This window comes from Schistocerca gregaria, chromosome 3 (genome assembly GCF_023897955.1).
Source record: "Schistocerca gregaria isolate iqSchGreg1 chromosome 3, iqSchGreg1.2, whole genome shotgun sequence".
NCBI lineage: Eukaryota > Metazoa > Arthropoda > Insecta > Orthoptera > Acrididae > Schistocerca > Schistocerca gregaria.
Genome location: NC_064922.1, coordinates 784,777,442 through 784,849,530, shown reverse-complemented (window position 1 = coordinate 784,849,530; position 72,089 = coordinate 784,777,442). Strand labels below are relative to the sequence as shown.

Below are 72,089 nucleotides of genomic sequence, written 5' to 3'. Positions count from 1 at the left end.
GGGGTCAGATACATCACATGATCACACTGACAGAACCACAGGCACATAGACACAGGCAACAGAGCATGCACAATGTCGGCACTAGTACAGTGTATATCCACCTTTCGCAGCAATGCAGGCTGCTAATCTCCCATGGAGACGGTCGTAGAGATGCTGGATGTAGTCCTGTGGAACGGCTTGCCATGCCATTTCCACCTGGCGCCTCAGTTGGACCAGCGTTCGTGCTGGACGTGCAGACCGCGTGAGACGACGCTTCATCCAGTCCAAACATGCTCAATGGGGGACAGATCCGGAGATCTTGCTGGCCAGGGTAGTTGACTTACACCTTCTAGAGCACGTTGGGTGGCACGGGATACATGCGGACGTGCATTGTCCTGTTGGAACAGCAAGTTCCCTTGCCGGTCTAGAAATGGTAGAACGATGGGTTCGATGACGGTTTGGATGTACCGTGCACTATTCAGTGTCCCCTCGACGATCACCAGAGGTGTACGGCCAGTGTAGGAGATCGCTCCCCACACCATGATGCCGGGTGTTGGCCCTGTGTGCCTCGGTCATCTGCAGTCCTGATTGTGGCGCTCACCCGCACGGCGCCAAACACGCATACGACCATCATTGGCACCAAGGCAGAAGCGACTCTCATCGCTGAAGACGACACGTCTCCATTCGTTCCTCCATTCACGCCTGTCGCGACACCACTGGAGGTGGGCTGCACTATGCTGGGGCGTGAGCGGAAGACGGCCTAACGGTGTGCGGAACCGTAGCCCAGCTTCATGGAGACGGTTGCGAATGGTCCTCGCCGATACCCCAGGAGCAACAGCGTCCCTAATTTGCTGGGAAGTGTCGGTGCGGTCCCCTACGGCACTGCGTAGGATCCTACGGTCTTGGCGTGCATCCGTGCGTCGCTGCGGTCCGGTCCCAGGTCGACGGGCACGTGCACCTTCCGCCGACCACTGGCGACAACATCGATGTACTGTGGAGACCTCACGCCCCACGTGTTGAGCAATTTGGCGGTACGTCCATTCGGCCTCCCGCATGCCCACTATACGCCCTCGCTCAAAGTCCGTCAACTGCACATACGGTTCACGTCCACGCTGTCGCGGCATGCTACCAGTGTTAAAGACTGCGATGGAGCTCCGTATGCCACGGCAAACTGGCTGACACTGACGGCGGCGGTGCACAAATGCTGCGCAGCTAGCGCCATTCGGCGGCCAACACCGCGGTTCCTGGTGTGTCCGCTGTGTCGTGCGTGTGATCATTGCTTGTACAGCCCTCTCGCAGTGTCCGGAGCAAGTATGGTGGGTCTGACACACCGGTGTCAATGTGTTCTTTTTTCCATTTCCAGGAGTGTAGTTAAAGAGCAATTGGTAAGCACTGCATAAGAGGAGCGCCATACGAATCGCCATTTGGAGGGAAACTCGATGTCGACGTGACGTTAAACCCAATCTCCCTTCTTCGTCTCTTCGGAGGGAAACGCCTAATATGTTGTCTGAAACTGGAATTGTTCTAAGCGCAATGCCCAGCTCTCTTAGTGATCAGCTCTTTAACAATATTGACAATGTTGCGTTGGGAGCAACAGGAAGACGTCACCTATAAAGATCGTTTCTCATTTGGACCCCTGTCAGATACTTCAGCAGTTATTACACCAGCTCACACTTTTCTACATACAAAGGAATCGCTTAACTCAGGGTGAATCCTTTGCAAAGTTAACGTAATGTGAGTTCTTGTTTCAGATTCTGAATAACAGACAACATTGTGTGTACCTTGCCATCAAATCGTCAGACTGAATCACCTTATAGGGAAGTGGGATACTGAATTATTGAGTAATGATGATGAGCGTTAGAAACCACAGTAGGTAGTCAGTCGAGTAGAAGTGGACGTTATCTAAAAATGGCAATCGCACATATTTAAGTATAAGGAACGTCACAGCAGAGAAATTTTGGGTAATAGAAGAAAACTGTAATTCATCAGCGAAAGAGGTAAACACAAAAATATTCCGGAAAAGAAAGGCATACAGCCATGCAAGACACTCAGAAGAAAATCAGAAGGATGAAGGAAACTAAAGCGACATGGCTGCAGGGAAAAAGTGAGGAAACTGAAAAAGAAACGGTCGTCGAGATAGTAGTTTCAGCGTATAGTGAACTCAAAATAACTAACGGAGAATTTAACTGCAAACGCGTCTGCAATAGGAGTGCAGTTGTATTCCGCAAAGAGGTGGAACGAGTAATTACTGAACTTTACAAGGGGGAGCAGGTGTCTGATAACGCGACAGCGGATGTAAAGAACTCAGTGAGTGGAAAAATGGAAGAATATCATTCACACAATTCCGACAATACCGTATGAAAGCGAGAGAGAATCATTTGATATGTGATACAGCATGCTGACATATAAAACAATGGATGAGAAAACTGAGGATCTGTTACATGACGATCAGTCTGGTGTTGGGGAAGGTAAAGGCACCAGTGAGGAAATTCAAACGCTATCCTTGATAATGGAAGTAAGGCTTAAGAAAAATCAAGACACTTTCGCAGAATAGTCCAAACAGAAAAAGCGTTTGATGATGTAAGATAGTTTAATATGTCAGAAATTCTCAGAAAAATGAATAAACGTACACTATGTATGCATACTACAGAAAAAGACAAATTAAGTACAGTATATACAAGAAACAAGATGAAACAATTGTGAAAGATAGACTAGTAGAGAAGTGCCCAGGTTAAAAATTTTCACAAGGCAGTCTTTCCTCTGCTTCTGATCCTGCGTATTCTTGAAACAGCCAAGGAAATAAAAAAAAAAGGTTCATAAGGGGTAAAATGAAGAGAGAAAGGATGCATAAGATAACATTGCCATCCGTTGCAGAAGCAAGAAATAATTTCAGGATCTGTTGAATTGGAAGAAATCTGCTGAGCCCGGAATATGGACTAAGAGCAAACCAAAGAAATACAATATACTGAGGAGCACAGCAGATATTCGCGCAAAAGGAAGCAGAATTGCGCATGACGGATAAAACAAGATCAACGTAATATGCAAACTAGCCCAAGATAAGATAGCATTCCTTGCCACAAGAAGACTGTTGTCAAAGGTAGGCTGAATTTGAGAAAGAAATTTCTGAGATTGTGCGTCCAAAGCACATCACTGTATAGAAGTGAATCAAAGACTGTGGGAAATCTTTGGGTTTCAGACGTGATATTACAGAGGGATGCCGAAATTTAAGTAGAATGACAAGATAAGAAATTAGACTCTTCATAGAAACGGAGAGGAAAGAAATATGTAGAAAATATTAAGACAAGTATTGTACTGCGAGTTAAGTGTTTAACTTTGATGGTACTAGAGGGAACTGTAGAGGGAAAAATTGTAGGGGAAGACAGATATTGAAATATAAACGTAGGACGATGCGTGTAACTGCTACTCTGAGGCAGAGAGACTGGCACTGGAAAACAAAAAGATTGGTCAAGTACGAGTATAACTTGTACTCTGAGGGTTCCATACAAACTTTTTACGTATTCAGACAATTCACCCATCCTGGGAATCGAGAGTCGATGTTTTTTGCCTGTTATCGATATTGATTCTTGATAAACGGATAGGCGGTCGGACAAAACCTAACAAAAAATTGTTTTCATGTGATATAATAACATATGAACAGTTTTCTAATTTTTTCCTTGCTGCTACTGTAAAACTTTGCCTCTTCCCAAATTTCATGAATCTAAGACAACGGAAAGCACCGTATAAGTAACGAAGAGTGCGTTTGCGAATACTAACACATGTGACACAAATAGCTGCATATTTTGATTACATTGACTGACAAGCTTAAGTTTATCACAGTAGACCTTAGTATGTGACGTAAATTTCGACGTGATACGTCTATCCGTTTCTGAGAAAAAGGTTTCGTAAAAGTAAGACAGACAGACAGACGGACAACAAAGTTCCGTTTTTACCGATTGACGTAGGAACCCTAAAAAAACATGTAGTTCACATAAAACTAATCAGTAGACCGAAAAGACAGAGAAAGAGGAGAGAGAGAGGGAGTGAGTGAGTGAGAGAGAGAGAGAGAGAGAGAGAGAGAGAGAGAGAGAGAGGGGCATGGGGGGTGGGAGGTGGGGCATGAGACTCTGAATTCGCACTGAAATCGGTCGGGAATAATTACCTCTCCGAAATCCAATCGTATCAGCTAAGGCAATGTATAATGCAAGTTAAACTTAATATACAGACAGCGCATTCTTAATTTTATATTGGATGTTGCTTTCACTGGAAAGTTGGAGCCATGTGAAAAAAAGGAAAGTAGAACTGCTTGTGTTAGTACGGCAGTTGTTCCCGGAATAATCCAAAATTATTCTGCTATTTCGAGGGATAATTCCACACTAGGAAACAATGGAAACCTAGGAATCTTCACTGTTACTCGGATATGCAACGCTCTACCTTTCACACAACTGTGCTTTATTTTTTCTATAAGACACCTGTGGTAGTTTCGTCACGATTTGCATCGCCTCTCTGCATATCTACGTAGCCCCAGGATCAGATTCTATCGTGAGACGAGATCTTTCCAGCTGAGCGCGCTATTTCCATTTTGAGATAGGATCTCTCCCGTTGCTTTCCTTCTGCATGTTTTCGCCGTATCACAAAAATTGAAGGGCTTACATAACCCAGCTTCACGTGAGGTTCATGTTTATTCAGCTGATGCAGAAGTTCATTAATTCCTAAGCACGTTACTGTAATTGTTTTTTCCCGTAAATTTTTAAACAGACAATGTATAAATTATTTCAGTTTTTGAGTCCGCATGAGTAAATCTAGACCACAGCACTCGTTGACATCAGCTGAATTTGTTTTACCTTAAACCAAAGATACTTGCTGATAATATCCGCCTACGAAGAGTAAGAAGACTATCGCAAAACCGTTTTGGGCCAACGACATTAATTACGTATGAGTAAGCCCAAATCAACAGCACAGCACTCGTTGTTCATGTTGCCATCAATGGATTTTGTCTTACTTTAAACCAGTGGTACTGCTGGAGTACTGCTGCGTGGTGTGGGGTCCTTACCAGACAGGATTAACGGAGTACATCGAGAAAGTTCAAAGAAGAGCGCCATGTTTTGTATTATCGAGAAATACTGAACAGAATGTCGCTGACATGGTAGAGGATTTGCGATTGAAATTTTTCGTTGTGACGGAATCTTCTCAAGAAATTTCAATTATCAGCTTTCTCCTCCGAATTCGCAAATATTTTGTTGACGCCGACCTATATAGACACATCTTAGTAAAATAAAGGAAATCAGAGCTCGCACGGAAAGACAGAGGTGTTCGTTTTTTTCGAGCACTGTTCGAGATTGGAATAATACAGAGTTATTGTGAAAGTGGTTAGGTGAACCCTCTGCGAGGCACTCGAGTGTTATTTGCAGATTATACATGTAGATGAAGATGTAGATATAGATTCTGATTATATCTGCCTATGAAGAGAGGAGAAAACTATCGCAAAAAAAGTGAGGGGTGAATGGGGATGTGTGGCACTTATACAAATTACGAGAGACGTCAATTATTACAAACGCAGATAATTGTTTAAAAAAAGAAAGAAAACAGTCGTCGTTTCACATCAGATGGGCTACAGGAAAAAAAGCTTTCGACGATGTTGCGTGGAACAAGCCCTCTCAATTTGCGAAAATAACAGGGATGTAGCGAGCGAAAGGTTGTACTCGCACATAAATCAGACTGGTTATAAGCGTTGAACTATGTGAAAAGGAAGCAGTCAGTCTGTGTGTTGAGTAACCGCTGAAGGTAACCAAAGAGAAATGTGGGAAGTCAGTTAGTTTTTGGAGCAGAAATAAAAGATTTTAGGTTTTGCAGGTGACATTGCAATTCTGTCAGAGATGGTAAAGCAGACGCAAGAACATTTGAACGGAATGGATAGCGTCTTGAAAAGACGAAAATCAACGAAAGTAAAACGAGGGTAATGGAGTAAAGCTGAAAAAAAGAGGATACTGACTGACATTAAGAAAAAAACACATTTCTAAAATAAAAGAACTTTGTTAACGTCAAATAAAAATGTAAGTGTTACTAAATAGTCTGTAAAGGTTCACTTACATACTTTTTCATTTCCTTCTAAGATGTTAATTTCAAGTCAGGATAATGAATATCAAACTGTTGCTCTCTGATGTAAGAAAGAAGAAAACTGGAGGAATACCCTTTTACTAGTAATTCTGAGAAAAAAAAAATGTTTCTTATTCGCTGCTAAGAGCTTTCTGCCGGCCAAACAGCCTCGAGTTCCAGAGAATGCCGTACTCGTGAGACTGGTGTAAACGCGGTGAAGAAGCGAGACGGTGACCTAAGAGGCGCGTCATCCACAAGCCATCTTTGTCACGAAGAACAGGAAAGTTAATTTGGGATTGCAGTAGCGTTGTATTGCATGCATTCTGTACTGACCGATTTATAATTGCGCCATTGCTATTGCAGTTATTGTTGGTATTTTTCAAAGACTGTAAAAAATTGTTACTATGAGTTGCAGTGCCTGTAGCGTTATTGGAATAATATATATTTTGTTTTGAGTGGATTGCTGAATGGTTTATTCCACTGAGTATCATATTTGTCCATGTGTAAGACGACCGTGATTATAAGTCCACCCCCATTTCTTCAAGAGGCTTGTTGAGAAAAACTTATTTTAAATATATTCTGACTAATCAAAATTACAAGCTTTTATTGACATAAAGTATCTGCCTAAAAAGTTAACACTATACCTATTCTAAATGTATGTCATTTATTGATTCTCTACATTTCGATACCGGTAATACAAAGAGAAATAAAATGAGCGAAGGTAAATGGTTTACATTAAAATGCGGACCGTATTCTTTTCGACATTTTTAGCTTACTATCCTTGCCGTCTGTGGTATCACTATTTTTAATCATCATCATCCAAATAGCACAGCTGCGAAAGTTATATCTTCGTTGTCACAAATATTTGGCTGTTTCTTCAGAAAATGTTGCGATTTCTGTTGTCGTTGCCATGGGAACTGAGAATACAGTTGTTTTTATCCGAAGACGTATTGGATTTTGCCTCAATGCTGAGGCGATGTTATAATTTCTCTTGCTTTCACATATATCGTCTGCCCGCCGCTCTCTCATTGGCTGCGTAGAACCAGGAGCAGACACATCCCATTCTGTTCCCGTCATACGTCACTGTGAGCGTCGACAACATTGCAGCACGAAACACGGCACTGCGCCACTAGTCTTACGAGAAATTTTACTGTCTCCTACAGGAATATATACTTTTGTTGAGTACTTGCCCAATTTTAGATTCAGGTCAGTTCCGACAGCAAATGTGGATTCAGGCAAACTGCAGTTTAAACGTGGAATGTGTTCCTAAAAAGCCAAAGTATGCGATATAGAGTCTTAAGGTTGGCGCCATGACGTAATTAGCCGCCCGGTCACTGCTTCCCTCCACGCACTCGTCTAGTTCCCAGATGCCGGCCGCGGTGGCCGAGCGGTTCTAGGCGCTACAGTCTGGAACCGCGCGACCACTACGATCGCAGGTTCGAATCCTGCGTCAGGAATGGATGTGTGTGATGTCCTTAGCTTAGTTGGGTTTAAATAGTTCTAAGTTCTAGGGGACTGATGACCTCAGTATTTAAGTCCCAAAGTGCTCAGAACCATTTGAACAATTCTAAGTTCCCAGTAAGCTGGTAGCAGTATTCCCCCTGCAACCCTTCCATAGTGTTGTGCTTTAACAAATCTGAAACACGGACTGCAATAACTTATAGGGCGCAGGTATACGTAACAACAGCAACTAGCATACAAACAAAAGACTGAAATCACATTCAGTCTAATTCTCAAACTTCGCTAGTCTCGCGATCTACTCGACAATTAGTACTAGCTCCACGGCTGTAATTTATTCTGTGACAAAAATTACAGTTTAAGATGATTTACGTCGTTTTTTAATCTATAATAGGTTAATTTTCACCCTTGTTTCATCTGAATGTCACCATAATGTTCTAAAGATGATTAAAAGCTGGTAACGCTTTTACCTTGTATCCTAAAACGTTAATGCGATCGAATTTCACATTTGCAGCCCACTTTGTAAATCATTAGAGTCTCTCATAATCAAATAAAATTTCAGTCCGGGTTCCGAATAAAGTAATGTTTTTTAGTTACGGGGTACCCTGGTGGTGTCCTTGATTATAACATGGCCCGGACATGACTTCACACAGGGAAGAAATGCCGGGCAACTGGAAGACAGACGTAGTGTGACAAGTGTAACCCGGTGTTTGGTTTCGTTCACAGCAGTGTGCTTGGTGACCGTTCCGAAGTAAATATTCCAGAATTCGAAAGCAGAACGGCTGTTAGCATGAGTGACGTAAATATCTCAGGTGTTGCATAACAACTCAAATCACTTAAGAAAGGCAAGTTTTTCGGTCCAGATGGTATACCAATCAGGTTCCTTTCATAGTATGCAGACACAATAACACCTTTCTTAGCAATCATATACAACCGCTCACTTGACGAAAGGTCTGTTCCTAAAGACTGGAAAGTAACACAGGTCACACCAATATTCAAGAAAGGAAATAGGAATAACCCATTGAATTACAGACTCATATCACTGACCTCAATTTGCAGTAGGATTTTGCAGCATATACTGTACTCGAACATTATGAATCACCTTAAAGAAAATGACTTATTGACACATAATCAACACGGATTCAGAAAATATCGTTCTTGTGCAACACAGCTAGCTCTTTATTCTCATGAAGTAATGAGTGCTGTCGACAAGGGATCTCAGATCTATTCCATATTCCTAGATTTCCAGAAGGCTCTTGATACTGTTCCTCACAAGCGACTATTAATCAAATTGCGTGCATATGGAGTATCGTCTCAGTTGTGAGACTGGATTCGTGATTTCCTCTCAGAGAGGTCACAGTTCGTAGTGGTAGACGGTAAATCATCGAGCAGAACAGAAGTGATATCTGGCGTTCCGCAAGGTAGTGTCATAGGCCCTCTGCTGTTCCTGATTTACATAAAGGATCTAAGTGATAATCTGAGCAGCTCCCTTAGATTGTTTGCAGATGTCACTGTAATTTACCGTCTAGTAAAATCATCAGGCGATCAATTCCAATTACAAAATGATCTAGAGAGAATTTCTATATGTTGCGAAAAGTGGCAATTGGCACTAAACAAGTGTAAGGTCATCAACATGGGTACTAAAAGAAATCCGGTAAATTTTGGGTATACGATAAATCGCACAAATCTAAGGGCCACCAATTAGACTAAATACCTAGGAATTACAATTACGAGCAACTTAAATTAGAAAGATCGCATAGATAATATGGCGGAGAAGGCGAAACAAAGGCTGCGTTTTGCTCTCAGAACACTTAGAAGATGCGACAAACCCACTAAAGAGACAGCCTACATTACACTTGACCGTCCTCTGCTGGAATATTGCTGCCCGGTGTGGGATCCTTACCAGGTAGGATTGACGGAGGACATCGAAAAAGTGCAAAGAAGGGCAGCTCGTTTCGTGTTATCGCGCAATAGGGGTGAGAGTGTCACTGATATGGTACGCGAGTTGGGGTGGCAGTCACTGAAACAAAGGCGGTTTCCTTTGTGGCGAGATCACCAACTTTCTCTTCCGAATGCGAAAATATTTTGTTGACGCCCACCTACCAAGGGAGGAATGATTATCATAATAAAATAAGAGAAATCAGAGCTCGAACGGAAAGACTTAAATGTTCCTTTATCCCACGATTCATTCGAGAGTGGAATGGTAGGGAAGTAGTATGAAAATGGTTGGATGAACCCTCTACCAGGCACTTAAGTGTGAATTGCAGAGTAACCATGTAGATGTAGATGTAGATGTAGATAGGTACTGCTGCCCGAAGGAAAGGACGGTCGAGTACTGTCAACTACAGCAGCAAATGACCACTGCACTGTTCAACGGGCAAGGAAAAACCCACTTCAAACAGCGGGCGCGGCTGCAATCACAGTGAACCCGGCTGCAGGGTACGCAGACTCACGCTCCACAGCGACTGCATACAGATAGTATCTTTGCCGACGACCAATACGGTGTCTTCCTCTGACACCTGCACATCGGCGGCAACGTTTGCCATGGTATCGAGAGAAAAGGGCCTGGTCCAACGAGAAAAGAGAACTCCTTCTCTTTTCAGATGAGAAAAGATTCATCCTGAATAGCGATTCTAGATGCACCCTCACATGGCGGGAGATGAGGATACGTGAGGCACCCAGGAACGTTTTCAAATGTGATCGTTTCGGTGTTCCAGGTGTTACGGTGAGGGATGGCATAATGTTATACGGGCATAATGATCTCCAAATCCTTGAACACGATACAATCACCGGTAAACGTCATTGCGGCACTTAACGCTTTCCCAATGTGCGTTTTTGAGGGGTACATTCGGCCCTAATTTCATTTTTGTGGATGAAAATGCACGATCTCACCTAACACCGCAGGTGAGGCAGCACTTGGAACAAGAGGATATTTGGTGAATGGACTGCGTTGCCCGTTCCCCAGACTTAAATCCCATCGAGAATGTGTGGGATGTATTGGGGAGGCGTACTACAGAACGTCCACTTGTACCAACGACCATCTAGCAGTTGTCAGTCTCACTGATAACAGGAATGGAACACCCTACTACGTGATTTCCTTACCAAGATTATGACCAGCATTGCAGCACGTTGCAGAGAATGCTTTGTCGTCGGTGGTGATCACGCACCCTATAAAGAACCTCGTCACGCTTTTTGTAATGTCCAACGAAGCATCATGACTCGTGGTGACTTCAGTGTAATTATTGTCTTTGAATAAAAATGTTATTTCTGTTCGCCTCACCGCGTATTTCCTTCAGTTTCATTCTGTCCTCTTCTGTAGCAGTTCTTAGAGTGGTCTAAGTTTCACGAGCTCTGTTACTTGGCAGCGGCACAACACGCGAAAGGGTCTTCCGTCGTTAAGTTTTGTCCACCGGTGTATGTGAGACAACGTCAATGTACCAGCTCTCACTTACTATGGATCGCTGGACGTTACAAAAGGCGTGACACTGTTGTTAATAGTGAGTGTGATCACCCCCGGCAACATTCACAGTTCCACCTACGGTCTAAGTTTCACCGAGCCGTGTTACTTGGCAGTGACACATCACGCAAAAGTTCCTTTGGTCCTTATGTTTTGTTATGTTTCTAACATCAATCTCTCTCTTTATATGGTAGATATCGAAATAGACGACAGAGGGATAGAGAAAGAATTAAAATCGCTCAAAAGTGGAAAGGCCGGTGGATCTGATGGGATACCAGTTCGATTTTACACAGAGTACGCGAAGGAACTTGCCCCCCTTCTTGCAGCGGTGCACCGTAGGTCTCTAGAAGAGCGTAGCGTTCCAAAGGACTGGAAAAGGGCACAGGTCATCCCCGTTTTCAAGAAGAGACGTCGAACAGATGTGCAGAACTGTTGTTGTTGTTGTAGTCTTCAGTCCTGAGACTGGTTTGATGCAGCTCTCCATGCTACTCTATCCTGTGCAAGATGCTTCATCTCCCAGTACCTACTGCAACCTACATCCTTTTGAATCTGCTTAGTGCACTCATCTCTCGGTCTCCCTCTACGATTTTTACCCTCCACGCTGCCCTCCAACGCTAAATTTGTGATCCCTTGATGCCTCAAAACATGTCCTACCAACCGATCCCTTCTTCTAGTCAAGTTGTGCCACAAACTTCTCTTCTCCCCAATCCTATTCAATACCTCCTCATTAGTTACGTGATCTATCCACCTTATATTCAGTATTCTTCTGTAGCACCACATTTCGAAAGCTTCTATTCTCTTCTTGTCCAAACTAGTAATCGTCCATGTTTCACTGCCATACATGGCTACACTCCAAACAAATACTTTCAGAAACGACTTCCTGATACATAAATCTATATTCGATGTTAACAAATTTCTCTTCTTCAGAAACGCTTTCCTTGCCATTGCCAGTCTACATTTTATATCCTCTCTACTTCGACCATCATCAGTTATTTTACTTCCTAAATAGCAAAACTCCTTTACTACTTTAAGTGTCTCATTTCCTAATCTAATTCTCTCAGCATCACCCGATTTAATTTGACTACATTCCATTATCCTCGTTTTGCTTTTGTTGATGTTCATCTTATATCCTCATTTCAAGACACTATCCATTCCGTTCAACTGCTCTTCCAAGTCCTTTGCCGTCTCTGACAGGATTACAATGTCATCGGCGAACCTCAAAGTTTTTACTTCGTCTCCATGAATTTTAATACCTACTCCAAATTTTTCTTTTGTTTCCTTTACTGCTTGCTCAATATACAGATTGAATAATATCGGGGAGAGGCTACAACAGTGTCTCACTCCTTTCCCCACCACTGCTTCCCTTTCATGCCCCTCGACTTTTATGACTGCCATCTGGTTTCTGTACAAATTGTAAATAGCCTTTCGCTCCCTGTATTTTACCCCTGCCACCTTTAGAATTTGAAAAAGAGTATTCCAGTCAACATTGTCAAAAGCTTTCTCCGAGTCTACAAATGCTAGAAACGTAGGTTTGCCTTTTCTTAATCTTTCTTCTAAGATAAGTCGTAAGGTCAGTATTGCCTCACGTGTTCCAACATTTCGACGGAATCCAAACTGATCCTCCCCGAGGTCCGCATCTACCAGTTTTTCCATTCGTCTGTAAAGAATTCGCGTTAGTATTTTGCAGCTGTGACTTATTAAACTGATAGTTCGGTAATTTTCACATCTGTCAGCACCTGCTTTCTTTGTGATTGGAATTATTATATTCTTCTTGAAGTCTGAGGGTATTTCGCCTGTCTCATACATCTTGCTCACCAGCTGGTAGAGTTTTGTCATGACTGGCTCTCCCAAGGTCGTCAGTAGTTCTAATGGAATGTTGTCTACTCCGGGGGCCTTGTTTCGACTCAGGTCTTTCAGTGCTATGTCAAACTCTTCACGCAGTATCGTATCTCCCATTTCGTCTTCATCTACATCCTCTTCCATTTCCAGTACATTACCCTTGTATAAACCTTCTATATACTCCTTCCACCTTTCTGCCTTCCCTTCTTTGCTTAGAACTGGGTTGCCATCTGAGCTCTTGATATTCATACACGTGGTTCTCTTCTCTCCAAAGGTCTCTTTAATTTTCCTGTAGGCAGTATCTATCTTACCCCTAGTGAGATAAGCTTCTACATCCTTACATTTGTCCTCTAGCCATCCCTGTTTAGCCATTTTGCACTTCCTGTCGATCTCATTTTTGAGACGTCTGTATTCCTTTTCGCCTGCTTCATTTACTGCATTTTTATATTTTCTCCTTTCATCAATTAAATTCAATATTTCTTCTGTTACCCAAGGATTTCTAGGAGCCCTCGTCTTTTTACCTACTTTATCCTCTGCTGCCTTCACTACTTCATCCCTCAGAGCTACCCATTCTTCTTCTACTGTATTTCTTTCCCCTATTCCTGTCAATTGTCCCCTTATGCTCTCCCTGAAACTCTGTACACCTCTGGTTCTTTCAGTTTATTCAGGTCCCATCTCCTTAATTTCCCACATGTTTGCAGTTTTTTCAGTTTTTATCTACAGGTCATAACCAATAGATTGTGGTCCGAGTCCACATCTGCCCCTGGAAATGTCTTACAACTTAAAACCTGGTTCCTAAATCTCTATCTTACCATTATATAATCTATTTGATACGTTTTAGTACCTCCAGGGTTCTTCCACGTATACAACTTTCTTTCATGATTCTTAAACCAAGTGTTAGCTATGATAAAGTTGTGCTCCGTGCAAAATTCTACTAGGCGGCTTCCTCTTTCATTTCTTAGCCCCAATCCATATTCACCTACTACATTTCCTTCTCTCCCTTTTCCTACACTCGAATTCCAGTCACCCATTACTATTAAATTTTTGTCTCCCTTCACTATCTGAACAATTTCTTTTATTTCATCGTACTTTTCTTCAATTTCTTCATCATCTGCAGAGCTAGTTGGCATATAAACTTGTACTACTGTAGTAGGTGTGGGCTTCGTATCTATCTTGGCCACAATAATGCGTTCACTATGCTGTTTGCAGTAGCTTACCCGCATTCCTATTTTCCTATTCATTATTAAACCTACTTCTGAATTACCCCTATTTGATTTTGTGTTTATAACCCTGTAGTCACCTGACCAGAAGTCTTGTTCCTCCTGCCACCGAACTTCACTAATTCCCACTATATCTAACTTTAACCTATCCATTTCCCTTTTTAAATTTTCTAACCTACCTGCCAGATTAAGGGATCTGACATTCCACGCTCCGATCCGTAGAACGCCAGTTTTGTTTCTCCTGATAACGACATCCTCCTGAGTAGTCCCCTCCCGGAGATCCGAATGGGGGACTATTTTACCTCCGGAATATTTTACCCAAGAGGAAGCCATCATCATTTAATCATACAGTAAAGCTGCATGTCCTCGGGAAAAATTACGGCTGTAGTTTCCCCTTGCTTTCAGCCGTTCGCAGTACCAGCACAGCAAGGCCGTTTTGGTTAATGTTGCAAGGCCAGATCAGTCAATCATCCAGACTGTTGCCCCTGCAACTACTGAAAATGCTTTTGCCCCTCTTCAGGAACCACACGTTTGTCTGGCCTCTCCGTTGTGGTTGCACCAACGGTACGGCCATCTGTATCGCTGAGGCACGCAAGCCTCCCCACCAACGGCAAGGTCCATGGTTCATGTGCAGAACTATAGACCTATATCTCTAACGTCGATCAGTTGTAGAATTTTGGAACACGTATTATGTTCTAGTATAATGACTTTTCTGGAGACTAGAAATCTACTCTGTAGGAATCAGCATTGGTTTAGAAAAAGACGGTTGTGTGAAACCCAGCTCGCGCTATTCATCCAGGAGACTCAGAGGGCCATAGACACGGGTTCACACGTAGATGCCGTGTTTCTTGACTTCCGCAAGGCGTTCGATACAGTTCCTCACAGTCGTTTAATGAACAAAGTAAGAGCATATGGACTATCATACCAATTGTGTGATTGGATTGAAGAGTTCCTACATAACAGAACGCAGCATGTCATTCTCAATGGAGAGAAGTCTTCCAAAGTAAGAGTGATTTCTGGTGTGCCGCAGGGGAGTGTCGTAGGACCGTTGCTATTCACAATATACATAAACGACCTTGTGGATGACATCGGAAGTTCAGTGAGGCTTTCTGCGGATGATGTTGTGGTATATCGAGAGGTTGTAACAATGGAAAATTGTACTGAAAAGCCGGAGGATGTGCAGTGAATTGGCGCATGGTGCAGGGAATGGCAATTGAATCTCAATGTAGACAAGTGTAATGTGCTGCGAACACATAGAAAGATAGATCCCTTATAATTTAGCTACAAAATAGCAGGTTAGCAACTGGAAGCAGTTGATGACATAAATTATCTGGGAGTAGGCATTAGGAGTGATTTAAAATGGAATGATCATATAAAGTTGATCGTTGGTAAAGCAGATGCCAGGCTGAGATTCATTGGAAGAATCCTAAGGCAATGCAATCCAAAAACAAAGGAAGTAGATTACAGTACGCTTGTTTGCCCACTGCTTGAACACTGCTCTACAGTGTGGCATCCGTACCAGATAGGGTTGATAGAAGAGATATAGAAGATCAACCGGAGAGCAGCGCGCTTCGTTACTGGATCGTTTAGCAATCGCGAAAGCGTTACGGAATGATAGATAAACTCCAGTGGAAGACTCTGCAGGAGAGACGCTCAGTAGCTCGGTACAGGCTTTTGTTGAAGTTTCGAGAACATACCTTCACCGACGAGTCAAGCAGTGTATTGCTCCCTCCTACGTATATCTCGCGAAAGACGATGAGGATAAAATCAGAGAGATTAGAGCCCACACAGATGCATACCGACAATCCTTCTTTCCACGAACAATACGAGACGGGAATAGAAGGGAGAACCGATAGAGGTACTCAAGGTACCCTCCGCCACACATCGCCATGTGGCTTGCGGAGTATGGATGTAGATGTAGATGCAGATATGCAGTGTGTAATTTTTAAATATCTGTATGAGGCCTTGATAAATTTTTATTCTTTTATTTAATAATGGGTGGCGTCTGGTTCTTGTGACCGGTGCTAGTTGTGTTGAAACATTTTTTAAATGTAATCAGGTACTAAATCTAGAGCCGTACATATGGTTTATGTACTGGGATCTTAAAATTGGGGAAATGGAAGAGAACGAAGACGGGATGAGAGATATCTTATTGCGAGAAGAATTTGACAGAGCACTGAAAGATCTAAATCGAAACAAGGCTCCGGAAGCTGATGACATACTGTCAGAACTCCTGATAGCCTTGTGAGAGCCAGCCACGATAAAACTCCTCCACTTGGTGTTCAAGATGTACGAAACGGGCGAAATACCCTCAAACCTAAACAAGAATGTAATAATAACAACAGCAATAACAAAGAAAGCAGGTGGTGACACGTGTGAATAGTACCGAACTATTAGTTTAATAAGTCGTGGATGCAAAATACTAACATGACTTCTTGACAGAAGAATGGAAAAACTGGTAGAAGCCAATCTCGGGGAAGATCAATTTGGATTCCTGAGAAATGTAGAAACACGCTGGGAGTACTAACCCTACGACTTGTCTTAGAAGATACAATAATAAAATAGAAACCTACATTTATAGCATGTGTAGATTAGAGAAAGCTTTTGACAGTGTAGACCGGAATACTGTCTCTGAAATTTTAAAGGCAGCAGGGGTAAAATGCAGCGAGCGAAGTGCTGTTTACAATTTACACAGAGAAAAAACGGTGGCTATAAGAGTCGATAAGCATGAAAGGGACTTACACAGGGTTGTAGCCAACCCCCGATGTTATTCAGTCTGTACACTGAACAAGCAGTAAAGGAAAAAAATGAAATGTTTGGAATAGGAATTAAAGTTCAAGGGGAAGAAATAAAAATTTTGAAGTTTTCCAATGACTGTGTAATATTTTTAGAGACAGCAAGGGAATTGGGAGAGCATTGAATGAAATGGACAGCATCTTGAAAGGAGGTATAAGATGAACATAAAAAAGCAAAACCGCGGTAATGGAATGTAGTCGAATTAAATCAGGTGATCCTGAGGGAATCAGATTAGGAAATGAGACACTTAATGTAGTAGATGGGTTTTGTTATTTGAACAGCAAAATAAGTGATGATGGCATAAGTAGAGGAATATAAAATGTTGACTGGCAATGGCAAGAACAGCTTTTCTGAAGAAGATAAATTTTTAACGTCGAATATAGGCTAAGGCTTTTCTGGAAAAAAAGAGAAGGAATCACTCTTGAGTATCGAAGAGTACTAGCAGAAGCTTAGCTAGCACAATGGCTGTGTGTATGCAATCAAAAATAATGTGGTTGTGGTCGGCCAGCTCCTCATAAGCCACACATTCCCGTTCTCAACTCTAAGAGACGCTGGCCGCGGTGTAAAGAGCGACGTCATTGAACAGTGGATGGCTGGAAACGGGTGATTTGGAATGTTGAATCATGCTGTTCTCTGTGGGAATCCGATGGATGGGTTTGGGCTTGGCGCACGCCTGAGGAACGTGACCTTGCCATCACGTGTAGCGCAAACAGTGAAGTATGCACGAGATGGTTTTCTTATTATATGGGTCTTTTTCGAGGTTAGGATGTGATTACCTTATTGCTTTAAACAAAACGCTAAATGCGGAAATATGAACGCACTTTATACCATTGTGTGCTGCGTACAGTAGAGAAACAGTTCAGTGATGGTGATTGTTTCAGCATGAAAATGCACTGTGTCATAAAGAAGCACGTACGGCAATGGTTTGTGGACGGTAACATTGGTGAAAGGGACTGATCGGCCCAGAATCCCTACGTGAACCCAACGAAACATCTTTTGGATGAATTCGAACGACTTCGCTGCCATTCCTCCACAGACGTACACCTCATTGAAAGTGTTCCCAACAGATTTCAAGTCCACTGACAGGCTTCCCGATACTTTCGATCAGGTGGTGTATTTGTATGGAGTATAACATGCTACAGAAATGAAACGTGAACGATCAGCAACTCAGAGAAGAAGAAGAAGATGCCTCTGAAATGTGGTGCTACAGAAGAACGTAGATGATTCGATGGGTAGATCGTTTTATTACTGAAGGGGTTCCTAATCGCACTGGGAGAAATGAGGTTTATGGGAATATTTCAAAACAGAAGGCGTCGGTTGATATGGCGTGTCCTGAAGCGTTAATAAATATTGAATCTGGCAACTGCAACGCATATCGCTAAAATTTACGAAATAAAAGCAGATGTCAGAAGAACAATGAGAGATTCTTTTAACGAATTTAAAAGCAATATTTTATCTACAAATTCTAAAAATATCCCCAAAAAATTTTGGGCGTACGTAAAATTTATGAAGGCTACAAATAATTCAATACCTTCTCTTGCTGACAGTACGGATAATGTAACTCATGATGATAAACAGAAGGCCGAAATTCTAAACCTAGCTTTCAAAAATTCGTTTACGATAGAGGAAAGCAGCACCATTCCCCCTTTCAATTATCGAACAAACGAAAGGATGGCTGACATAGTGTTTAAAGTATCTGGGATTGTAAAACAGTTAAGATCCTTAGACGCCAGGAAGGCATCTGGCCCAGACGGTATCCCCGTAAGATTTAATGTTGACTATGCTACAAATATAGCACCATTCTTATCCATCATCTATCAGAGATCACTGGAACGGTGGAAAGTTCCACGGGACTGGAAGAAGGCCCAGGTCATAGCAATCTATAAAAAGGATAGAAAATCGGATGCACATAATTATCGGCCAATTTCACTGACATAGATTTGTTGTAGAATGATGGAACATATTTCGTGTTCAGACATAATAACCTTTCTAGACTTTGAGAAGCTCATCTGCAGGAACGAGCGCGGTTTTAGGAAACAGTGATCACGCGAAACACAGCTGGCCCTCTTTGTGCATGATATACAACAGGCTCTAGATACCGGCTCCCAGGTTGATGCCATATTTCTCGGCTTTAGAAAGGCGTTAGACTCAGTTCCGCACTGTCGCTTGCTACAAAAAGTGGGCGTTTACGGTCTATCCGATGACATATGCGGTTGGATAGAAAGTTTTCTAACAGACAGGGAACAGCATGTCGTCCTGAACGGGGTGACTTCAACAGAAACAAGCGTAAGTTCAGGTGTGCCCCAGGGCAGCGTAATAGGTCATCTGCTTTTTACGATTTACATAAACGATCTGGTCGATGGTAATGGCAGCGGCCTTGCACTGTTTGCCGATGATGCTGTAGTCTACAGGAAAGTAGTATCACACAAAAATTTTGAACAAATCAATGAGGATTTGCATAAAGTAAATGCGTGGTGTAATGACTCACAGTTATCTCTCAGTATCAGCAAGTGTAACCTACTGCGTATAACTAGGGGAAAATCTCTATTAATGTACGAGTACAAAATAAATGCCCAGTCTTTGGAAGGGGTAACGTCCGTCAAGTATCTGGGTGTGACTATTCTAAATGATCTCAAATGGAATGATCACATTACACAAGTAACGGGTAAGGTGAACTCTAGATTGCGTTGTATTGGTAGAATCCTGAAGTGATGCAGTCCTTCAACAAAGGAAATAGCTTACAATACGTTAGTTCGTGCAGTCTTAGAGTATTGTTCGTCTGTGTGGGACCCTTACCAGTTGGGTCTGATTCAAGAGACTGAGAAGGTTCAAAGAAGAGCGGCAAGATTCGTGATTGGTACATTTAGCCATCAGAGAGCGTTACAAATCTCATACAAAGTTTGAAGTGGGACACACTTGCAGATAGAGGGCGCGCTAAACAGAAGGGGCTGCTCACTAAATTCCGAAATCTGATCTTCACCGAGGATGTAGAGCATACATTATTTATTACTATCAACTTTCAAATCGCGCAAAGATCACGATTCGAAGATAAGGGAAATAAGAGCTCGTACTGAGGCGTTCAGACAGTCTTTCCCTTGCGCGATTCGCGAGGAAAACAGGGGGGGAATATGACTTTGGCGTGAATTGTGCCCTTCGCCACACACAGCGTGGTGGCTAGCGGAGTATATACGTAGATGTACATCAAGGCTTGTCTGTAGTTATTGTGATCAAATAAATGTACGTAGCAATAGTTACGCAGAGATGAAGAGCCTTGCAGATGATGAATCTGCATTGAAAGCTGAATAAAACAAGTAATCGGATAGAAAACATCAACGATAACAAGAATCTTATGCAGGAAAGCGTTGACAACTACCATAGTAAGGTTGTAATGTTCACCGGGGAATTGGACTTAGTGGTTAGACAGGTGGCCTAACATTTGTGGGAAATGGGAGTAAAAACACATCTGGCCATCTTGCTTTAGCTTTTGCTTCAAATCGCTTTAGGTAAATACCAGGATCGTTCCTTTGAGAGGGAGGTGGCTAATTTCTCTCCGTATTCTAGTCCACTCGCAGGATGTCCACCGTCTCTAATGACCTCGACATAGCCGGGACAGGACACTGTAACCTCTCTTCGTTTCGTAACGTTATCCGTCACTGGCGGTCCTGCAAGCTGCACGCTAGAGCTTCCTCAGAAGTAATTACGCGCGACAACCTGCTCCTTGATAAGCCTCTAGCACGCGGCGGTGCTGTCCATGTGACAGCAGCACTCCAGCCCGCTATCTCCATTAGCGTGCCGTTGGAACGCTCTCTGCCTCACGGTCGCCGTGTGCCTATTTTCAATTACCAGCAGTTCACCTTGCACGAATTATTATGCACGAATAATAATTTACAGTTTTCTTATAGCAGCGTCATAGAGATATCGTTCCGACTGTGTGATCTGTAGTTCTGTGCTTAGTTTATAATCTGTTAGCTTAAGTAGGCACGGAGACGAGATATTTGCTTTTGAATCTCAGAATTTCTAACAGCTATATGCTATAGAAGCTAAAATTTTGTTTATAGAAACAAAAAGCTCATTGGTGGAAGGCTATTACGTAAATTCGCTCATTTAATGGAAATTTAAAGGAAAATATAGCAAATTTTTATAGTTAGTGGAAAATATCTAGAGAAATACACTGTGTGATCAAAAGTATCCGGATACCCCCAAAAACATACAGTTTTCATATTAGGTGCATTGTGCTGCCACCTGTTGCCATGTACTCCATATCAGTTACCTCAGTAGTCATAGGCATCATGAGAGAGCAGAATGGGGCGCTCTGCGTAACTCACGGACTTCGAACGTGGTCATGTGACTGGGTGTCACTTGTGTCATACATCTGTACGCGAGGTTTACACACTCCTAAACATCCTTACGTCCACTGTTTCCGATGTGATAGTGAAGTGGAAACGTGGAGGGACACGTACAGCACAAAAGCGTACAGTCCGACCTCGTCTGTTGACTTAAGAGACCGCCCACAGTTGAAGAGGATCTAATGTGTAATAGGCAGATATCTAACCAGACCATCACAGGGGAATTCTAAACTGCATCAGGATCCACTGCAAGTACTATGACAGTTGGACTGGAGGTGAGAAAACTTGGATTTCATGGTCGAGCGGCTGCTCATAAGCCATACATCACGCCAGTAAGTGCCAATCGACGTCACGCTTGGTGTAAGGAGCGTAAACATTGAACGATTGAACAATGGAAAAACGTTGTGTGGAGTGACGAATCACGGTACACAGTGTGGCGATCCGATGACAGGGTGTGGATATGGCGAATGCCCGGAGAACATCTGCCAGCTTGTGTAGTGCCAACAGTAAAATTCGGAAGCGTTGGTGTTATGGTGTGGTCGTGTTTCTCATGGAGGAGGCTTACACACCTTGTTGTTTTGCGTGGCACTATCACCGCCTAGGCATAAATTGATGTTTTAAGCACCTTCTTGCTTCCCACTGTTGAAGAGCAATTCGGGGATGGCGATTGCGTCTTTCAACACAACCGAGCACCTTTTCATAATACACGACGAAAACTTCCCTGTAATGGACTGGCCTGCACAGAATCCTATAGAACGTCTTTGGGATGTTTTGAAACGCCGACTTCATGCCAGGCCTCACCGACCGACATCGATAACCTCTCCTTAGTGCAGCAGTCCGTGAAGAATGGGCTGATATTCCCCAAGAAACTTTCCAGTACCTGAGTGAATGTGTGGCTGCGAGAGCGGAAGCTGTCATCAAGACTGAGGGTGGGACAACAACATATCGAATTCCAGCATTACCGATAGAGGGCGCCACGATGTTGTAAGTCATTTTCAGCCAGGTGCCATGATACTTTTGATCACTTAGTGTATATAGCCCTTCATAAATGTAATGCGAACGCCCTCAAATATCGTATCAAAGAAAGGGTTATCAAATAAAAGATATGAATATGACATAACAAGTAAGCAACACAGCCAGAAATTGAAAGGAAAAAAGGGGACAAATGGCGCTGAGCGCTATGGGACTTAACTTCTGAGGTCATCAGTCCCCTAGAAATTAGAACTACTTAAAACTAACTAACATAAGGACATCACACACAACCATGCCTGAGGCAGGATTCGAACCTGCGACCGTAGCGGTCGCGCGGTTCCATACTGTCCATACTGTAGCACCTAGAACCGCTCGGTTACCACAGCCGGCAAATTGAAAGGAGACTGGATTCGTAACTGATTTACCGAAAGAAAATTTGGTAGACGGACATTATGTAGCAGACTCACCTATGACCATAACATTGTGATATATAAGTTGCCTCAAGTGAAAAAATTGCACTGTCTAGGCTAAGGCAAACATAAAGAAAAAAGCCAAATCCAAAAGGTGGATAAGCGATATAAAATGTAGTAAAGCATATTAAATACCTAGTTTGTGGCTTCACAGATATCTTTATCTAAAACAGAGAACACAGAAAAATATGACACCTAGTCATATATGTTTTCGATGATTCTTGATACATAATAAAATTATTTATGTGCGGATTCTTGATAAGAATACCGTCCTGTGTAGTGGAAGTCGTGCACATTGATAACAAGGAGGACAATCAATGTTGGATTGTATTTCTTCATTTGGATCTACGGCTCCTGTTAATTTCTCAAGTTAAGGGCATTCTGAAGGCATGGGGTAATTTGTGTTTTTTCGCCCTGGATAATTACTCCTAGATATTTTAAGTTACATATCGTTCACAGCGGTTTGTCATCAACAGTGTTGCTATACACTACTGATTACATACGCATACTATGTTACAATTATTTACATGTAGTGTCAGCTGTTAGAGCCTGCACCATTTATCAATCCTCTGCAGGCTAGTCCACAAATCGATACTGGCTTCTGGTGTCACTTCTTTCCTGTAGACAACCGCATCATTTGTGAACATTCTTAAAGAGCTTCCGACACTTTGTGCTACATCATCTATATACACTGTAAACAGTAACGGTCCTATCACACTTTATTCGTTACTATGGAAATTATCTCTACATCTGCTGATTCTGTTCCGCAAAGAGAGAAGTACAGAGTTCTTTCTACAAGGAAGTCTTGAATCCAGTCGCAAATATGTTTCCATACTCGGTAAGCTCGTATTTGTTTTCAGTGAACAGCAGTAGAAAGACAAAGCAGTTGTCATCCCACTCAACATTGTTCACAAAAAAAAGTTCAAATGTGTGTGAAATCTTATGGGACTTAACCGCTAAGGTCATCAGTCCCTAAACTTATACACTACTTAACCTAATTATCCTAAGGACAAACACACACACCCACGCCCGAGGGAGGACTCGAACCTCCACCGGGACCAGCCGCACAGTCCATGACTGCAGCGCCTAGACCGCTCGGCTAATCCTGCACGGCACGCAACATTGTTGCCAGACGTATCCAAGATGGCTGCGATGACGTCATCCAAGGTGGCGGCCTGTAGACTTGGCATCAGCGCATGACGTCATCCAAGATGGTAGTCGTGACGTCATCTGATGACACGAGTACTGTTATTCAAGATAGGGGCTTTTGGCGGGAAAATGCCATGGCCCATTGACAATGATAAACAAATATGGTATTTTTTTCTGCCAACAGCAAAAGGAACCACATAATTACACTGTCAAAGATCGTACTAAACACATATGAAAAACTTTCTCATGTGCACTGCATGCACCAGTCAAAGACATTACCTGGGCTTGCAGCACCGGCCATTGACAACTCCAGAGCAGCACTAAGCACATCTACCTCCATGCCGCACTTTCTTTCTTTCTTTGTGGCGCACATATACCCCTTGTAGTTGAACATGAACTGCTTCAGAATATTGTCACATACATAGCTTGATGATGTCGACAAACTCTGCTTCAGAAGACGAGCTACAGAAAATATTAATCAAAGAATTCGCTTCACAAATTAAATATGTCATATATTTATGACCCTTTAATGCTGAAGTCATTGAGTAGTGTATGAAAATTTCTGAAACTTCATTTTTTTTTACTTTGTCTGCCAGAATGACTTACTACTTATGCAATTGTTCTAGAAATCAATTAAACAGCAGTATGCTATTGATCACTTGCACAGTATGACTCTGAAGATAAAGAGTGAACGTTACATCTCTAGAAACCCAAAACTATAGTGAGGTCATATTGTGGGATGTGCTGCAAACTATTGAGTAACTAGAAACGTATCCTATATGTGAAGGTCTTTATGTGAAAATTCTAAAATAGAGGAAATTTGTAGTTCCACTTGTATTTTTAATGAATTCCGATTCCAATGATATAACAGATTCCAGGTCACCCTTGCACTTTACAGAACCAACTAACATTTTAATACATATAACGTTATGTGTTTCTCATATCGAGAGAACCAGAAAATGTCCCTTTAACCTGTTTTTCACCATCCAGGTACAAACAAGACGCATCACAAAGGATGTTGTGTCAATCAAATAAAGATGGAAAATATGAAGAATGGTAATACATGCAGTCAGTCGGTAAATTTACATGGGAGGGAATTAATTGTCCAGTGCGAACAATCGCCATATTGATTCTTTCAAAATTTGCAAGGAGAATACTCGCAACACAAGCAATCACAAAGGCTGTCCATCACATCTGATTATTAGTTTACTATTCGCCCGCTTCGACGGCGACACAGTTAGGTGAGCTGCATGTTTGTACTCCAGCCTGTCCAGTTCAGGTGGCTCAGTGATGACTTATACCTTAAGCTGGAAATATCAATTCATTCCTACCTCTGTCACGTCCCCTGCATGCCAAACAGTCTTGTCCTAGGAAGCCAGACACATATTCATCACTGTAATTACAATTAAATATTATGATTGCAGCCACAGTCTGGTGATATTCGACAATGAGCAAATATCAGAAATAACCTACCTGACAGCTGTGGCTCTGGAAGTATCAATATCTATATCCTCCTTATGACTTGACATAATTTTCAGTGTAAAATCTCTCAACCCTCTTACGAGTACACATGAGTTCAAATCGCAGTTCTCCATGTCAAATGCGTACCTCCCTTAAAATCGGACATAGTCATTTTCCTTGCACATGTCAGAACACTGACCACAGTAACTCTACACCCCAACACATAATTTATAAGCCTACTGATAACAACGAATTTATCACATGCCCCCTACTAAGTATAATACTTCACCAATAACACTATGCTAATTACAACAAACAATACTGAGCGAAAATCCGCGATGGATAGACATGTCTCATTTGTTTTTCTTGTGAGTGGCACCGATGTGTCTTAAGAAGAGAAACGTAATCGTTTTATAATAGAGTAGCTATTAAAAACATGATCGCAAAGACCATGTTACTCTCATCCTGCATAAAAAGTGGTTGTGGTTTTACAGGTACATACAAGTATTGCTAACGATATCCATGTTAAAACTGTACAAGCCATAGAAATGAAGCTATGATATCGCTTACGAATGAAGTGGTCTTTCAAACAAATACCGCGACATTGAATATAGATGGTGAAAGGTGGGGTATGTATTAACAGACCGAAAGCGCGGACGCACGCTGCTGGCGGAATAAGCTCGTAATAAAAACACCCTTATCACCGAATTTAGAAAGCTATTCGGCTAAGGGACATGGAATGAAGACGATATTTGCAACTCCCTCATGCCGCCGCTAGGTATTTCTTACGCTGAAAAACAGTATTTGTAATGCATCTCGATGTCATGTCAGAGGCTCTGTGATATATCCACAGGGTTATAGGTGAGGGAGGAAGATGGTTGATTGTGAATGATCACATACAGTATATGGTGTGCTATGTGACAAATTCCTGAACAAATTAAATGCTAGGATGAGGTTGTACGAAATGTACAAAATCCTACCAATACACTCGCTTTTCACATCTACAGTGTTAAGCTTTCTGATAGAAATGCTGTTTGCGATATGGAATCTGGTCTCCTCATTCAAACACAGACTGGCGTTTAGTCATATGGAGATGCGTTTTAATGGGTACAGCCACTGGTGAATCAAATTTGTTACACTTCCATATCTCTAAGGGACCATTTTCGAACCTTTTTCGAGCTTTCCTTGTTGGATTAGTAACAGGAACAATAATGGGAAATTATTAATTGTCATGTATATTAGTCCTATTTATTTATATCACAAGAATTGCACCAAATGAAATATTTCAACCTAAATCAATTACTATAATTGTTACTTTAACAATGTGAATCTTCATTATATCAACAATAATTATTTTAGACATAATAATGTTAATAAATTTCTTCAAAAATGCCAGAACTTTAAATATTAATAATTCAATCAATTATCAAGAAAAAACAATATCTTCAGAAAAATTACATAACAGACCAATAGTTATTATTACAATAATAATAATTATTATTTATTTATTTTTAGCATCATTAGCAGTAGTTAAGATCACTAATACTAATCAAGGACCTATTAATAAAATAAGATAATTTCACTAATGAATAAAACCTTACAATTAAGCCGCCCTTTAATGACAATTATTAAAAATTCCCTTGTTGATCTATCCACAGCAACAAAAATTTCATTTTGATGAAATTTTGGGTCTGTTTAGTAATTCAAATTGTGACTGGACTATTTTTAGCTATAAATTATACCTCAAGCATTGAAACAGCATTCAGTAGTGTAGTCCACATCTGTTGGGGTGTAAATAATGGTTTAATTATCTGACCATTACACATGAATGGAGCCTTTAAATTTTTATTTGTATTTATTTACATGTAGGACAAGGGATCTATTACGGATCTTATATGTCTATACACACCTGAATAATTGGGACAGTAATTCTATTCTTAGTTACAGCAACCACATTCATAGGATATGTTCTATCTTGAGGTCAAATATAATTCTGAGGTGCAACAGTAAAACAGTAAAATCTAATTATTGCCTAGGATTAAATGGAAATATTGAAAAAAATACACTTCACCAATACTTCACTTTTGAAGATTCTATCACATTTGTACTAATAACATCACTATTAATCATATTATGTCTAATTAACCATTACCTTCTAGGAGACCCAGATAATTTTGTGTCTACCAATCCATTAGTAACACCAGTTCACATTCAACCGGAATGATATTTCCTATTTGCTTATGCAATTGTACAGTTAATTCCCAATAAATTGGGAGGTGTTATTGTACTATTTCTATCAATTAGAATCCTAATAATTTTACTGCTATATCACAAAACTCCATTCCAAGGTATTCAGTTCTACACTATTAATCAAATCCTATTTTGAATCATAGTAGTTGTTGTATAACTACTAACATGAATTGGTAAATGACCAGATGAAGAACAATATATTATAACATGACACATCCTCACAATTATTTACTTCACATACATCTTAATTAATATGGATGTTGGAAATGCATGAGACAAGCTAATTAAGGAATAAGAATAAATAAAATAATTAGCTTATGAAAAGTATATGTTTTGAAAACATAAAACTACAAGCTTAACTCTTCTATTAACTTTTCTCAAAAAATATCACTAAATAAATCAAATGAATAAAGTCTTTAAACCAATAAAGAAAATGAAACAAATTAAAGACAAAGGCAGTAGACTCTTTTAGGCTAAATATATCATCATTACAAAATCGAAGTAAAGTACCTGGAACTCAAATAAATCCTAAAGATATAATAGTAAGCTTAATAAAATACAAAAGAGTAAAAAAATCATCCTCTAAAAAATTAAAGCCAACAAAACACTCATAAAAACAAATCTAGTATATTCAGCCAAAATTCAATATTAAACCCTGAAACTAGTTCAGACATATATTCAGCAAAAACAAAAGGACTTCGGTTTGTTTCAGCTAAGCAAGAGGCAAAACAAGCTAAAGATAAAAGGAAAGAAATAATAATCAATCAACAATAAAGTTGATAGTTTTAAAATCAAATATATTAAACTAACAATTAAAATAATCAAAGACAATAACATTAAAGCTAATCTAACTTCATATGAAATTGTTTGGGCAGCAGAACGTAAAGAGCCTAACAAAGAATAATTTGAATTAGAAGTTCAAAAAGCAATCATTACAGATTAAACACCTAATCTAGTACAACATAAATAAATAAGTTAAATAAGGAAAGATTACTTGAACAGACAAATTAATTATTAAATGAAATAGGAGAAAAATGATAAAGTAAATAATTAGCTATAATAGGAACAGGCTGCTCCTTAAAAATTAATTTAATAGCATCACTAAAATGCTGAGGAATCCCTACAATCCTACTTTATTTGGACCTCTAAAAATTTGGATAGAACCTAAAACCTTTCACTCTAATAAAGTTAAAAAACACCACTAATTAAAACACAAGTAACCAATAAAATAAAATTCAAAACAAGTATAAATAAATCATAAAGTATCAATACTACACTCCTGGAAATTGAAATAAGAACACCGTGAATTCATTGTCCCAGGAAGGGGAAACTTTAGTGACACATTCCTGGGGTCAGATACATCACATGATCACACTTACAGAACCACAGGCACATAGACACAGCCAACAGAGCCTGCACAATGTCGGCACTAGTACAGTTGGAACGTCCCCTTTGAAAAATTTATACACGATTGTGCTTAAACTGACACACAATAGTTTTTAGCGCAACGCAATCTGACTTCCAAAAATCCCTACGAAAGAATGGCCCTGACTAACATTAACCTATACGTTTCACAAATCATTTACCTCAAAAAAATCTTCGTTACTCAAGCTACTGCAATACAGCGAGCGCCACTACTGCAGGCTAAATAAAAGATTCGAACTACTGAAGGCACTAACTACTGATAGGCATAGTTAGCAAATGACGGGCACGTGCACCTTCCGCCGACGAATGGCGACAACATCGATGTACTGTGGAGACCTCACGCCCCACATGTTGAGCAATTCGGCGGTACTTCCACCCGGCCTCCCGCATGCCCACTATAAGCCCTCGCTCAAAGTCCGTCAACTGCACATACAGTTCACGTCCACGCTGTCGCGGCATGCTACCAGTGTTAAAGACTGCGATGGAGCTCCGTATGCCACGGCAAACTGGCTGACACTGACGGCGGCGGTGCACAAATGCTGCGCAGCTAGTGCCATTCGACGACCAACACCGCGGTTCCTGGTGTGTCCCTGTGCCATGCGTGTGATCATTGCTTGTACAGCCCTCTCGCAGTGTCTGGAGCAAGTATGGTGGGTCTGACACACCGGTGTCAATGTGTTCTTTTTTCCATTTCCAGGAGTGTATTTATAGAAAAAATCGATGTAAATGAATTCTAAATTCAACACATTAATCAACCATTATTATGGTTGCTTTATACTACTATGGGTAAATAATCTTAGGACAGAAACCGACCTGTCTTATGTCAGTCTGAACTCAGATTGTGTAAGAATTTAAACATTGAACAGACGTAACTATTGGGTCCCACACCGAAAATTTTTCTTAATCCACCATCAAGGTCACTATCTGCTTTGTTGATATGAGCTCTCATAAACAATTACGCTGTTATCCCTAAGGTAACTTAAAATTTTCATCATAAATCATGGATAAAACAAGAAACATAAATCATTGACTTAATAATGAAGAGTTCATTTATTATTTGTGTCACCCCAACAAAACATTACCATTAAATATAGAAAGATCAACAAAAAACCATATAAAAACTCCATAGGGTCTTCTCGCACTAAAGATGAATTTAAACCTTTTGACTTAAAAGTTAAATTCAAAAATTTATTGAGAGACAATTGATTTGTTGTCAAGCCATTCATTCAAGCCACTAATTAAGAAACTAATGATTGTATTGCCTTTTCAGGGTCAAAATACCTCAGCTCTTCTAAAATTTGCTCAGCGAGCAGGCCAGATATCAAAATATTTTCAAGAGGACATGTTTTTGGTAAACAGATGGAAATCAATTTTGCTTACTTCCTTATACTAAGTTAACGAAGGTAAAAGTTTCATAGAAACAAATATACTAATTCTATCACTATTACAAATATTATTAGATTAAATAAAGAATTTTAGTACAAAACCTAAAGTAACTATAAAATCGAAACATAATATAATGAAATAAAATGTATTCTTAAAGATACCTGGTTTAAAGCCTACTATTATATTAAAAACAAGCAAATAATAGGTTAATAATTTTAAAGCTTATCCCTTAAAGAATAAATAAGTCAATATTTATATTTAAAAAATTAAGTAAAAACAATCAATTTCAAAAATTAAAGTTTTTTATTAAGAAACTAGATATCATATGAAACAAATAACATTTCATTTCTAAAAAAAATTTAACAATGATTATGACACATTAACTATAAGTTATTTATAAATGAACCTAAATCGAGACAAGTAGAATAAATACTAAAATTTTGATAAAACCTGATATAAAAAGTTACAACAAACAAAACTTGCAAACGGATTGACGGCGGCCGAAATCGAAGTGTCGGCGCTCGCAATCGGAATATCCGCGGCCGCAATCGGACCGTCGGCGCAGGGAATGGAAGCCCGACTGACGTACATAAATAACGCCGACAATAAGCAGATAGACCATCCCGTCAGAACCACCAGATGATGGCGGAGAGGTTATTCGCCGAAATATCGTGGGACGTCAACGATCGCATCCGATGGACACCCGAAAGCTTGGAAACAACACATACGTCAGGAAAGCCTTAGATCACATGTCAGAGAACGGATGTTCGTGACAGACTGAAAAGCTACGCTATTTTACTGGCTGTATTGTATACCTGGCAATAAGTCCATAAGAATTAAACAGAAGGGAGTAGGACGTTTGCCGAGAAAGAAAACCACCTTTTGCGTTATTTGTGCGAGTACAACGGGAACGAGTAGAGGGAAAATGATTCTAAGTAGGCTACCCTCTGCTGAACCACCTAAAATGAATAGTCAATGTGACTGCCACATGATGGGTCCCGTTTCGATGTCTGCTGCAATTAAGGTGGTGTCTTTGGTGGGAAGACAAGAAAGTGTCTTCTCAGTCTCGTGAGTATATTTATGCAGCTATCTGCTGGATAAATAACTTCTCCTCTTTCATAAACTCACATAAAAATAAATATGGAAAGAACGTGCTCTTCCGTAAGTGCCATCTATCGACATACTACTAAACCCCATTGCTGCAGGTTTGTCTTGCACTTTGGCACTTCTACCCTCATACGGTTTAGGGTTCTCCAGACTGTGTATGGTAGGTCTCCACCAGGCATTTTACATCTTTATGGGGGTTTCTCAGGTAGATTTCCCACCTTTTCAAACGATTCTCTGCAGGGCTCGGCTACGTGACAGGAAACTCTTCCTCGAACAAAGCCGTCGGTCAGCAGGCTGGTGTCCATATAAAGGATGACGCATGTCCTTTTCTTGCTTGGTTTTTTCGGCTTCAGCAGCGATGTCACGTCGTATGTTGGGCGATGCGATCCCCATGATTAAGTACGTCTTGTGCACTGGGATTGGCCTCAAGCATCCAGTAACAAACCCTGCCATTTCATTCACCGCGATATCAACTTTTCTCGCGTTTGTTGATGCAGACCATGCTGTGTAAGGTGTCAGGCAAATCCAACACCTTCCATGAAAACCCTGACGTGATAAGCAAATCCAGTAGTATGTCACATAGCTCCGAATAAATCGTGACATTAAATTAACCAAAGTAATACGAGTAATGAGTGAGCAAATGGAATACCACAGACTAACACAAGAATGCCTAAATGCATGTCATACCTTCCCACTGTGAGACAGACGCAGTTCCGAGGGCTGAAACGAGAACAGAAACCGAGAGCAGAACCGTGTTAAGCTAGAAGGCCCTACGATAAGGGACGGACTGGACACCCACGTCGCCAGCTAACCACTAGGACAACGTCAGCTGCAAGTTTTAGCGTGAGACTTTTTCGCGTCTCTGTTACGTCAAGGACCACACGCCAGCGCATGTTAAAAGCTAGAGCCCTCCAGAAAAACAGTATAGATCTTACGATAACACAAAAAGGGCCACACCAGCTGCAAGTTTTTGCGTGAGACTTTTTCGCGTCTCTGTTACGTTGCAAACATTAAAATCCACGAAAAGTATAACGTTTCTCATTGGATAGACAGAATTTTTGTAGGCAGAGCTTAAGGTTAACATTGAGACCCTGACTGGTCAGATGAAAACACGCCAGATAGTTTTTTTTAAAACCAACTTCGGTAAATGCGAGTACGGAGAAGTTAAGAGAGGTTAGTTAGCTCCGAGACGGCGATCTGGATTGCTGCTGTGCCGGCCGCCGCCCCCCTGACGAACACCAAGGTAATGAACGCACGCGATGCCGCATAACAGCGCATAAAGGTTCACTCAGAACTGCAGAAGTCTCATCTGTTACACCCCCTTTTTTGCGTAATACTAGTGTTGATCGTCAATTAAAGCTCATGGTGTTCACATTTGCCACTTGAAGGAAAAATCTGAAAGGCGATGATTTTTCTGTTATATAGTTATTGAGACGCCACATCAGCCACTGTAATTTACGACAAGTTAGATAAGTAATTAAAGATAATGGAGGGTCACTGTAGACCATTTTGATAGTTTTCTCTTTTGTGAAACTTAATTTAAACCTAGATTATAAATGTGATATGGCTTAGGTCATCCTTTGATCCATTGTAGAACTTGGAAACCCATTCAGGGAACATTCGTTCACATTTTTGTTGAACGCAGTTGGTTTTTACCATTCTGTATTAAAACACTTCCTTTTATCAATAGTGCAATTTATAAATAATGTGTTGTGAGTAGAATAAAATTTCCAATGGTAAACTTAACTGCTTTTTCGACGTCATTTTACCATCTAACTAAAAATAGGAAAGCCTTGGACCCCTTCCACTAAATTTAGTTAGTATAATATTCTTTTACAGGGAGTGCAGTGGAGCTGACGCTGAAATCATTAAGTATTTGGTTATATCATCGCTAGTCTCACTGAACTCTTCTGAAGTCTACATATCATGTGGGGTCTGGCGTCTCCTTACCAGCAACAGGTCCCAGGTTAAAACTAGTCAATTCCCTAAAAAAACCCGCTCAGAGCGTCGTTGCGCGCAAGTGGTAGGGAGACACGATATAGAACAAACAGACACCACCCAGAATTTTAGAACAGGAGCGGCGTATTCCGCGGCTGACACTCTGAGCGCAAGGGCTGAAGTTCTCAGGACTTTTGGGTTTGAACCCCAGGATCCGCTGGTTAGTTTCCTGATTATGTTGTTTCTATTTGAGACTTTTTCCCTTGTGGCATTACAATGATGTTTATAGGTCAGTGTGCAATACAAAGTGACACCAAGGTATTTGGACGTTTTAGAATGCTCGAGACGTTCACCTCTCCATTTTACATTTAATTCACGATTTGCCTCCCTGTTCTTTAAATGGAATGCACAGACCTGCGTCTTGGAGGGGTTCGGCCTTAGGTCGTTTGCCTTATAATACTGGGAGAGAGCTTCCAAGCTACTGGTTAATTTCTCCTCTACATCCATAAAATTGTTACCTTGGGCTGCAACTGCAGTGTCATCGGCATACAAAAAGTGGTGTGTGATGTTTGGCACGGGTTGGTCATTTGTATATACACTCCTGGAAATGGAAAAAAAGAACACATTGACACCGATGTGTCAGACCCACCATACTTGCTCCGGACACTGCGAGAGGGCTGTACAAGCAATGATCACACGCACGGCACAGTGGACACACCAGGAACCGCGGTGTTGGCCGTCGAATGGCGCTAGCTGCGCAGCATTTGTGCACCGCCGCCGTCAGTGTCAGCCAGTTTGCCGTGGCATACGGAGCTCCATCGCAGTCTTTACCACTGGTAGCATGCCGCGACAGCGTGGACGTGAACCGTATGTGCAGTTGACGGACTTTGAGCGAGGGCGTATAGTGGGCATGCGGGAGGCCGGGTGGACGTACCGCCGAATTGCTCAACACGTGGGGCGTGAGGTCTCCACAGTACATCGATGTTGTCGCCAGTGGTCGGCGGAAGGTGCACGTGCCCGTCGACCTGGGACCGGACCGCAGCGACGCACGGATGCACGCCAAGACCGTAGGATCCTGCGTAGTGCCGTAGGGGACCGCACCGCCACTTCCCAGCAAATTAGGGACACTGTTGCTCCTGGGGTATCGGCGAGGACCATTCGCAACCGTCTCCATGAAGCTGGGCTACGGTCCCGCACACCGTTAGGCCGTCTTCCGCTCACGCCCCAACATCGTGCAGCCCGCCTCCAGTGGTGTCGCGACAGGCGTGAATGGAGGGACGAATGGAGACGTGTCGTCTTCAGCGATGAGAGTCGCTTCTGCCTTGGTGCCAATGATGGTCGTATGCGTGTTTGGCGCCGTGCAGGTGAGCGCCACAATCAGGACTGCATACGACCGAGGCACACAGGGCCAACACCCGGCATCATGGTGTGGGGAGCGATCTCCTACACTGGCCGTACACCTCTGGTGATCGTCGAGGGGACACTGAATAGTGCACGGTACATCCAAACTGTCATCGAACTCATTGTTCTACCATTCCTAGACCGGCAAGGGAACTTGCTGTTCCAACAGGACAATGCACGTCCGCATGTATCCCGTGCCACCCAACGTGCTCTAGAAGGTGTAAGTCAACTACCCTGGCCAGCAAGATCTCCGGATCTGTCCCCCATTGAGCATGTTTGGGACTGGATTAAGCGTCGTCTCACGCGGTCTGCACATCCAGCACGAACGCTGGTCCAACTGAGGCGCCAGGTGGAAATGGCATGGCAAGCCGTTCCACAGGACTACATCCAGCATCTCTACGATCGTCTCCATGGGAGAATAGCAGCCTGCATTGCTGCGAAAGGTGGATATACACTGTACTAGTGCCGACATTGTGCATTCTCTGTTGCCTGTGTCTATGTGCCTGTGGTTCTGTCAGTGTGATCATGTGATGTATCTGACCCCAGGAATGTGTCAATAAAGTTTCCCCTTCCTGGGACAATGAATTCACGGTGTTCTTATTTCAATTTCCAGGAGTGTATATTATACAGAGCTGGGGAGAGGACGCTTCCCTGAGGTAGGCCATTCCTCTGATTTCTCCACCTGCTCTTCTTGCTCTGGAGACAGACGAAAAATCTCCTGTTATCCAGAATGAGATTTTCACTCTGCAGCGGAGTGTGCGCTGATATGAAACTTCCTGGCAGATTAAAACTGTGTGCCCGACCGAGACTCGAACTCGGGACCTTTGCCTTTCGCGGGCAAGAGCTCTCCCAACTGAGCTACCGAGCACGACTCACGCCCGGTACTCACAGCTTTACTTCTGCCAGTATCCGTCTCCTACCTTCCAAACTTTACAGAAGCTCTTCTGCGAACCTTGCAGAACTAGCACTCCTGAAAGAAAGGATACTGTGGAGACATGGCTTAGCCACAGCCTGGGGGATGTTTCCAGAATGAGATTTTCACTCTGCAGCGGAGTGTGCGCTGATATGAAACTTCCTGGCAGATTAAAACTGTGTGCCCGACCGAGACTCGAACTCGGGACCTTTGCCTTTCGCGGGCAAGTGCTCTCCCAACTGAGCTACCGAGCACGACTCACGCCCGGTACTCACAGCTTTACTTCTGCCAGTATCCGTCTCCTACCTTCCAAACTTTACAGAAGCTCTTCTGCGAACCTTGCAGAACTAGCACTCCTGAAAGAAAGGATACTGTGGAGACATGGCTTAGCCACAGCCTGGGGGATGTTTCCAGAATGAGATTTTCACTCTGCAGCGGAGTGTGCGCTGATATGAAACTTCCTGGCAGATTAAAACTGTGTGCCCGACCGAGACTCGAACTCGGGACCTTTGCCTTTCGCGGGCAAGTGCTCTCCCAACTGAGCTACCGAGCACGACTCACGCCCGGTACTCACAGCTTTACTTCTGCCAGTATCCGTCTCCTACCTTCCAAACTTTACAGAAGCTCTTCTGCGAACCTTGCAGAACTAGCACTCCTGAAAGAAAGGATACTGTGGAGACATGGCTTAGCCACAGCCTGGGGGATGTTTCCAGAATGAGATTTTCACTCTGCAGCGGAGTGTGCGCTGATATGAAACTTCCTGGCAGATTAAAACTGTGTGCCCGACCGAGACTCGAACTCGGGACCTTTGCCTTTCGCGGGCAAGTGCTCTCCCAACTGAGCTACCGAGAGAGCACTTGCCCGCGAAAGGCAAAGGTCCCGAGTTCGAGTCTCGGTCGGGCACACAGTTTTAATCTGCCAGGAAGTTTCATATCAGCGCACACTCCGCTGCAGAGTGAAAATCTCATTCTGGAAACATCCCCCAGGCTGTGGCTAAGCCATGTCTCCACAGTATCCTTTCTTTCAGGAGTGCTAGTTCTGCAAGGTTCGCAGAAGAGCTTCTGTAAAGTTTGGAAGGTAGGAGACGGATACTGGCAGAAGTAAAGCTGTGAGTACCGGGCGTGAGTCGTGCTCGGTAGCTCAGTTGGGAGAGCACTTGCCCGCGAAAGGCAAAGGTCCCGAGTTCGAGTCTCGGTCGGGCACACAGTTTTAATCTGCCAGGAAGTTTCATATCAGCGCACACTCCGCTGCAGAGTGAAAATCTCATTCTGGAAACATCCCCCAGGCTGTGGCTAAGCCATGTCTCCACAGTATCCTTTCTTTCAGGAGTGCTAGTTCTGCAAGGTTCGCAGAAGAGCTTCTGTAAAGTTTGGAAGGTAGGAGACGGATACTGGCAGAAGTAAAGCTGTGAGTACCGGGCGTGAGTCGTGCTCGGTAGCTCAGTTGGGAGAGCACTTGCCCGCGAAAGGCAAAGGTCCCGAGTTCGAGTCTCGGTCGGGCACACAGTTTTAATCTGCCAGGAAGTTTCATATCAGCGCACACTCCGCTGCAGAGTGAAAATCTCATTCTGGAAACATCCCCCAGGCTGTGGCTAAGCCATGTCTCCACAGTATCCTTTCTTTCAGGAGTGCTAGTTCTGCAAGGTTCGCAGAAGAGCTTCTGTAAAGTTTGGAAGGTAGGAGACGGATACTGGCAGAAGTAAAGCTGTGAGTACCGGGCGTGAGTCGTGCTCGGTAGCTCAGTTGGGAGAGCACTTGCCCGCGAAAGGCAAAGGTCCCGAGTTCGAGTCTCGGTCGGGCACACAGTTTTAATCTGCCAGGAAGTTTCATATCAGCGCACACTCCGCTGCAGAGTGAAAATCTCATTCTGGAAACATCCCCCAGGCTGTGGCTAAGCCATGTCTCCACAGTATCCTTTCTTTCAGGAGTGCTAGTTCTGCAAGGTTCGCAGAAGAGCTTCTGTAAAGTTTGGAAGGTAGGAGACGGATACTGGCAGAAGTAAAGCTGTGAGTACCGGGCGTGAGTCGTGCTTGGTAGCTCAGTTGGGAGAGCACTTGCCCGCGAAAGGCAAAGGTCCCGAGTTCGAGTCTCGGTCGGGCACACAGTTTTAATCTGCCAGGAAGTTTCATATCAGCGCACACTCCGCTGCAGAGTGAAAATCTCATTCTGGAAACATCCCCCAGGCTGTGGCTAAGCCATGTCTCCACAGTATCCTTTCTTTCAGGAGTGCTAGTTCTGCAAGGTTCGCAGAAGAGCTTCTGTAAAGTTTGGAAGGTAGGAGACGGATACTGGCAGAAGTAAAGCTGTGAGTACCGGGCGTGAGTCGTGCTCGGTAGCTCAGTTGGGAGAGCACTTGCCCGCGAAAGGCAAAGGTCCCGAGTTCGAGTCTCGGTCGGGCACACAGTTTTAATCTGCCAGGAAGTTTCATATCAGCGCACACTCCGCTGCAGAGTGAAAATCTCATTCTGGAAACATCCCCCAGGCTGTGGCTAAGCCATGTCTCCACAGTATCCTTTCTTTCAGGAGTGCTAGTTCTGCAAGGTTCGCAGAAGAGCTTCTGTAAAGTTTGGAAGGTAGGAGACGGATACTGGCAGAAGTAAAGCTGTGAGTACCGGGCGTGAGTCGTGCTTGGTAGCTCAGTTGGGAGAGCACTTGCCCGCGAAAGGCAAAGGTCCCGAGTTCGAGTCTCGGTCGGGCACACAGTTTTAATCTGCCAGGAAGTTTCATATCAGCGCACACTCCGCTGCAGAGTGAAAATCTCATTCTGGAAACATCCCCCAGGCTGTGGCTAAGCCATGTCTCCACAGTATCCTTTCTTTCAGGAGTGCTAGTTCTGCAAGGTTCGCAGAAGAGCTTCTGTAAAGTTTGGAAGGTAGGAGACGGATACTGGCAGAAGTAAAGCTGTGAGTACCGGGCGTGAGTCGTGCTCGGTAGCTCAGTTGGGAGAGCACTTGCCCGCGAAAGGCAAAGGTCCCGAGTTCGAGTCTCGGTCGGGCACACAGTTTTAATCTGCCAGGAAGTTTCATATCAGCGCACACTCCGCTGCAGAGTGAAAATCTCATTCTGGAAACATCCCCCAGGCTGTGGCTAAGCCATGTCTCCACAGTATCCTTTCTTTCAGGAGTGCTAGTTCTGCAAGGTTCGCAGAAGAGCTTCTGTAAAGTTTGGAAGGTAGGAGACGGATACTGGCAGAAGTAAAGCTGTGAGTACCGGGCGTGAGTCGTGCTCGGTAGCTCAGTTGGGAGAGCACTTGCCCGCGAAAGGCAAAGGTCCCGAGTTCGAGTCTCGGTCGGGCACACAGTTTTAATCTGCCAGGAAGTTTCAATCTCCTGTTATGCCGGAAAGTAACTATTAGTGATGTTAAATGGTAACAGTCGGGAATTGAACAACTGGTACGACGTTCCGACTGTTGTTTACTATTGTGTGTCTGTGTCACTTTGATGTGTAGTGCAGCATTCAGTAAAACTTACTTTGCCTGCCGTAATAACGTGTAACTTAACTTTTCAAGTCCCCTCAGTGATTCAGAGACAGAATGAGAAAAATATCAGTGTTTTAACGGAATCTTCTGGCGAAACAGAAAAATCACTTAACAAACGTCGGCCGAAGATACAGAGACGACAGTCGAAATGTCTTAGCACTGTCTCACCTCAATCGCTCCTCCGTCGTCAATCGTAATGTTCAATCGAAGATCTGTAGCGTATCACTCCGGACTGACTCACCTTATTTTTAGGTGCTGGATCCTATCAAGATCACGGCAGCAGTGGAAAAAAACTGAAGAACAGGTGCGTTGAAATTTTTTGCTTTCTGGTTCTGCCTCCACATGCTGGATATTATTCTATCACTGTAGTTAACAGTATTTATTATAGTTAGCTTTTGGACTGGAAGGAATTCTTGTAAGAGGCGACACAATAGGTTATCTGAGCTGAGCACAGGTAGCTGGGACAGATTTTTCTTTTTATCCGAAAGGGGAGCTAAGGGCGCGTCACGATTTTTGGGAAACTGTAATAAGGCGGCGAGGAGATACGATGCGGAGATAGGATAGAGACGGCATGCTCGGTGCCGTGGCGGGACCCGCGGCCGTCGCCTCATTAGGGACGCGAGGGGCGCAAAGTATTAACGCGGCGGGCGTCGGCGCGGGCCAGATCGGAGACGCGATGCATCGTAAACATCTGGAGCGGGGCGCTGGCCGCCCGGCACCGGGCTGCTGCTTCAGAGGCGGCCGTTGGGAGAGAGGGTCAAGTGCTGCGGGTAACCAGAGGGAAGCGAGAGGCGACGCGCGCAACGGCGGCGCCTGTTCTGGAGTCGCTGAATGCTAGCAGTGACGCGTCGTGGAGATAGGGGCGATTGGTACGTTAGTTCCGTAGACGCAATGAAAGTTGAAAGCTTCGTGTAAGGAAAAATCCACCAACTTTCTATGATACAGGAACATTTTATAGATCATTTTGACTTGTTTTGTAGAAGGATTTTAGGGAGACGCAGTGTCTGCCGCTTGTAGCCTGAAGAAATTTTATTTATAAAATATACTTTGTTGTCTGTATTTGCGATGTATCGATTTACTGAGCCAGGGACCCGCCAGGTTAGCCGAGAGCGCTAATGCGTTGTTTCCTCCTGGACTCGGGTAGGCGCGCCGGCCCCGGATCGAATCCGCCCGGCAGGTTAACGACGGCGGCCGGTGTGTCGGCCAGCCTGTATGTGGTTTTTAGGCGGTTTTCCACATCCCACTAGGTTACTATCAGGCTGGTCCCCTCGTTCCGCCTCGCTCACATCTGAACATGGTCGCACTATTCCATCGATTACACTAGACGCAGACAGCTGGGGTACACTAATTCCGTCCTCGGGGGTATGGGGTGGCGGCAGGAAGGACATCTGGCCACCCCTTACAACATACCTTGCCAAATCCGTTCCTAACCGCGGGACAAGGCACCAGTAAAAGAAAGATTTACTGAGACATAATTTTGCACAGCACCAGTTTGTCATTTATTTGTGTTTCAGATCGATTGCAAAGATTTTAACTTTTATAGATACATTAGTAAAGCTTGGACATAACGGATTCATTGTCTCTGAATGTTAAGAAAAGCATCGTTGAGTAAAACAGCGCACAGTAAGCAGAACAGCAGCAGCGGGGAGAGTCAGTCGTTGCCGAGTCTTGGGTGAGATATGACGGTGATCTATTGGCTTAGCTGAGGAGCTCTGAGTCAGAGCAAGTGGTTCCATTTTGGAGATGAGAAATTTTGAGAAGTGGAGAATAGCTATGAATTGAATATTATTGGACAACAGGCTTTTGGAATTTGATTTTGACGCGGAAATGACTCAACAACAGAAAGGTATTTTTTACATTGCTTTGCGGGTATTTATCGATTATTGTGATTTGGAATGTTAGGTAAAGAAGACGATTTATCAGTCATATTTTCAAAGCTTTAGAAAGTTCCATCTTATTCTGTTAGTTAAAAGCAGATTTTCATTTAATATTTTAAAGGTAAAGTGCGAACAATTTTGTACTGCTATATTGCTTGCTATCTGTAAAAGAGTTAAAAAGAGTGAGTCACTTTATTAAAAGGAATATAAATGTTATACATCCAATTTAGAGAAAATTAAATAAATTCTGATTATATTTGAATTTTCGTTTATAATCATCCTCCTCATTTTCTTAGATTACATACATTTTGAATGCAATGAATACTAAGGGCATTGTTAGCATATGAACAGAACGGCGAGTGGCTAGGGTGTTGTCTTCCTTGACAAACTGTAAATTGCAGCACGCATTGGAGCACTTTTGTTTTTCACCCTATCATATTGCAACAGCATTGTCATTGGTAGCTATCCTGATACAGAACACAACTGAGCGCCCGTTGGAGGTAAGACATATCATGACCTAATTACAAAAGTCATTTGGAAGGAGATTTCCTTGCTCCAGGCAGTGAAATAAACTAGACATGAACAAATTGAATTTTATCTTCATGGTCTTTTCGCGAGATATACATAGAAGGAAGCAATATATTAGTTGACTCTTCTAGGAACGCATGTTCTCGGAACTTTAAGATCAGAACATACCGTGAGGATAATTAGAGTTGCGCCCAACTAAAACTACGATTTATAAAGTCCGTAAGATTTTGCTAAAGCCGGAGATTATTTTGTTAAACTAAGCCGTGCTGACGAATGGACGCAGGAGGAGTTGAAACAGTGGGCGACAATTTCGAAAACATTAGTCCGGTTGTGCGGAAATTTGAAGTCAAGAGGAAGTACTTTGAGAGACATAGAAGAGAAGTGTTTTTCTGAACGGAGTCGTTTTGAAGACTGTGGAAATGTAATTCAGTGTAATGCATCCTTAAGAAAGTTTCTTGTTATTAAAAAAAAAGAAACACTTCTAATTTAGAATGTGGATCTGATATGTGTGAGAGACAAAAATCAGTTAGTAGAAGGACCAGATGAAAAGGGTGGACAGCGATACAGCTCCTGTGAACAAGTTCTACTATAAACAATGACCTTCAGAAATGCGGTACAGGACAACGAAAGACGTAAAAGATTAGCAATAACGAGTATGACAGCAGCAGATTAACATTACAGACGAAACTGTAATGGCTGTTCGCAGATTTAATTTTGAAGCAAGAGTGACTAAACGACGATCTACGTGTCCCGAAAAAATAAACAGGAAGCCGGCGTGTGCACAGTGTGAACAGATATGTAGTGTTTCACCGGATGTCCACCAGTCTGCTGTACTTCATGTTGCTACAGAAATCTAAGCCGTGACCAGAAAAACGAAATTAGCACGCGTGCAACGTGGAAGATTGAAACCTAAAATTCATAGTTAGTAATCACAATTCAAGAACATTGCTATTGTGCTTGGCCGCCAACTTTTACGGTTCACACTAGATGCAGAGGTTATTGCACAGTCAGAGAAGTGACTTTCAAGGAAGATCCTGCATGAAGGTACGTTTCTGCAATTCCGTCACTTTCATAGACGCACCGGTGTCAACAAAAACTTAACACCTCAGAGACTAGCAAGTTTTACGAAGTTCGTCAATTTTAAGACCGAGAGTTTAACAGGCAAAAAAAGTCTTTTGAATGAAGAATAAATTAAAATATTCTAATTCAGTTAAAAGAATGCAATCTTCGTGTAATACACGATATTTCTTAAAAGCTGAATGCAATAAGTTAATTCCAGTTCACCAAGTTGTAACATGCAACAGCGATATGTACTTAGAATCCAGTTTAAACTTTTGATGGAAGTTTCTGATGAGACATTCCTTAATTAAATAAATTAACTGGGTAATCACTGGTATTTGCTCTCTCCAAAAACAACGGACAAAGTAAGAGAAAGCAGAATTACAACAATATATTTATTTTAAAACTGCATTGGTATTTCAGTTATGTATAGAACAGTTAATTGTTCTGCCTTATAAGAAAACAACTTATGTAGGCAGTATTTAACACATTTTATTCTATGACATCGAATTGTTATTATAGTTCACTTTCTTACTTTGGCCGACTGAAAAAGAGGGAGTGTGAGTGATAAGTCTGTATGTGTATCAGGTGAGTCTGTATGTTTATCAACCTCGTTCTCTTCCTTTATTAGTGTTCATATGTGGACGAAAGACGAAAATTTAGTGTTGTTCTGGTATTTGATTTTCGGAATAAAACTGTATGAGACGTGACTAAGATCACACTTGTGTTAATATTGGAACTATACATTTTAACAACCGGATAACTAAAGACGACTTTCTGTGAAGTTTTTTCTAGTTTTTAGAGAAGGGAATCTCTATTTACAATAAAAGGTTCGGTCAGAGTTTATCAGTCGGCATTTCTCCCATTATAATGGCAAGCACATAACTTTCGTAACAGAAGATTCATGTTTATTTGAAAATGTTTCAATTTAATTAAAACCGTTTCAGTTTTTCTGCGGAGATTGTGACAATTAAGTAAGCAATCAAGTTTGTATCTTCCTCTCACTTCTTAAAGATATCAATCGTGTGTGACACCTAGAGTGCTCTTAAAAATATAGAGCACCGAAGATGGAATAAAACAAACAACAGTTATATTTTGGAAGTGTTACAGGAATATGTCCGCTGTAAACAGAGAGTGCAGGCAATCATTCGGCTATGAGTGCATTCCTAAACTAGCTTTCATCATAATGAGGAGGTTGATGCCTTAGCGAAACAAACTGTATCCACAAGAACTGTTCTCGATTTGAAATTACTGTATTCATAATTCTTACGTGAAGTCAAGAGCCATGGAAAGCAGCAATGGTATGAAACGCGGAACGTGGCCATACAAACGAAAGGTGTGTATTACGCAGCATTATGGTCTCCAATTCCTATAAGGCAGTAGTTTACGAGGACGCTTTGGACCGATCTGCGATTTCCACCATCCCTAGACTCCTCTTTAATCATGCCTCATTTTCTAAACGTCTGTGTAGACTCAATATTTATGACTCCTCTGCAACTGTTATTCAGAATAACAGAATACTGCAAACCACATTTTGATTTTGCTGTCGAAATTTGACAATGAATTTGTTAAGACTTTGACGAATGTGAGTTAATTCCTCCCTCAATAAGCGACTTCTCTTTTGGTTACTAAAAGCATTCGTTTTTATAAAGTGATTATGAATATCCTTAAGAGTATAGAGTAAAATCTGTAGAATTTAGTGCTATTCGTATTTCCGTTTGTTTGTGGGACATTATTGAATTTAAGAAATAAGTTGAATTGATAACATAAAAATATCTAGTTTACCTATCATATTATCTGTTAAATATCTGTTCTGAAAAAAATTGACGAGTTGAACTTTCGATTCTGTTTCTCTTACCATTACGTATTCCATGACTAAATCGAGCACAAATACTGGAGGCCAAGTAAAACATTTGAAATGTCTTTTCTCGAGCGCTGTCGACCTGGTGTTAGCGAACGCAAGATTCATGGCGCCCTCAACACCTCATGCGCGAAATTGTACTCAGAATAATAGAAACGTCATCGACAGTGTCACACATTGCTGTATCTGTTCCATTACTATTGGAGACGAAAATTTAATAGTCGTGGGTGACTGGAATTCGATAGTAGGAAAAGGAAGAGAAGGAAACGTAGTAGGTGAATGTGGAATGGGGTTAAGGAATGAAAGAGGAAGCCGTCTGGTAGAATTTTGCACAGAGCATAACTTAATCATAGCTAACACTTGGTTCAAGAATCATGAAAGAAGGATGTATACACGGAAGCAGCCTGTAGATACTGGAAGGCTTCAGATAGATTACATAATGGTAAGACAGAGATTCAGGAACCAGGTTTTAAATTGTAAGACATTTCCAGGGGCAGATGTGGACTCTGACCCCAATCTATTGGTTATGAACTGTAGATTAAAACTGAAGAAAGTGCAAAAAGGTGGGAAATTGAGGAGATCAGACCTGGATTAACTGACAGAACCAGAGGTTGTAGAGAGTTTCACGAAGAGCATTAGGGAACGATTGACTAGGAAGGGGGAAAGAAATACAGTAGAATAAGAATGGGCAGCTTTGAGATATGAAATAGTGAAGGCAGCAGAGGATCAAGTAAGTAAAATGACGAGGGCTAACAGAAATCCTTGGGTAATAGAAGAAATTTTGAATTTAATTGATGAAAGGAGAAAATACAAAAATACAGTAAATGAAGCAGGCAAAAAGGAATACAAACGTCTCAAAAATGAGATCGACAGGAAGTGCAAAATGGCTAAGCAGCGATGGCTAGATGGCAAGATGAATGAGACAGGCGAGGACAAATGTAAGGATGTAGAGACGTATATCATTAGGGATAAGATAGATACTGCCTACAGGAAAATTAAAGAGACCTTTGGAGAAAAGAGAACCACTTGTATGGATATCAAGTGCTCAGACGGAAACCCAGTTCTAAGCAAAGAAGGGAAAGCAGAAAGGTGGAAGAAGTATATAGAGGGTCTATACAAGGGCGATGTACTTGAGGACAATATTGAGGAAATAGAAGAGGATGTAGATGAAGATGAAATGGGAGGTATGACACTGCGTGTAGAATTTGACAGAGCACTGAAAGACCTAAGTTGAAACAAGTCGCCGGGAGTAGACAACATTCCATTAGAACTACTGATAGCCTTGGGAGAGCCAGCCCTGATAAAACTCTACCATCTGGTGAGCAAGATGAATGAGACAGGCGAAATACCCTCAGACTTCAAGAAGAATATAATAATTACAATCCTAAAGAAAGCAAGTGTTGACAGATGTGAAAATTACCGAACTATCACTTTAATAAGCCACGGCTGCAAAATATTAACACGAATTCTTTACAAGCGAATGGAAGAACTGGTAGAAGCTGACTTCGGGGAAGATCAGTTTGGATTCCGTAGAAATGTTGGAAGATAGAGGAGATACTGACCTTACGACTTATGATAGAAGATAGATTAAGGAAAGGCAAACCTAAGTTCCTAGGATTTGTAGACTTAAAGAAAGCTTTTGACAATGTTGATTGGAATACTCTCTTTCGAATTCTGAAGGTGGCAGGGGTAAAATACAGGGAGCGAAAGGCTATTTACAATTTGTACAGAAAGCAGATGACAGTTATAAGAGTCGAGGGACATCAAAGGGAAGCAATGGTAGGGAAGGGAGTGAGACAGGGTTTTAGCCTCTCCCCGATGCTATTCAATCTGTATACTGAGCAAGCAGTAAAGGAAACGAAAGAAAAGTTCGGAGTAGGTATTAAAATCCATGGAGAAGAAATAAAAACTTTGAGGTTCGCCGATGACAGTGTAATTCTGTCAGACACAGCAAAGGACCTGGAAGAGCAGCTGAACGGATGAACAGTGTCTTGAAAGGAGGGTATGAGATGAACATCAAGAAAAGCAAAACGAGGATAATGGAATGTAGTCGAATTAAATCAGGTGATTCTGAGGAAATTAGATTAGGAAATGAGATGCTTAAAGTAGTAAATGAGTTTTGCTATTTGGGAGCAAAATAACTGATGATGGTCTAAGTAGAGAGGATATAAAATGTAGACTGGCAATAGCAAGGAAAGTGTTTCTGAAGAAGAGAAATTTGTGGACATCGAGTATAGATTTAAGTGTCAGAAAGTCATTTCTGAAAGTATTTGTATGGAGTGTAGCCATGTATGGAAGTGAAACGTTGGCGATAAATGGTTTAGACAAGAAGAGAATAGAAGCTTTCGAAATTTGTAGCCATGTATGGAAGTGAAACGTTGGCGATAAATGGTTTAGACAAGAAGAGAATAGAAGCTTTCGAAATGTGGTGCTACAGAAGAATGCTGAAGATTAGATGGGTAGATCATATAACTAATGAGGAGGTACTGAATAGAATTGGGAGAAGAGAAATTTGTGGCACAACTTGACTAGGAGAAGGGATCGGTTGGTAGGACGTATTCTGAGGCATCAAGGGATCACCAATTTAGTATTGGAGGACAGCGTGGAGGGTAAAAATAGTAGAGGGAGACCAAGAGGTGAATACACTAAACAGATTCAGAAGGATGTAGGTTATATAGGTACTGGGAGATGAAGAATCTTGCACTGGATAGAGTAGCATGGAGAGCTGCATCAAACCAGTCTCAGGACCGGAGAGCACAACAACAACAAACTCTCTGATACCATTTTGACCATTTACCTAGGTTTCGCTTGGAAATTTTATGGAACTTGATTCCAGGCGCAGTGCATTAAAAAGCCTTCAACACTTTTAGTGTTATGTGAAGTCGGTACGTTGATGACAATTCTTTGTGTGTCGACACAAAAATGCGGTGGTTCGACCTGGAATTGGTTACAACTGAACTATCGAATGCACACATGCACGCAGGGGAGCCCGCCCACGCACGTTGTGTGTGAGACAGGGAGAGAGAGAGAGAGAGTGAAAGAGAGGGAAAGAGAAGAAGAGACACATTTCCTCTCTCCCAAAACTCCAAAACTGCATAGACTACAGTTCTTCAGTACCAGCCACTCTTATCAAGTGCTAGAATCGAACTGGTGAATGACGGGCGACAACACTTGTGTGATAGTCATTCTTCCACTTATTGCTTGACGCCTGATTCTTCGAGATAGCGCACTTAATTTGCAGTGCTAAAACCTTTAATTATAATATGAGACCGAACTCGCGAAATTCAAAGGCTGGCAAATTAGCAGGCTCACTTGATAACATATGATAGGTAATGGTGGAATGGTTACAGTTTTTTCAGATGTCTTCAAGTTCTCTCTCGCTTGTGGTGAATCTCCTGAGTGGAAAAAACGTAATTCGATCTATACGCAAGTTCGCTAAAACGCTAATCCATAATTATCCTCCGATTACTGGCCGATCAGTATACTAACAACAATTTTCAAAGTGTAGGAGTACGCTGTTCGTAAACAGTTGACAGGTTACGACAAACGTTATAAGATTTACAATAAAAACAAATTAGGCGTCCAAAAACACCGTACAACAGCAACTAGATTAACAAAAATATGTGACGATGACAGACAAGCCGTGGGTAGACGCGAAACTGCCTTTTTAGCACTGTTTGATTTCAGCTAGGTGCTGATTTCGATATCTTACTTTTGTAGACTTAGAGAAAGTTTTTGACAGTGTTTACTGGAATACTCTCTTTCAAATTCTGAAGGTGGCAGGGGTAAAATACATGGAGCGAAAGGCTATTAACAATTTGGTCTTGTTTGCGTGAGGTGTGCTTCCTTGTGTGTGTGTGTGCGTTTGTTTGTGTTTATCTCTTCTACTGATGAATGCTATGACGGAAAAGTTATGTGTCTTTTAATTGTGCCTGTCTGCAGCTTGATGTGTCTTATGATCAGTTTGTTTTTCTTCACTCCGTATGCGAATGTACTGAAACGTCCCGTTAGAAAAATTATAAATGACTGTGCTTAAACTGACACACAATATTTTTAGCGCAACGGAATCTGACTTTCAATAATCCCTACAAAAGAATGACCCTGACTAACATTAAACTATGCCTTTCACAAATCACTTACCTCAGAAAAATCTTCGTTACTCGAACTACTGCAATACAGCGAGCGCCACTACTGCCAGCTAAATAAAAGATACAAATTACTGAAAGCACTAACTATTGATAGGCATAGTTAGCAAATGAAAGATTTTGATAGAGAACAAACAATGTTTTTACCTTAATAGTGTTCAAAAGTCATAATATATATAGCAGTTCATGACATCCGGTCTTACAAATGTACTGTTTCTGATGGACACACGTCCAGATCATCGGCTCTCAAATTTCCGCCATCTCTCTCCCCACATCCACCACAGCTGGCGGCTCACGTCCAACTGCCCAACACTACGGGCTGTTCACTTCCAACTGCCCAACACTACAATAGCCAACAACAATGCAAACCAGCCACAGCCAGTGATTTTCATACAGAGCGCTACGTGGCGTTATCAGTATAAAAACCTAAACAGCCTACTTACAGTACTCTTAAAAGCGGCCAACTTCTGCTTTACGCACGTGCGTTTTGTAGCGGCGAGTTTCAACTTTCGCACGTCCCCCTGCACTGCAGCCGCGATAACGCTGGCGAACGTCGCTCCCTAAGGATCGGACTAATTTCCTCGGCGGCTGACTGTAGGGTGTGGGTCACCTCGACCGAAGTCGGCGTGCCCGCAACAACAGGAGGGTAGCATGGCCGGCGGGAGCGCGATGATACGGCGAGATAGCGGAGGCGCAGCTCCTCAGAAGGCGGCCGACACCTCGCCAGCCGATAATCTCCCTGCCGGCATCGCACAAATTAACCCATAATGGAGCCGGGCGAGTAAGGCGGCCCGCCGATGACGCCCAGATAGGCAGCGTCGGCGGCCGCGGCCGGCGCAAAGGAGTCGCATCTCGCCGGCGATCTGGGTGACGGGGGCGCGCCGCTCCGTGTCACTGGCCGGCGCTTATCTCCGCGGCTATCTCACCGGAGGGCCGGCGCTCGCTGTCTTGTCCGCGCCAACGTCCCCCTATCGGCGCGTCCGTGCCGTCGGCCGTGCTCCCTACGTTCTCCGAGACCCCAGCACTGTCCTCCCCACCGAAGCTGACCAGTCTGGACAACGACAAATGAACAGCAGATGAAACTGACACGGATGGCAGAGAGGACAATCGAACGACACAGGGCAGTTTCCAGAATAAGATTTTCACTCTGCAGCGGAGTGTGCGCTCATATGAAACTTGCTGGCAGATTAAAACTGTGTGCCGGACCGAGACTCGAACCCGGGACCTCTGCTTTTCGCGGGCAAGTGCTCCACCACTGAGCTACCCAAGCACGGCTCACGCCCGGTACTCGCAGCTTTACTTCTGCCAGTACCTCGCCTCCTACATTCCAAACTTTACAGAAGCTCTCCCGCGAACCTTGCAGAACTAGCACTCCTGAAAGAAAGGATATTGCGGAGACATGACTTAGCCACAGCCTGGGGGATGTTTCCAGAATGAGATATTCACTCTGCAGCTGACTGTGCGCTGATATGAAACTTCCTGGCAGATTAGAACTGTGTGCCGGACCGAGACTCGAACTCGGGACCTTTGCTTTTCGCGGGCAAGTGCTCTAGCAACTGAGCTACGCAAGCACGACTCACGCCCTCTCCTCACAGCTTAAGCCATGTCTCCGCAATATCCTTTCTTTCAGCAGTGCTAGTTCTGCAAGGTTCGCAGGAGAGCTTCTGTAAAGTTTGGAATGTAGGAGACGAGGTGCGGGCAGAAGCAAAGCTGTGAGGACGGAGCGTGGGTCGTGCTTGCGTAGCTCAGTTGTTAGAGCACTTTCCCGCGAAAGGCAAAGGTCTCGAGTTCGAGTCTCTGTCCAGCACACAGTCATAATCTGCCAGGAAGTTTCATATCAGCGCACAGTCAGCTGCAGAGTGAATATCTCATTCTGGAAACATCCCCCAGGCTGTGGCTAAGCCATGTCTCCGCAATATCCTTTTTTCAGGAGTGCTAGTTCTGCAAGGTTCGCAGGAGAGCTCCTGTAAAGTTTGGAAGGTAGGAGACGAGGTACTGGCAGAAGTAAAGCTGTGAGAACGGGGTGCGAGTCGTGCTTGGGTAGCTCAGTTCTTAGAGCACTTGCCCGCGAAAGGCAAAGGTCCCGAGTTCGAGTCTCGGTCTGGCACACAGTTTTAATCTGCCAGGAAGTTTCATATCGACACAGGGCAGGTTTGCGTGTCCCCTTTCCGTTTCAAAGCTTCATCAGTATCTGATACGCCAGGTCCTCATGGGATTCCACTTCGGTTTTACAGAGAGTACTCTAGTGCATTGGCCCCTTACTTAGCTTGCATTCATCGCGAATCTCTTGCCCGACGTAAAGTCCCGAGCGACTGGAAAAAAAGCGCAGGTGACGCCTGTGTATAGGAAGGGTAGAAGGACGGATCCTCTAAATTACAGACCAATATCCTTAACATCGGTTTGTTGCAGGATTGTCGAACATATTCTTAGTTCGAATATAATGAATTTCCTTGAGACAGAGAAGTTGCTGTCCATGCATCAGCACGGCTTTAGAAAGCATCGCTCCTGCGAAACGCAACTCGCCCTTTTTTCACATGATAACTTGCGAACCGTGGATGAAGGGTATCAGATGGATGCCATATTCCTTGACTTCCGGAAAGCGTTTGACTCGGTGCCCCATTGCAGACTCCTAACTGAGGTACGAGCATATGGGATTGGTTCCCAACTACGTGAGTAGCTCGAAGACTTCTTAAGTAATAGAACCCAGTACGTTGTCCTAGATGGTGAGTGTTCATCGGAGGTGAGGGTATCATCTGGAGTGCCCCAGGGAAGTGTGGTAGGTCCGGTGTTGTTTTCTTCCTACATAAATGATCTTTTGGATAGGGTGGATAGCAATGTGCGGATGTTTGCTGATGATCCTCTGGTGTACGGAAAGGTGTTGTCGTTGAGTGACTGTAGGAGGATACAAGATGACTTGGACAGGATTCGTGATTGGTGCAAAGAATGGCAGCTAACTCTAAATATAGATAAATGTAAATTAATGCAGATTAATAGGAAAAACAATCCCGTAATGTTTGGATACTCCATTAGTAGTGTAACGCTTGACACAGTCACGTCGTTTAAATATTTGGGTGTAACATTCCAGACCGATATGAAGTGGGACAAGCTTGTAATGGCAGTTGTGGGGAAGGCGGATAGTCGTCTTCGGTTCATTGGTAGAATTTTAGGAAGATGTGGTTCATCTGTAAAGGAGACCGCTTATAAAACACTAATACGGCCTATTATTGAGTACTGCTCGAGCATTTGGGATCCCTGTCTTGTCGGATTGAGGGAGGACATAGAAGCAAATCAGAGGCGCGTCGCTAGATTTGTTACTGGTAAGTTTGATCATCACGCGAGTGTTATGGAAATGCTCAGAAACTCGGGTGGGAGTCTCTAGAGGAAAGGAGGCGTTCTTTTCGTGAGTCGCTACTGGGGAAATTTAAAGAACCAGAATTTGAGGCTGACTGCAGTACAATTTTACTGCCGCCAACTTAACATTTCGCGGAAATACCACAAAGATAAGAAAAGAAAGATTAGGGCTCGTACAGAGGCGTATAGGCAGTCATTTTTCCCTCGTTCTGTTTGTGAGTGGAACAGGGAGAGAAAATGCTAGTTGTGGTACGGGGTACCCTCCACCACGTACCGTATGGTGGATTGCGGAGTATGTATGTAGATGTAGATGGTACTACACTCATGCTCATAAATTAAAGATAATGCTGATACATGGTGAAACAACGCTCTGGTGGGAGGTTTGCGGGTTTAACTCACCTCGGGGTATAACCATGCGGTGCATTTGACCTGGGGTCGTCGCACGGTGGCGCTGGTAGCAGTCCACATACGCAGAGGTGTGTTGGTGCATGTCAGAGTATGGTGCAGCGTGTATGTGTGCAGACGTTTTCAGACGTGCTAATGGTGACTGTGTGTTGAAAGTGACTCAGAGAACACATATTGCTTACGTTATCAGAGGTAGAATACTAGGGCTACTGGAGGCTGGTCAAACACAGCAGGTCGTAGCACGAGCCCTCCGTGTGTCACGAAGTGTGATCTCAAGATTATGGCAACGATGCCAGCAGACAGGAAACGTGTACAGGAGCTACAGCACGGGACGTCCACAATGTACAGCACCACAAGAAGACCGATATCTCACCATTAGTGTCCGCAGACGGTCACGGAGTAGAGCAGGTAGCCTTGCTCAGGACCTTACCGCAACCACTGGAACAGTTGTCTCCAGACACACAGTCTACAGACGAATGAACAGACATTGTTTATTCGCCCAGAGACCTGCAAGGTGCATTCCACTGACACCTGGTCGCAGGAGAGCCTGTAAAGCCTGGTGTCAAGAACACAGCACATGATAATTGGAACAGTGGTCCCCGGTTATGTTCACATACGAGTCCAGGTATAGTCTGAACAGTGATTCTCGCCGGATTTTCATCTGACGTGAACCGGGAACCACGCTGTATGAGGACGTGGTTTCATAGTGTGGGGGTGATTATGATTGATGCACGTACACACTTGCATGTCTTTGACAGAGGAAGTGTAACAGGTCACGTGTATCGGAACGTCATTTTGTATTAGTATGTCCGCCTTTACAGGGGTGCAATGGGTCCCACCTGCCTCCTGATGGATGATAATGCACGACCCCACCGAGCTGCCATCGTGGAGGAGTACCTTGAAACAGAAGATATCAGGCTAATGGAGTGGCCTGCCTGTTCTCCAGACCTAAACCCCTTCGAGCACGTCTGGGATGCTCTCGGTTGGAGGTTCTAGGCGCTACAGTCTGGAACCGCGCGACCGCTAGGGTTGCAGGTTCGAATGTTGCCCCGGGAATGGGTGTGTGTGATATCCTTAGGTTACTTAGGTTTAAGTAGTTCTAAGTTCTAGGGGACTGATGACCTCAGAAGTTAAGTCCCATAGTGCTCAGAGCCAACTGAACAAATTTTTTGCTCTCGGTTGACGTATCACTGCATGTCTTCAAGCCCCTAGGACACTTCAGGAGCTCCGAAAGGCACTGGTGCAAGAATGGAAGGTTATATCCCAGCAGCTGCTTGACCAACTGATACAGAGTATGCCAACCCGTTGCGCGGACTGAGTACGAGTGCATGGTGATCATATCCCATATTGATGTCGGGGTACACGCGCAGGAAACAGTGGCGTTTTGTAGCGCAAGTGTTTCGATACGATTTTCTCAACTTACCATCAATACCGTGTACTTACAGATCTGTGACATCTGTGATCCCTGTGTGTGTATGCTACTAGCGCCAGTTTTGTGTAGTGACACGTTGTGTGGCACCACATTCGGCAATTATCCTTAATTTATGAGCATTGTAACACGCCCGGGAGTACGAATGGGGGTGGGGGTCCCTTAAACTGACTTCTCGTTTCTGAACCGTGCGCCCTGTCCACACCGCGTACCTGGTAATCCCGTGGCGGTCGTGCTGTTCTGCTCCACACGCTGCTGGCTTATTTATCGAAATATGCAAGCGAATAAGAGGAGCCACTCAGCGTTAAAACACAACACTGTCCTATGTCTGGTATGAACATCTATCTTCTGAGACGTTATGGAAACCACAGGTTGCACTGTTCACACTCTAAATCGTAAATGTTTATCCCAATTAACAATCTTGATGATTAACAGTCCAAAATATCATTCAGACGAGCGTAAGCGTAACCGACGCGACGCGGGTGATTATTGATAATGTGGAAGCCGAATGATCGAACGAAAGTTCTTACACTCGTCACACATACAGATATCTGGTAATTGTCCTCCTTGTCACTATAATGATATAACACAGTTCGTAAAGTTAGTTTTTCAGTTCTCAGTTCTCACTTGTACGAGCTTGCGTGTAACCGTAGCGGCGCGGCTGATTGTTGATAATGCGGAAACGCGATGATCGAACGCACGTCCTCACGCTCGCTACAAGACACTGTCACTTGACTGCACTCTTTTATGGTAACTAATTTTTACTGATTCACATTGGTTCATTCTGAGATAGCGAAAATGGCGCTGATGATCGAGAGGAAACATAAATACGTTATCGACGGCACTGCTCATTTATCGTTACTTCTTGACGCACTTTCCTCTGAATCACTTCCATATTTCATCACTTTGCTGTAACAGCACTTGTAGTAACACTTCAACCTGAATACTAGAAAAAATCTCTCACATGCAGAGCTACACACTACAGAACATAACATTACCGTGTCCCGCGTTCGACTCACTACAGACGCGGCTGCCCCCAAAGATACTCCACAACTAAGCCAGCGATATGACAAAACGCTTACAGCATGAGTGTAGATACCAGACGCTCAGTCTAACTCGTCACAAAAAAAGAACAAAAGAATTGAACTCCTGCTGTAGCGAAAGACTCAAAGAGCGAGACAGTTTACTCGGTCCTACAACGGGAGGCGCCACGTACTCGAATAGGCAATGAGTACACTGCAACGGACCGAAGTCACGCCCTCCTTCGCTACGTCATTCACGTTATGTGGCGTGATTCCGTGGTCTCCGAAGCGGAGTAAGGCTGCCTGCTCTGACACAAGAGCTCAGTCTCGTATTCGCACCTGCTTGTTTACCAGGTATGGACTAGCTAACATTCTACTTACGGCCTATGCTGCGTGATTGGACTATTTTTCGTGTATGATTGGATTTATCATAGCAGCATGACGGACTTGGGCGTTACTCACGGTGTTATATGAGTACGTCGTATCTGTTCTTTCGGACACGTCCGAAAGAACAGACGCCGTACACTCATATAATTTATTGGCCTAGATGGGGCAGTGCATCCATTCTTAAGTGCGGATACACAAGTACGCCCGACCTTCTGTGGGAATCTCACAGTAGCGAGCATGGAAGCAATGGACGGGGAGTGCCGATATGTGGTGTTCGGCGGGAATGTGCGTCGGGCGTGAGGCGTGCCGAGATATTCCGCACAGGTGTGATAACACTGTGTCCCGGATGACGCAGTTGTTAACACACCTGCCCGGAAAGCAGGTGATCGCAGGTTCAAATCCCGGTACGGTACACATTTTCACTCGTCCCCGCTGATTCAGCGTGATGTCCCGGTGCCGTTGACGTCCATACCCCTTCGCTTTTCTTTCTCCCCCCTCCACCTTAGATTTACTTATAATTACTTAAGGACTTACAGTACTTCAGAGTCCACCCTTATTGTAGCCGCGGCCAGCCAGCTACTTCTCTTGTGCGCCGAACTCTTAACTTGCTCAGAACTCGTAACTAGCATTTATTTTCAAATAACGGGAACGGAAACACCGTTTCAACACCTCGCAGTGCGAAGAAACTAAACTGAGTGGTCGTGACTCACTGGAAGAGTTGTCCAATTCGAAGAGCTGTCGTGTATAACACCCGAATGTTACGGTTAGATGTTGCCTATGGCCGCAGTGTAGACACGATATCTTGTCAATCTGCGCTGAACACGGCAACACGTCATGAGTTAATCTACGTGGACGGCGAGAAGACCATGTAGCCCCTGTTTAGTATCAAATATTATTATGCACATTGCTAGCTATGTTACTTCTTATCAGTTGTTGGATCAATTGTTGGAATTCGTGTTTACATGTTTTCGTAGGCGCAGTAATGACGCCATGGCAGATGTGAGCGGTGGTATTTACACTGTTGGCGACCGCTTAGTGACAAGTGTATGGGTGTACTAGCAATACAGTTAGAGTTAGATCGCGCGATCATCCCAGGAAATATTTAATAACACTTCACGACGAAAGACAACTCTTCTCGATTGGGAAAGACGCGCCTTTTCTTTTGGCAGTATTAAATACAGGCCGTTGAGTGGAAGGAAGAAGACACGAGAAGAAAAATGTGCCGTAGTCTCTTTTCCGATCGGACAATCTCTCAACAAGTCGACACGTAAACTTGCTTCGGAACTCGGTATTTCGATGAAAGCAGTGGGAGGTCACATGAAAAAGAACTTAAAGTCAGATCTTTACGACCGGCGTTCGTAAACGAGATATCGGATACAGACCCGAATGAGCACATTTTCAAATGCAGTGAAAGGTGCCACGTGTATGTTTTCAGATGAATATGCCATTTATCGCAGTTCATGTGCTAGAAATATTGTCGACTGGGCCAAAGAGATCCTCATTGCACAGCCACATAAGAAAGGAACCCGTCTCACGATATGATATGGGGAGCAACGACACTGCTACGTCTGCTCGGACTGTACGTTTTTGAAGGTTACAAACAAGGTTAATACCTTGCCTTGGGGTAACTGGCCACACAGAATACATACGGTTCTAGCAAGACGGAGCGACTCCCCACTACGCTCTTGCAGTTCGCGAGTTCCTAAATGAAATGTTTTCAGGAAGGTGTATAGGTAGTGGTTCATCCGCAACACCAACTGCTTCGAAATGGCCACCAATAAATCTTAACTTTACCACACCTGACAACTCGTTATGGGGAGTCATTAAGGCGCATGTACCTGCCAGTCGTTATGCCACAAAGATGAACTGTACAATGCTGTTGAGGGTGCATTTCGCTCTCTAACACCGAACATGCTCAAAAATATGTCAAGAAGAACAAAAGGTGTAAGGAAATTTGTTTACAGTATGATGGTGAAAATACCGATATTTTGGATGCTTAATACGTAAGTAAGTGTTTGTGGTAGAACAAATCAAATAGATTCGTATTCGAGACTAGGGGGTACGGGAACTTCTCGCCAACCCTGTGCTTTGAACGTGGGATGATAATCGGAGCAACACTCAATGGTCGTGGCATGTCGCTTTATTATGTCAAAAGTGTCTAGGGTAAACCTTCAGTACTGCACAGAAAATACCTCAACACGCGTAAAGTGCCACACGGGACGAACACAAGTGTTTGACGACCGGGAGTCATGTCTTCTCCAGATAGCCGTATGCGGCGATCAGCGTTCTGCTGTTATCTATGTCGTCACCGATTTGAATGTGGTGTGCCAGGACTCCATTTCGGCCAGGACAAAGATCAACGTCACAGAGAATTTTAATTACTTACTAATAGGATTTTTCAGTGCTGAACGATGACAAGTTCCACAAAAACGGATTAACTCAATGGCAGTGGACGTGCATTTTCTTACAGATGCATATATTTAGAGTTTGGAAACGAGAGTTAATGGAGCTTCCAGAGGAACAGAAGCAGTGAATGCAGAAGTTACTGAAACAGAAGAAATGAATACTATATAAAACGTAGAAATAGTTCAATTGGCTGCCAGATAGCCGGCCAGAGTGGCCGAGCGATTCTAGGCGCTACAGTCTGGAACCGCGCGATCGCTACGGTCGCAGGTTCGAATCCTGCCTCGGGCATGGATGTGTGTGATTCCGTTAGGTTAGTTTCGTTTAAGTAGTTCTAAGTTCTAGGGGACTGCTCACCTCAGAAGTTAAGTCTCATAGTGCTCAGGGTCATTTGAAACATTGGCTGCCAGATAAAACAATGACGTTGAACATCTTAGTAACAAACCAGACTCTCTAGTAAACACAGTGGGAAATAGAACAGCGGTAAACACATCTGTCAAACAGATCAGTTCAGTAAATGTAACTCCTACTTTTCTGAGTCTATGTAAGGCGAATAGCAAACAGGGAGTCTGTCATGCTCTGTTGTAGAACGAAATAGAAACAGAGTTATCAGGTGGTTCAGTTACTCCTTTGTTGTTGTCTGAAAGTGGCTGTAGTACCGCTCGCCATGCTAGTATGTCCTGTACAGCTCTCTTTATTTCTGCATAAGTATTTCAGCCTGCATCCACTTGATCCTGCGTACTATGGTAGAAACTTGATCTCCCCCTCAACAATTTTTGCCTCCCCCCCCCCTCTCTCTCTCTCTCTCTCTCACACACACACACACACACACACACACACACACACACACAGACACAAGCGACAAAACAGATAAATACAGTCAGAGAAGATATTTTATTCGATATCCACAATTTTTTATTTTTCGGAAGCAGTTTCCTTCTTGCTGACAGTCTGCATTTTCTATTCTCTCTACCCATCGTCAGTTATCTTGCTACCCAACTATCAAAACTCGTTTCTAGTATCGCATTCCCTAGTTTAACTCGTTCATCAACACTTGATTTAATTTAACTACGCTCCATTACATCTTATAACCTCTTTTCAGGATACTAGTAATTCCGTTCAAGTGGTTTTCCACGTCTTTCCCGTCTGTATCAGAATTACTTTGCCCACAGCAAATATTAAAGTTTTTATTTCATTCGTATAAAATTTAGACCTCTGTTTTGATTCCTTTACCATTCGTAATATGGGGGTAGCGTCTTTGACTAGTAGTGAAAATGTCCTGCATCTACGGTTCGAACCCTGTCACTACTTAAATTTTGAATAAAAATCATCATCAATTGCGACCGAAGACTTCCGGCGTAAGAAGTTATCCTTGTTTTACCATCGGCCTTGTCAAAGACGGCGGTGGAGCGAAGAATGGTTCAAGCCACTGTCTTTGCCTTGCAATGGGGAACTGCCCTCAAAAGGCGGAGTAATCAGCAATAATGAAAGGCATGAGGATGTAGAAGACACTTGAAACAACTGTATTAATGACACATAATATGTATCAACAGAACATGAGACCTGTAATTGAGAAAGTGCCATCAGGATCTCTTCATTGGCAAAAGATTCATGACTAGTCCCTCATTCGGATATCTGAAGGTGAATGCCAAGGGACATGTGACCACAAAAAAGATCGAATAAGCAACGAAACTATAATGTTCTACGATTCGAGATTTGGAGTTTCAGAAGTTTGAACGTGGTAGGGTAGCTAGAAAACCTGTAAAGGGAAATGCTAAAGTTCAGTTTAGATTTAGTGGTGGGGTCAGTAAAGTGAAATGTGAAAAATTTCAGGTCAGTCTAGTATATGGTAATATTAGCAGCAGCATAAAATGGTATAATGGGAGTAGTGCTCGTTGTGAATAGGAAGCTAGTGCACAGAGTGAGTTACCGTAAACTGTTCAGTGATAGAACTGTTCACATCACAATCAATAGCAAACGAACACGGACAACAGTAGTTCAGATGCACGTGTCGAGGTTGCAAGCAGGGGAAGAAGAGGTAGAAAAAATATATGGGGATACTGAATGGGTAATTCAGTAGGTGTTGCGAGACGAAAACCTAATATTCATGGGAGATTAGACTGCGGTTGCAAGGGAAGGAGCAAAAAAAGTGTTACTGGAGAATATGGTCTTCGTAATAGGATGGGAGGAGAGAAAGACTAATTACTACAACAATTTTTAGCAAGTAATAGCCAATACTCTATTCAATAATCACAAGAAGAGTATATGTACTTGGAAATTGCCAGGAGTTACGGTAAGATTTAAGTTAGATTACATCATGTTCAAGCAGAGATTCCGAAATCGGTTGTTGGATGGTATTGCGTACGCAGGAGCAGATACAGACTCAGATCTCAATATACACATGAAGCTCCCTGAGGCTATAGACACTGCAATAATGAATAGCTCACTAGGCAGTTCAGCTGAAGAGGAATGGACATCTCTAAAGAGAGCTATCACAGAATCTGGTAAGGAAAACGTATGTGCAAGGAAGGCAACTGCGAGGAAACCATAGGTAACAGAAGGCATACTTCAGCTGAACCGACGAAAGACGGAGCTTCAAAAATGTTAAGGGAAATTCAGGAGTACAGGAATACAAGTCACTTAGTAACGAAATGAATAGGAAGTGCAGGGGAGCTAACGCGATATGGCTGCGTGAAAAGTGTGAAGAAGTCGAAAAAGGTATAGGAAAGTGAAAACAACCTTCTATGAAATTAAAAACAATGGCGGTAACATTAAGAATGCGATCCCCATCGCAGAGGAGGGAGCAAACAGTTATTTTATTCCGAGTAGAACATTTATTTATTTCTGTAGATATTATGAGTCAAACGTTGCACTTCATATCTCGTAACTTTCATAAAGTACATCAGTGCCTAGTTTTAGTTATATTGTTTTCATTGAGCACACAATTAGTTTCTACTGGCATTTAATTAGATTCATTTTCTTTATTTCAAATTTTGCATTTCGTGAAGTTTAACATTTTGTTTCACGACACTGTTCTCATGCGCAACAAGGGGGTAACCACAACTCAGTTTTACTCGGCAATTGAATACGATATACAAGCTACACGTTACAAGAGGAGAAAGTATTTGAAATGAATACATTCAGTTTTATCACATACAGACGATTTTTTGTAGAAAGCTTACAGCAAAAGACTATGTCAGTTAAGAAATATTTATTTGGAGTCTACTGCTATCGATCACATTATGATAATTTTGAATTTCATTTTTTTAGATAGTGTAGTGTTTTGAGTGAGCTATCCGTATACTCCCCTTCAAGTATGGACGTATGCAGATCACTAGTTATACCGGTGCCGGCATATAATAAAAACCAGGCCTTTCGTAAACTACAGTCAACAATGAGAAAATGGGCTGTAAACTATATTATATCCTAATAAAATACAGTAACCAGCTACTACAGAGCTCGTTTTGTATGTCTGCAATGCATTCCGTAGAGAAATATCAATCGTAATGTGGACTATTCCGATCACTTGTGGTTCTTTCTACCATGTAAATTCGATTAAATGCTGCTCATTATTGCCATTTGTTGTTTCTCGCTAGCATGCCAGTTCGATTTGATACCAGTCTTCAGTATCATTACTTTTCAGCACATCGTCCTGTGTTAACTTACTGATTAGTTTCTCGCCAAGATTTGCAATTATTCTTTATGTAAATGTGACTGAACTTTGTTTTAGGCTTTCAAAAATGTGTTTTACTAGTTAAAATTCTTGGCAATATGGATACCGAAACATATTGAAATTTACAGTGTAGTTATTATTTCGTCGTCATTTGTTGTATAGGTATTTATCAGTGACGTAGTAGCCTTTCTCTAGATATGGGAAATGAATATGTTACATATTAGTCAGCAGGAGTTAAATGACCTGATCAAGATAAAAGGACAAGTTCAAAACGAGTCATGTATTCTTAACTTCGTTGACTTAGTAAACAGCTTAAAAGACAAGGTAATTCCCCCCTCACCCCTACCCCCTCCCCTAGTGCCAAGTTAGTTTCTTTCAAGGTCAGAAACTTGTTCACTAACACACCTGTGTAAGAGTGTCCAAATACTTTCACAGACTTACTAGACAAAGCAGGGGTTGCACACTTGTCACAGAGGGCGTAAGGTTGGCTACGGAAACTTGCCTAACACCAAATTATTTCCATTTCAATTGCGGGGTATACACACAGTAGGATGGTCTAGCTATGGGCTCTCCCCTCAGTCCAGTCTTTGCTGAAATTTTCATGGACAATTTTGAAAAACAGTTTTTCGGAGCATAAAACTCTCGCTTCCAAGATTGAATATTGATTTAGGTATGTTGATGATGTGCTTATGGACAGGTACAACCAGACAATATTAAAAATTCTCCAAGCAGCTAAAGTCTAAACACAGCAGTATAAAATCATCACTCGAGTTTCGAAGTAGCTGCATAAATTATTTACATCTAATCATAGAAATTGGTGATCGTAGTACTAATTTCAAGATTGTGGGAAACCTACCACAACAGATATTGTAATATCGGTCAACTCCTAACACCCAGTGACTCGTAAACTTGCTGCCTTTTATCCAATGATACATCGCCTAATATCCATCCCCATGAATGAAAGCAACTTCCAAGCTGAATTAAAAGCAGTCAGACAAATAGCAACAAACAATGGCCACCCTCCTACCTCGGTAGACTCTATAATGTACAAGAAGCGGAAGCCGCAGATGTACACTCTTTTTTCCCCTGTTCTCGACCCACCACCCCAAGAACGCAATAAAACGTACATAGTTTTGTATTTAGGTAAAGTCTCACTCAATATATTCAGATAACTTAAATCCAGGAAATATAAAACATCATTTTATGCGCAAACGCAGTCGAAAACTTTTTACCTAATGGTAAAGACAGTTCCTCAGTTTTGGATAAAAGTGGTCCGTAAACGAAGGAAGGAGAACTACCTTGAAATAATGGAAATTAAGAAACATATGTCCATCTTCCCAGGCTTAGCGCTGAATGGCCAGACACGGTTCCCTTGTTTTCCACTGCTAACTGCAGATGCTACTCATAATCCCATTCAAGCCATGTTGTAAATCACCCCTCTTACTCACACTCCATACTTTTCTTTTATATTATGTACGGAAACTAATCTTGTCATGTTAAAAAAAATTACTTCGTATAATCACAGCTACTTCAGTTACCTAGTATGTCCTACCTGTTTGTAATTCGGGATCTGTTAAAGACAAAGTTGTTTTGTTCAGCCACTCTCTTGGAACATGTTACCTAAGTTCATCGTTAAATTTATTTTCTTCTAAGTACGATTGTTGTAATTTGTTGTATAGCTTATTGGTTAATGTATCACATATCTTTTTCTTGGTAAAATAATCTTACATCACATTTTCACTAAAATAATCCCCCCTTTTTATTCCTAACTCTAACATTAACAATTTTCACCTTAAGAAGTGGAGATATTCTGCTACTGTACTAGTTTAAAATCTTTGATCCTACAAAAATTTCAGTGTACCTGTACCTGAGGATGGCGTAAGGGCTGAAAACCAGTTTGTGAAACAAATAATCAATATTGTAGACTATTACAGCAGTATCGTGTGTGTTTTGATTAATAATAAAACGTGTCTTTTTGAAACTGAGAGCGAGACTATTAGCAGAAGACCTCTAAATTTTATTTTTAAGAACAATATTTAGCATTTATTCTCTTGCTGTAAGGGTTCATTACAATACTAGTGTCATCTGAAAAAAGAACTAATACTGATTTTTGTGTAGGGTATTAGATGGAGGTTCTTTTTCTATTTGAGACAACTAAATATCTCATACGAAAACTTGCTCTGGGTGAAAAGTTAACATTAGTAATGGGGAAATCTGTTTGTGCTACAAGTGGTCACCTTCTAACCACCCCTCCTGCGTGGGCGGGGTCAGTTTCGTATTTTCAAATGGAAATCCCTCTCTCCATTTTTATTGCACATTTGGATTCTACGCCAAAAAACATTTATGGTTTACTCAAACCATTGTTTTCATTCGTGGTAGATGGCACTGTAATCGACAGATACGAAGTGTGCTTGTTCTTGCAATTAAGAGCCGACTCATGTGATTCTACATTTTATTTGCGATGTAAATGTAAACCTTTATGTTCTAACAGTTGGTATTCATCTTCGAAATTTACTTTAGTGTTGCACAGTGCATAGTACAATATGGTTAGCCATTTGAATGTCTGGTTAGAAGCTACGTTTAGGGTGATCCAGGAACAATTATGTGGGTGTTATAGTTTTTTGTTCCCTCAGAGACGTTTTGATTCGGCGAGTCTCCTTTCCTCTCACGATTGGCGTGAGTGACTTCGGTGAGTTGCCTTGCCTCTCGTCATAACAGTAAATCACAAAAAAGGCTCAAACTGACGACCTTCTTTTCGAAACATTTATTAATTCGTGCGCGGGATGCGTGTATACAAAAAAGCACGTCTGGTGGGATATTTGCGCAAGCATATCTGTTGCGTTCTATCATGTTCTGTCGAGTAGTTGGTAGTTCTGCATACATTTTGTCGTTCACATAACCCAAACAGAGCAAATCTGGCGACCTAAGGTCGGGTTACAGGAGCCCCTCTACCGACCCAGCAACAATTCAGACACCGTTTCTATCCTTATTGGCCCTTGTGGAGTAATATGGTGGACACAAGTTTACATTTACATTATCAATGAAAGGTATTGTCAAATGCGTCAGTTCTTAATTGCAAAAATATTGATATTTGCGATTGCAGCGACGTCCACCACAAACGGGATACAGTGATTTGACTAAACCGTAAGTATTTTTTGACGTCGAGTCCAAATGTGCAATAAATATGCGGGGTTCCCATTTGAAAATAGAAAGTTGAGTCCACCCTCGAAGGAGAGGTGGGTAGGAGGCGGCCGTTGTAACAGAGACAAATGTCTCCTTTACTAAAATCAACTTTTCTCCTCGAAATTTTTTTGGTAAGAGGCATCGTTTTTGACATACTTAGTTGTCTCAGTTTAAATATCCTGCATGTGAGAAACAATAGTGGACCTCAGTCATAAGAATCTCCCCCGCTTTTATCAAAATGGTTCAAATGGCTCTGAGCACTATGGGACTTAACTTGTGAGGTCATCAGTCCCCTAGAACGTAGAACTACTTAAACCTAAGTAACCTAAGGACATCACACACATCCATGCCCGAGGCAGGATTCGAACCTGCGACTGTAGAGGTGGCGCGATGTCTGATGTCCTTAGGTTAGTTAGGTTTAAGTAGTTCTAATGGACTGATGACCTCAGAAGTTAAGTCTCATAGTGATCAGAGCCATTTGGTACGATTAATGAATCTGGTGATCATCTCCAAAAAATGGCTCTGAGCACTATGGGAGGTCAGCAGTCCCCTAGAACTTATAACTACTTAAAGCTAACTAACCTAAGGACATCACACGCATCCATGCCCGAGGCAGGATTCGAACCTGTGACAGTAGTCAGGTGGTTCCAGACTGTGGTGCCTAGAACCGCTCGGCCTCTACGGCCGGCCCCAGCTTTTATCGAATGAAGTGCAATTAACTGCATTCTTTTGGCCGTATAGAACGTTACCCATGCATTTACGTTTTTCATGCAGTCTGCCAGTAATTAGGAACTGTGAAGATGACTACCTGAGAGCGAATGAGAGCAACCAGCAGGCCGCTGGGACAGCTCGTAATCTCTTGGCGGATGGTGTGCGAGCAACATTGAGGGAGGCAGACACGTATGCGCGTGTGTGGCAGTGTGTGTGTTTGGGGGAGGGGGGGGGGGGAGAGGAAGGGATGCGTGGGCACCAGGGGTAGGATGGGCGAGCGGCGGCAGATGTCCCGTCAGGCGTAACCTGAGCAGGCCGGAGCAGTGAGCCGGCGGCCGAGATGCCCCTGCAGATAAGATTGGTCTCCAGATAAGCGCCACGACCCACGCCGAGACCTCTCGGCCCCGCACAAATCTGCGACAGACGCAGTCGCAGGCCAGGAAGACGCCAGCAGCTGTGCCGACACAGACGCAGGTAGGCACTGTGCGGCCAGGCGCACCTCATCTCGCACCAGAGCATTCACTTCACCCACACACACACACACCCACCCATCCACCTCCCCCCCTCCTTTCACCCCCCACACACACATCTATACTTACAAGGCGGCTGTGAACACAGCAAAATATTATGGCACCGTGCGTGTTGGGAGCAGATGTAGATCACAAATAGCTACGCATTACGCGAAGCAAAACTCATAATACCTTGGGCCCTACTAGACCATGTGAGGTACAATCCGGGGCATTGTCGGAATTTCCTTTCTTCTATACCAAGTTTTGTTACTCCTCCTTCTTTGAGCTCTTCTTTTCCTGCAACGATCCATTTTATTGTTTCAACTTCAGCTTTGCTGCGAATTTCGTAGAACTAGGCGAGATGTACTTTCCAATTTCTTTAGTCCATCTTAGACTGCACGTTCCTTCTTAAGTATGATTTTTTTTAGTCGTCAGTCTTCTTAGCACCATATCTCAAATTCCTCGATTATCTTCTGTCCATGTATCACTACCATACAATGCTATGCTCCAATAGTACAATTCAGAAATTTATTCCTCAAATTAAAGCCTATGTTTGATACTAGTACGCTTCTCTTGGCTAGGAATGCCCTTCTTTCCTGTTCTAGTCTGTGCAAGGTCAACTGCAATAGACCAAAAGTTAATCTTAAAAACTAATAATAGTGCACAAAGGAAGGACACAGTCTCGTACATAACAACATGGAACCATAACATATGGTGACAAGCAAATCAGTCCGTATAACTCAGATTTACAATCACTTCTTTTTGTGTCAGCACTTTTCTGATCGATTTGATCCACCCTGACACGAATTCCTCTCCTGTGCTAACCTTTTCATCTCAGGGTATCAGTTGCACCCTACTTTCTCAATTATTTGCTGTCTTCCTCTACAAATTTTACCCTCTACGGCATCCTCTGCTATCATGGCTGTTAACACCTGATGCTTTAACAGATGTCCTATCATTCTGCGCCTTCTTCTTATCAGTGTTTCCCACATGTTCCTCGCCGATTCTGCAGAGAACCTTCTCATTCATTACCTTATCTGTTCATCTAATTTTCAACATTCGTCTGTGGCACCACATCTCAAATGCTTCGATTCTCTTCTGTTCTGGTATTCCTACACTCCATGTCTCACTACCATACAACGCCAAGCTGCAAATTACATTCTTAGAAATTTCTTCCTTCAGTTAAGACCTATGTTTGATATTACCAGACTTCACTTCACCTGGAACTCCTTTTTCGCCAGTATTAGTCTGCCTTTTATGTCCTTCTTGCCCCGTCCATAATGGGTTATATTGCTGCCTAGGTAACAGAATTCCTTAACTTCTTCTACTTCCTAATGCTAAGTTTCTCGCTGATCTCATTTCTGCTACTTATCACTATTTCCATGTTACTTCGATTTTCTCTCAGTCCATATTCCATACTCATTAGCCCGCTCATTCTATTCAACAGATCCTTTAATTTGTCTTCACTTTCACTGACAAGGGAAACTCCCCATCGCTTTCCCCCTCCCCCCACCTCCCCACCACCCATACTCCTCTCAAATTATGTGTCCAGATCGCCCAGTGGACAGTTTGTCAAAAATTGAACACAGATCAGGCATGAAAACAGGAAGAAGGTGTACCGAACAGTGAAAAAAAAGAGCAAAATAGAATGTGATCGGTCCAAAAACAACAGCATGAAAAACGAACGGCGTCGTTGGTAAGTGGTCAGAGTGTTGGACTATGAAGCGATCGAGCCATGTTCAAAATTTCCTCATGTCATTTACTTTTTTTTTTTTTACACATTATGAACTGTTCGTCCGGTCATTGAAATGTTTGTTCTATTTCTGTAGTCTTGGCAGCATACATATTATACACTGTTATAGAATATGAGTCATGTATTAAGAATATGTTACCGTCGCAAGTAAATGTGATGAATAATGAGAGCAGGCGAGATACCATGTACACGTCTCACAGAATTGAAAACAACAAATAAACGGATGTGAACTATGTTACAAAAAAGGACTCAAGACTTCCAAGATGGAACGCAACTTCAAAAATGTTAAAAACATACGTTTTGACAGAGCACAGAGAAACTGTGTTATGTGTAACTGTTACGCTTATTTGTTGCAGCTTATGTTACACTGTTATATTCTCATCATTTCCTTGGGGGTGATAACATTCACATTCATACGAACACCTAAATGGGGGAAGGAGCCCCATCTCACTCAGTTGCCAGTCATACAAATTGGTGTTGATAAGAGAATCATATCATGTGACCCACTAATGTGACCAGACTTGTTTACCGGTGGAGGATTTGGTTGACTTGTGGCCTTGTCATCAAACGTTTGCGGTTCCCATTTGAAAGCCCTATCTGGATGAAGTACAATTAGGTTTGGTGTAGGTATCTCAGAAACTAAGCAAACAAAAGTTTTGAAACTCTTAGGAGCCAGATTTTTTTCGTTTCTTTTTCAGTTCTATTTTCCTGACAAAATGTCAAAAAAATCTCTAGTAATATTGAAAATATCTTCCTGCGATGCAAAATATATACATCTGAGGATATCTTAAAAAAAATTTACTTCTTATATTGAGGAGCTACTGGGAAAAATGTACATTTTTTTTTGAAAAATTAAACTCATAACTCATGAAACAGAGTCCAAAGCTGAGACATCAAAACATGCCTGCTGCATAGCTTGAATCATTAGGATCCTATTCACCTTCCAATTGTAAGTTCCTCTTGGCTTCTTTTTCAGTTTGTCTTGCATCCTTGTTATACATCTTTAGCTTGTCTTCTGCATTTTCCAGTCCCTCACTACCCAAATTTCTATTCACTTCAACAGTTCGAGAGCCTACATCTAATCCTTGACATTGCACCACTTCGCATTTACTAGTGTTGCCTCGATTGAAAGTAGCAGTGGCATCATATGCCCAAAAGTGTAAATTGTATGTGCTCAAAAACACATTTTTGGGTAAGCGAGCTCACATACATTGTTCATAGACTCATTTGTACTCTGTGTCCTGCCACACACACACTTTCGAAGTACAATAGATCAGTTTTTATGAAGTTTTTGAATACTGACTTAATTCCTTCCATAACTGCAGTAGACAGACTATTTCGATGATTATATTTTTCATCTGTTATTAGTCCCTTATTTTACTAGCACCATTTTTGCACACCTGCCGGGCACAGTCAATCTTGAGGTTCATCACTGTTGGACAGCAATGAAAATAGCTGCCCATACAGCTTTCGTCATTGATTCTACATGATGAGTATTTTGTATAATTGATAAACCATAACGATCTAGGAGTCTATTTATAGCTGGCGTCGTCAGTCTATCCTTGTCGCCAATTGGTTTCCCATCACTGAGACAAGTTTTCCCCAGTGATGATTTCACTTTTTGCAGACGGGACTCCATCGCTTTCTGCACATCCCCCCCCCCCCCCCATCCCCAGTTTCTTTATGTCTATCCTTTCCCATATTGTTTGGTTGTTACGTCTCAGTTGGACAGCTGAGGCTGTGGCCATATTGACTTGTAGCAGACACATTCTTGTTCGAGCAATTATTTAAAAATAAAATAAAATACTTCTAGTGGCACTATAACTATGGCGTTTCCATCTCAAACGTAAAATTCTAGAAATTCAGAACCAAAGCAAAAAAAAATAACTTTTTGAACGAAATGTCGTTCTGTTCCCGCTTCACGTACTGTCAATAGCGTAGTCGCAAGAGACAGAGCACATCCTCGCATTACGAAAGAGAGAGAAACGAAATCGGCCGTGCCCTTTCAAAGGAACGATCCCGGCCTTTGCCTCGAGCGATTCAGGGAAATCACGGAAAATCTTTATCTGCATGGTTATACTAGTACTTGAACTGCCGTTCTGGCGAATGAGAGTCCACTGTCGTGACCACTGAACCACCTCGGTCTGCCACTACCGCAGCTGACCGTCGTTGGTGATTATGGCGGCTACCTGAGTCGAGGTTTCCATCTTCCAGTGTTTTGAAGAGGCACAACGGTGTTACTGCTTGCGTGATTGTGTGGGCAGCCATCGGGTGTTGACTTCAGGCTATGGCTAGTATCGACGGAGGAACATCCTGCGTCCTCGTGTGTTACCTCTTATGTGGCAGTATTGTGCTGCCATTTTTCAACAGGATAATGCTCGTCGACACATACTTCGTGTCTCTATGAGCTGTCTGGGGGTGATGTTGAGGCACTCCCGTGTCCATTCACATCTGCAGTTCTCTCCTCTATAGAACATGTGTGCGACGCTAACGCCATCCCAGTTCCAGTACTCAGGTCACAAAGCACCAGTTAGAACAGTTGCGTCCGCTGTAATCCGACGGCCTTATGACATTCTTCCCAACCGAATCAGGGCATGTATCAAGGCCAGAGGAGGTGCAATGTGGCACTGAGAAGTGGGCTCATACTGCCAAGTTCATCGTAAATTTAACTCGAATTTGTAATCACCGAAACAACATCACATACCTTCTCATACGAGGGTCTTTTTCAACCAGTTTCGGCTGAAAAAATGAGAGATTTAGTGTGTGACATCGTGGACTTTCCCACATCAGTCCCTATAGTTTCATGAAGTTCCGATGGGTAGCAGCTCTATACGTAGTCTTAAAATGGCGTCTGTAACGAAGGTGCAATCCAAGCAGAGAGCTGTAATTGAGTTTCATATGGCGGTAAAAGAGAGCATCGCTGATATTCTTAGACACTTGCAGAATGTCTACAGACACCTAGCAGTAAACAAAAGCACGGTGAGCCATTGGGCCGGCCGAAGTGGCCGAGCGGTTCTAGGCGTTACAGTCTGGAACCGCTCGACCGCTACGGTCGCAGGTTCGAATCCTGCCTCGGGCATGGATGTGTGTGATGTCCTTAGGTTAGTTAGGTTTAAGTAGTTCTATGTTCTAGGGGACTGATGACCACAGATGTTAAGTCCCATAGTGCTGAGAGCCATTTGAACCATTTTTGAACCCTATATGGATCCACCCTTGTCAACCTCCACTGCTAATTATGATTCGCAATGTACAAAACCTTGCACTTGGACGCCCTGGCGGAGGAGCTCAGTCACTTCAAACGTGTACTAGTCGTTGGATATCAGCTGAGTAGCAAATCTGTCAGGGACTTGTCAGTCTTACTTAAGCTGCCCAAGTCGACTATCAACGATGTGATGGTGAAGTGGAAACACGAAAGAAGAACCAAACCTAAACCAAGACCTGGCAGACTTCATAAAGTGACGTGAAGCGACCGCCGAGCATTATTGCAGAGACAACCGTCTTCTTGCGTTACAATATTAGATCTGAAGATGTCACGGTTCGGCCGAAACCAGTAATCACAGTTAAAGTTATCTAAACTGTTTCGTACCCACAATTATAAAATAAAATTACCGTCATCTTTTGCAAAAAAATATCCGATTTCTGCATTTTATGACTCCTCTTTCACATCCGAGTTTCTTGATTTTGTACTACGTTGCTCAAATATATCGGTATGTCGTTCACACCACTGGTCTTCTTGGAGGAGTTTCGCTGTGGCGACGTCTGTGGTATCTCACGCTGTGACAATGATTTCTTCTGTGCACTTCCGTCGGTTGACAACCTAGTGTGCTTCGCCTAATGCTTCTGCCTGGAAGCTTCTACGTGTTCCATTCGACAACTATGGCGGTGCTGTAGCCAAGTTCAGAGCGGGTTGCGACCTTCCTTCATCATGGTTTCCAGTACACACGATAGTACGTAGCATCACTGGCACGTGGCTATTAGTAACACACTCCTGCCTGGTGGTACATGGCCACACTCTTTCTCAGACTCCAAACAAGCCGATCAGTGGATCGTACTCGAGTTAAGTGCACTTTCGAACACTTCTCGAATTAACCCAAGTACACCGGGATTATGTCACTGAACTTCTACAGCGACTTCTATAGAACAGCCTTTGCTAGACAATTTAATGATAGTCTCACATGACGAAATCTAGTTCCTCGGTTGTGTGGTGTAGAAAGTTGTTTGAAATTTAGTTGGGACTTTGGATTGCTTCCAAATGAGGATAGCAGGAACTGTGTAGAATGAAATAGGCTCAGCTCCGTGAAACTTTGCAAGAAAGGTGCGAATGCTGATTTTCCTTTCAATTGTACTACGCTTAGTGTCACAAGAGAACAATTACAGGAAAGAACACATGATTTGACAGTTCCAGGTTAACCATCGAGAAGAACATCATTTTAGTTTCTTGTTGCATAAAAGACTATGAGCTACAAGCAGAAGCTTCTGAAACACAATTATCCACGAACACCGTTTACGACTGTTGTGGTTTCTGCTGAGAAGTCTGTTATCTCATAGTTACGAACGAGAGTGTTCCAATAGGTGGAGAAAACAAGGTTGTCAAAATAGACGAATCGCATTTACCTACTGGGAGATATCAGAGAGGACGACCATTGAGAAATGAAG

The 72,089-nt window shown here is 42.7% G+C and overlaps 9 non-coding genes across 9 annotated transcripts; 6 read left to right on the top strand and 3 right to left on the bottom strand.

The window, feature by feature from the left end:
- Positions 1–35,541: 35,541 nt before the first annotated feature.
- On the bottom strand, positions 35,542–35,615 carry Trnas-cga (transfer RNA serine (anticodon CGA)). The gene has a single exon. It is a non-coding gene; the product is annotated as a tRNA-Ser (tRNA).
- A 225-nt stretch (positions 35,616–35,840) lies between these two features.
- On the bottom strand, positions 35,841–35,914 carry Trnas-cga (transfer RNA serine (anticodon CGA)). The gene has a single exon. It is a non-coding gene; the product is annotated as a tRNA-Ser (tRNA).
- A 225-nt stretch (positions 35,915–36,139) lies between these two features.
- On the bottom strand, positions 36,140–36,213 carry Trnas-cga (transfer RNA serine (anticodon CGA)). The gene has a single exon. It is a non-coding gene; the product is annotated as a tRNA-Ser (tRNA).
- A 576-nt stretch (positions 36,214–36,789) lies between these two features.
- Positions 36,790–36,863, top strand: Trnas-cga (transfer RNA serine (anticodon CGA)). The gene has a single exon. It is a non-coding gene; the product is annotated as a tRNA-Ser (tRNA).
- Positions 36,864–37,088: 225 nt separating this feature from the next.
- Trnas-cga (transfer RNA serine (anticodon CGA)) lies at positions 37,089–37,162 on the top strand. Its single transcript has one exon. It is a non-coding gene; the product is annotated as a tRNA-Ser (tRNA).
- Positions 37,163–37,387: 225 nt separating this feature from the next.
- On the top strand, positions 37,388–37,461 carry Trnas-cga (transfer RNA serine (anticodon CGA)). The gene has a single exon. It is a non-coding gene; the product is annotated as a tRNA-Ser (tRNA).
- Positions 37,462–37,985: 524 nt separating this feature from the next.
- Trnas-cga (transfer RNA serine (anticodon CGA)) lies at positions 37,986–38,059 on the top strand. Its single transcript has one exon. It is a non-coding gene; the product is annotated as a tRNA-Ser (tRNA).
- A 524-nt stretch (positions 38,060–38,583) lies between these two features.
- On the top strand, positions 38,584–38,657 carry Trnas-cga (transfer RNA serine (anticodon CGA)). The gene has a single exon. It is a non-coding gene; the product is annotated as a tRNA-Ser (tRNA).
- Positions 38,658–38,882: 225 nt separating this feature from the next.
- Positions 38,883–38,956, top strand: Trnas-cga (transfer RNA serine (anticodon CGA)). Its single transcript has one exon. It is a non-coding gene; the product is annotated as a tRNA-Ser (tRNA).
- The last annotated feature ends 33,133 nt before the right edge of the window (positions 38,957–72,089 follow it).